The 72,089-nt window shown below is 38.3% G+C and overlaps 1 protein-coding gene across 1 annotated transcript; it reads left to right on the top strand.

The window, feature by feature from the left end:
* The first annotated feature begins 34,243 nt into the window (after window positions 1–34,243).
* Window positions 34,244–61,077, top strand: TANK (TRAF family member associated NFKB activator). The gene is made up of 10 exons (XM_084288635.1): window positions 34,244–34,320; window positions 34,861–34,994; window positions 38,023–38,169; window positions 41,407–41,515; window positions 42,339–42,451; window positions 49,345–49,524; window positions 50,784–50,860; window positions 52,929–53,047; window positions 54,599–55,179; window positions 59,624–61,077. The coding sequence occupies exons 3-10, from the start codon at window positions 38,071–38,073 to the stop codon at window positions 59,789–59,791; spliced, it is 1,446 nt and encodes a 481-aa protein (XP_084144761.1). The 5' UTR covers window positions 34,244–34,320; window positions 34,861–34,994; window positions 38,023–38,070; the 3' UTR covers window positions 59,792–61,077.
* The last annotated feature ends 11,012 nt before the right edge of the window (window positions 61,078–72,089 follow it).

Raw genomic sequence — 72,089 nt, 5'->3', positions numbered from 1 at the left:
AAACAAACAAACAAACAAACAAACAAAAACACTCAAAAACCTCCTGATGATCAGACAGACACTTTGAAAAAAAAAAAATGCCTCAATTCTGAATCCAGCATTATTTTTTTTTCCTAAGGGGTGCCAAGTTGCCTATGATTCAGCACAGTACCTGTAGTTTTCAGCACTGGATATTAAAAATTCAAAATCCACACTCACTGTCTGACAGTGGGTAAGCAAATAAGATACCAATGACTGGGAGTTAGTATGATTTTTTTTTCAGATCTTAAAGACTGTAATAATTAAGTGTTGTTCTAAAATAGCACAGGGGAATTTATTCTACCTAATCTCAAACTCTATGTGAACATAATGAGATGGTTCTCATTCTCAAGGAGGGGTCTTAGAGAAAATACAAAGTGGAAAGAGAAATAGAGGAAAAATCTATAGAAACACAAAACAAATCCATATACGATATTCAGGACAATGACTTATGTCAGCGTGACTTCATTATCTTCTAGAACCACAGTTTTCTAGCTTTGTCTCTTTTTTTAAAAGTATAATAAGTAGCCAATAATCAAAGAAAATAACTGTGCAAGGTTGGCACCATCTGCCACCATCATGAATATGCTTGGCTTTTTGTTCTCACTTCTGTCCTCTTTGAATGAAATAAAGAAAACATGCATTTAACTTTTTTTTCCATAAGCAATGAGCTAGTCACCTTCTTCAGGCTGCTTTGCTGCCTCCAGACTGAGTAAGGAAGACAGTATACACAGTAAAATACTGGACAATATGTGGCTGGCAGAGTTACTTGAAAGTTACTTTCACAATCACTTCTTGGTTACAGGCAGATTTACTATAATTACTCTTTTTCTGTACAATTTATGAATACGGTTATGCCAAAACTCTTGCTTTTGCTGCGATTGATAAACAATGATACGAACAATTATTTTGTACAAAGAAGACAGAACTGGTGATCTTCTGTTACATGTCATGCAAGTATGACATGTGGGTGGATGCTGCCGTTCTAACATTGAAATATCTTTAATTAGAACTGCTGGGACTTTCCTTCTTGTGGTTCTTTTATAGTTTCTCTTTTCTCTCTTTTTTTTTTTCTTTCTTCTCTCATGAGCTCAGTTTATACTCATTTCAAATTACATTAACTAGAGGGTTGCTTTCTTTCCTATTGTATCATTATAATGTATGATATAATAAACGTTATATATAAAACATAAGTATTAGTTTACTATCTAAAAACAATTATCAAAGCAAAAACATGATTAAATCATTGTTCCAAACATTCTGAAAATTCATACCTATTTCACCTCTAATTTAATATTAAGGGACTCAGTGCTACACTAATCATGAAATGAATACTGCAATGTTAACAAAAGAACTATGTCTAAGATTACAAAGATATGAATGAATTAAGATGGTTCCTGTTATATCCCTGAAATATGCACAATTTTTTTAATGAGTTTCAAGGCTGCTAAAATACGAATCAGTTCTACCTGTTAGCTGCTTCTCCTTAGAACAATATACAGCAAGTCAATGCATTTATCTGTGTGTTATTGTGAGTGTTTATTAAACAAATGTGTCACTCATGGTTGTTAAACAAGCAGCATGGATGTTTATCAAGCAGCACAGTTCCAGGTAAAGATTTTAAAGGTCTGGCACTGGAAAATTCACATCAATTCTATTTTTTCGTAGAAACTACTGTTCAGTGGCTATTAAAGACAAAAATTCAAGACTGAATTTGGTTTTGATTTTATGACCCCTTTAATTTAGCTTCTGCAAAACTGAACACATTTAATATTGGAATCCCTGCAGTTCACAGGTTAGAGGGTGAAAGGCAAAATAACTGACGTTTCTCTTTGTCTTCCAAAGTGATGGATTCCATACTTCAAAATTTTCCAGAGAACTGTTTATCCATTCTAACGATGGAGTATGCTTGAAAAGACAACAGTATTTTGCGAAACAATTCATTTAAGAAACAGTCACATGACCTTTTTAACTGCCTTTAAGATAGCAATAAAATTGGCTCAGTCAGCCAGCCCTAATGAGGAAGAGAAAAAAAACACCAACCTTTTCCCTTTCCTCTGTCTAATTATAAACATCATTGTCAACCGACTCCAAGATCAGCTGAATCCTAATTGACCTCAGACGGTGTACAATAAAAGATAGTCAGACCTGCCAAACTAAATGTTAAAAAAAAAAATCAAAAATAAAGACTGTAATTAGTGCCTTAACTCTTTTTTTTTTTTTTTTTTTTTTTTTTTCTATGATTGATAATTAAAACTTTTTCCTTACAAGTTTTTATCAGGCCAAAATTTTCTAAAATTAGACACATTTTAGTGAGTCTACGTTATGTGTGTCAGTTGTATGGAGAAACCCAGTGGGAAATAAACAGTGATGATTAGTGAGCACATCATTTAATATCTCTTCCAGTGGTCTATGAAATGAAATGAAAACTTTTCTTTGAAAATGGCATCTTTAGCCATGCCTACATAATTCCTAGTAAGATTTTCAAGAACTGCTTCAAGTACTCTAATCCTGCAAAACTATATATGAATGCCCTAATTTAATTACATATTATTCTCCTGTGCTTAAATAAAGTCACAGAACTATTAATATCACAAAGAATTTCAATTATTTTCAGGACTGGGTACTAACTATTTGCCTGTTTTACAGCTGTAATACTTTTCATATTAATCAATGAAATTTCCATATACAGAATTTATAGTAGCAAATAGATTAGCTAAATTTCTAGTTATCTAGATGGGCACATAGCTTCATATTTTTTATTACAAAATTGTATCTGCCACAGATACTCTATGGACAAACTTATAAAAGCTGAACCCTTTTTCAAATTTTGACTTAGAGATGAAACTCTTAGTGCTGGCTTTAAAATATTCTGCATGACCAATTTAGTATATTTACCTTAAACTGTGTATTTATATCTAGTACAAATATCTGTATCATACATCAATCTTAACATAAGACAGCAATTAGAAACATAGAAAAATTATGTCTTTATCACTTGTAATTAGCATCTATCCTAATGCAATATCCAATCAACCCAATTAGAGCTTCCACATTTGCAAAAAAAACATTGCATCAAGACATGGCTGAGTTTTGACAAATAGGCTTCTTGTTTATAATTCCAGATCTAAAAAGAGTGGCTTGTTCTCATTCTGATCATTAATTGACTAGCCCTATCAAATTTAGAAATAGGTTGCTGCAGCTCCATATGGTTTCATCTCATAACCCCCGTTACTTACTATTACTGTAATGACTTCTAACTTTAGATTGCCATCCTCCTACAGTTTCATTTGCTGTATTTTTCATCCATTACTACCTGAATCTCATTACAGACCTTCCTACATAGCACCTCACTAATGCAAATCATCCTTCGGCAGGAGTGATACTTCTATTTTCAATTTTCATGATTATGCAGATAATGTAATATGATGATGAATCAAGAAAACTACACTGAAATGGCCACTGCTCTCTATCCCTTGAAAGACTGAAATGAAGGGTCTTACTTGAGTGAAAAATTATGGTCATAAAGAGGAAGACTACATTTTCAAAGTTATTACCACTTCAAAGTCTCCTTGACAGAGCCACCTTTTCTGTGTCTGTCATTTCAGAGGCCGTTTAATTGTTTTCAGCTTTGCTACTGACTCTTAGCAGACTTAATTTGTACTTAGGTTATATTTTCACAGTGAAATGAGACAACAGTTTGACAATATATTATATTCTGCAGCAATATTGGCTGAACATATCTACTTTCTAAAAGAGGCAAATTTGGCTTCTCAGTTAACCGACAACCAACTGCATTGGCCCGACTGAGAGAATGCTGCATGGTACAGGAGCAGAGGCAGGAGAAAGTGATGGGAATCACTAGGGTCAGAAAACGAGCCAGCAATTGTGCCCAAGGCAACCAATGTTCAAGCCACAGTCTCAGCTGCAATGGCAATATTCACTAGTGTAAATCTGCTTTTACTGTCTGGGTTGCCTAACAGAAATGCAACGGCAAGGGTCCTTTCATCCCTCACAAAACCGATTACAGGATCTTTGGGGATTTTATGTGGCTGACACGCCAACTCATCTTCTGCTGTGTTTTCACCACTATTGTTACCTCTGCTAACCAGCATTTACAGTATCAAGTTCTACCTTCGTTTCACTGCACAAATATGTCCCCATCTGTGTTTTCCGTCAAGCTCATAAAGTGGCTGGCATTTCTAGATTTTAAAAAATAGAGTAAGAGTAGTAATAATTATTACTTCAGGTAATTAATGATCATAGACTACTCTTCTGTTTCTTACTGCTGAGCATGTCTTGGTTTGTAACAAATAATAGCATAAGGAAAGAGAATGCATTTACAGTGAAATAATGAAATGTACATTTCTTAAAAGAATTCATGTTCCTTTAAAAGTAAAATGAAAAAAAAAAAAAAAAAAAAAAAAAAAAAGCAGATATAAGCATTTTTAAAATTAAGCACACTTTTTAAAGTATGCATTTTATATGGATCAAAATGTGTCTTGGTATTTTTAATCTTAGACCAAATGATTAAAGATATTTTGACAGGAATGTTTCAAGTGTGAAATCCTCCACATAATATCTCAAAAATCTCTACTGAGTTAAAAAAAAAAAAAAAAACAAAACACTGATTTCTGTAATTTAAGATGTGCAATATTAAACTTTATAGCAAGAAAATCATTATAGATGCAAAGATTTCTAGATGAATACAGGCAGAAGATATTTGTGTCAGTATTACAGAGTAATCAACCAGTGAAAACATTTTTATGCGAAAATAAACTATTTATAAATTAAAATCTCTCAAATTTTACCACAGAACATTGTGCACAGATATCTTATATATGCAACTGCTTTGTTCCTTTTTTCCACCCATGTAAAGAGACTTCTTTGTCTTATTCATTTTAAACCAATATAACACAAATGAATTTATGTGGTGTTATTTTAATGTCACACAATATAGCCATATATTCATGTAAATTTCTATAGCATCAAAACATTTTTAATTATTTTTATTATTTTTATTTTAGTTTATTGCATTGTCCCTTTTTTTTTTTTTTTTTTTAATAATCTTGGGATATACTTATGTGATAATAGAAAAAGCATAACTTAAAGCGAGGAAAAGACACTTTGGAGTTAAAACCAAGAAAGATTCAGAGCAGAGAATTTCTGTGGTGCGTGCCTTGTCGTAGTTCTTTCGTGCCAAGTAAAATCACAGCTAAATATCAGGTAAATATATTTTATCCAAGTTACTAAATGCTTATCTCCCAAGAAAAGGTTACACAATATTCAACCTTTTTTATTAGCAAGATGATTCTTTTCAGGTAGAATATAAGAGGAATGAATACAAGGATCAAATCCTACATCAGAGAGAAAGAAATTTCAAGAAAACGAAAAAGAATGACTATGGGTATGTGAAACATTTGTTTGCAAGATACAATGATGTTTTAAGCACATACCTAGTGCTTTCTCCACATGCTGAGTAACCAGGCTAATTAAAAAGCCCATACAGCTCTTGTTAAAATCTGTTCAAATTTTTGGAGCACCTGTTATAACAGAATGCCCACAGACTTGATAGTTTAGAGCCAAGACACCTGCTACCTTATGTCTCACAGTATGTTCAGTTTTATACTGATAGTAAAAAAAAAAAAAAAAAAAAAAAAAAAAAAAAAAAAAAATCCACTTTCTGACATTTAACAATCTCATAAATGATAAGAAATAAATTGCAAAATTTCGTAATTTAACCCTTGACTGTCACTTCTCTTTGCTCTACCTATAGCTTCTTGTGAGCAGGCAATACAATGTGTACTTTGGGGACTACCTAATTTTTTGTTGCTGAATTAATTGTTTGCTTTACTACACTGAGAACAGTGCATAATTCTTCCTATGCTTTGTTCCATAAATTTTCAAACTATGCCTCAGGATAAGGGAACGTGCTTGACACCTGCAATAAAATCCAGCTCATCTGTATTTCTGTCTCCTTGAACTGGCCCATCTTCTCACTTATTGATCTAAACTAATCTGGACTAAAATACAGCAATGAAACAGTGTATGAAACAATGGTGAAACTCCAAAATTTTGTTTAAATATGATTTGGCAACATTAACAGCAATGTGCCTCAACACAGAATTTTGATAATAAACATACAGGAGCACTGATCTCTAGAAAAGAAGTAAGCGCCACAGAAGAGAGTTACTAACAAGCAGTTACCAGCAGATGTAAAAAGTAGTGAAAGTATCAGGAAGAAAATAACCACAAGCACAATGGTGGCTGTTGGTGGCTTCTCAACACTTATGCACCTGGTTAATTTTACATGTACGTAAGCCCACCATATGAGTATCTGCAGGATCATAGCAGTCACCTTTTATAGGTATCTGAGTCACGCTGGAGGCATTTTATGTTTCATCAGGAATAGGATTCTACAGATTCTATAAGAGGTTGTTGTAATTATGTAGCCATAGCTACTGCTTCAATTTGAATTTAGAATTTAGAGAGACACTGGGAGCCAGGTTCAGTTTAGAGACCCCACAAACACATGCTGAAGTCAGCCTCTTTTGGTATTCTGCATCTTAGATCACAAAAATATAGATTCAGGCTTTTGTTTCATATAATAATGTTTTAGGTATATTGATGGAACAGAAATACAAACCCTCAGGTGCAGAACTTCAGTATCTTGGATGAATGTTTAGACCTCACACTGAATACTCTAGCAGACATCAAGCTATTCACATGTTAGAATACACGATAAACTTACAGAAAAACGTGAAAACCACTCGTGACGAGTACTCGTGTACTCGTGACGAGTACAGTATACCTCTACTGTTGTTGCTTAACATTTCTACTGTGATACAAGTAATAGGGAATGAAAACCTGCACCTCAAAAAATGAATATGAGGGGAAAAATGTTGGGGGGAAGAGGTGAACAGAATATGCAGCAGAAAAGACAGTTAAAAAAAAAAATTCATCAGCACAGTTCTTTAACAGGAAGATTTCATCCATCCACAGTGCTGCACAAGTACTGCACAGGGAATATTTTGACAGGAGTAACAGCTCAATGCTTAAACAATTATTTAAATTCTTTAAATATTTCTTTGTATTTCAAATCTCCTTCTCACATAGCATGTATGTATTAGAAGTGGAAATGTTGATTTTTTAACACATCTCATCTCCATTTAGAAATGATTATAATTTAAGCCAAGAAAACTAACTGGTAGCAGATATTAAAAGTTCCTGCAAGTTCTGTAAAGTGTTAGTTGTGGGAATGGCATTTTTTCCATACTTTGCCTATCGATTTGCCTTTGAGATAAAATGCATCAAGGAAGCAGGTGATAAGCCTTTGTTAATGCCTCTGGGATGAAATGCTGGAGCTACAGTCTACTGTTGATAAACAGATTTTGAATTAATTAGTTCTGCATAATTATCTGAGTTACCAAGTCTTAAAATTGAATGCAACTGGTCTTCTTACATTTGTTTATGCACCTCGTGCCAGCCATAAAAAGTGTTGGTATTTTCTAAAAGATCATCAATTTAAAAACCTAATTTTAAACAAGGTAATAATAAAATATTCTACTGTAAGATGGCATATGGCAGAAGAAATATTAATTGCAGTTATTTTTGTTGAATTCCAGAGGCATATAGTACAGCTCTGCAGAATTCAGGTCAATCTGTTGGCAAAGGAAGAGATGGGCTCTGTGCTTATATTTTTTTTTCCCAGTATATGTAGTAAAGTCTTGTTGGTTTTGCGGTTTAATATTGATAAAGCTGAGCAACCAGACCTCAGAATTGAAGGGAACTGAGAGGCACTCTGAGCTTCCCTGTGTCCACTTGAAAGGCAGGGATTTGAACTGTCTCAGGTTGAAGACATTTTTAAAGTATTGAGACTATTGAAGTTATATCCCACATATTGTTCTGAAAAATTAGGTACTTAGAAATATTTTAGATTTCCTTATTTCTCCACTAAACCAAGGGTCAGGATGACTCTTGCCAAAGCTTACTAGGCTATTAATGTAAAACAAGAACAGAAAGCTGCATTCTTCAATGTTATTAAATTGATGTGAACCCTCTTGTTCTGTTTTTCTATTCTGTGTGTCAAAGACAAAAAGTTGGGATAAAATATCCTTGGCTCCTGCACCATGATCTTTGATTTTGCTGGAGGACTTCTTAGAAATTTGCTTACTCTCTCCACTATTCAAGTGATACCCTCTCCCTCTGGCCAAAACTTGTAAACATTGAAACTACAAATTCCTTCATGCAATTGTTCCAATGTTATTCTACTTTGATATTAACATTTCACCAGTTCTCCAATTGCTAACAAGTCCCTGGGGGAATATAAGACTGATATTCATAATATAAAACAAACTTTCAGGGATTTTAGCTCTGAAGGGCAGTAATACATGCAAGCTTTATCACAGTTTCCTTTGCAGGAACTGCACGTAAATTCTGTATGTATTTACTGTACATAAATTCTTGTATCACTTTTAGAGTGGGAAGGATGTGGGACATGAAATTCTAGCAGATATAAGGAAATGACATTATTTAAAACATTTCGTTTTAAAAGTACATGTTGTAAGGTACAAAAGTTAGATGCTGACTAATAATTAGGATTTAAACATTGTAGGTTGTAACAACTTTTCAGTCCTTTACTCTTGATTAAAAGAAGCAAAGTCTACACTCCAGCCTCAGTAATCTCAAAATGTTTAAGGAAGATACTATGCTAATAACCATAAAAAGAAATCAATTTCCTTTTCATATCAGTAACCTGTGAACCTCTCTGATGGCTCAACAATTCATATAGAATTTGAACAATATCCCAATTTACTTTTCTTCTAACTTCATTACATTTCCTTCCTTACTCCACTTTTCTCCCACTTACTCCAGCTGTTGCTTCCTTTTTCATTTAATTTTTCATCCAGTAATATCTCTTCTATTTTTCAAGAGGATAGTAGGTGTTATGTCTGATCCAAGAACATCATAAGAAGCTGGCTGCAGCTGGTAGGAAGGATGCTCACCTCTGTCCAGAGCACACTGACTTCAGACATGAACAGTCACTTGTGTGGATGGTCGTTTGGTCATCACAAAGAGACATGGTGCCGGAATCAGTACAGCTTTAGCTGATTTCTAAATTAGACAAACTGATTCCTAGACAAAGTTGTTTTCAAAGATTTAAGCCTGCCAGAATGTTTCAAGGGCTTACCACTAAAACAAATTCAGGATTCTTATAGGGCTAACAAATGCATATCTATGTCAAAAACTACAGTGGCAGTCAATTTTGCAGGCCTTGCCTGAATTTGTGGTTCATTTCAGTATCTCAAATAAAGGTTATTTCATTTAGTTTATTAGGAGATAATGATGCACTTTTCTCCTTGATTTATTTTAAGAAATTACTTCTGCTTGGGATTTTTTTCAAAAATCCAGGATGAGGAAGATGCTCACTAGTTATATTGCTAAGTTAAGATAATGAAAAAACATACACGGGAAGCTTTCTGGGAAGGTGATTATTAGGCCAGTGCTGTCAGTTCAATATATTTGAAGAAAATAATGGGTTTATTCTCTCCAGTGCAGAGGCTTCTCAAAATAAAGACATTCATAAGAGCTAAAGATTTGCCAAAATTCACAGAGAGGGAGAGACTCAGAAAACTGGACATCTCCCATTCCGTCTAGGCTACACCCATTTGTAGAACTTCCCTGCTCTGTGCCCCCAAAGTACTGGATGTAAGTGACCCACCTCATCTATGGTCCCTTAATTTCTAAGCAGCCTAAACTGTGGTGCTTCATGAAACTACACGAGAGGCTGTGCTACTTTGCAGGACCCTGGGCTCAAAGAAGTCATCCTGGAAGTTACATCCCACAGCAGCAGCTTACTACTAGGCCTTTTTTTTTCCCTCAGTGACTTGCTCAGGTACAACTTCTGTACCAGTCCTGAGTCTTGGATTTAGGGAAAAAAAAAAAAAAAGAAAAAAAGGCCTGAGATTTTACAGAGTAAATACTCCAAATGTGCAAATATGATAATGGTTCTTACAGAAATCCCCATGCTGACATAAAGTGACTTTTTAATCTTTCTGTATTTTGAAGACTACTTCAATTTCTTTAATGAGCAGGGCCAAGTGCCAGAGCCTTAATTCATAAATATATTTCAAAATCTGTTATGATAACCTGACATAGCCCTCTATTGCACCAACTATTCCTAGGATACTTTCCTGGTCTTCCAAAATGTGCACACAGTTCCACAGCTTCATTTTCAAAAAACAAAATTGAACTTTCCCAGTCCTTCAAGTAAAACTATTCACATGCAGTGATCCTGATTTACTCTGTAAAGTAGCAGAACAGATGTGCACCTTAATGTAGGTGGTAGCGTTTTTTAATCCATGAGATAATAATGTTCCATACTTGGTACATTTTATGCTTTGAGTCCAGAAACTGGACATTCCATCAAAGAGACTTCTTTGTAAAATTAAGAGCTAAAAAAATCCATTAAGTTCAGTATTTATGCAACACATTGGCAAATAAATTTCAATTTCAATTATGCTTATTTTTTTTATTTTTTTATCTGTTCTATATCACCCTGAAATACAGGTTATTCTTAGTTGATGGGGTTTGTATTTTGCATTAATTACATGTAGAATGAATGCAATGCTGTGGTCTCCTGCACCATATCTGAAAATAAATTAAATATTCTTTTCACAAGTCCTGTGAATAGTCATGAGATACAAATGGATATCAGTCAATGAGAAAAAAAATCTTTCTAAGAGTTAAAGTTACATCAAAAAAAGAAAGATGAGTTAATTAGGCATTAAAATAACGACATGGCAATTTTTATTTCATTGTTCAATTTACCTCATGTTTTGAAATATAATTCACCCCTTTTTCATGCAGTTGGACTTCAAAAGTGTTATTAGCTTGAAGTAGCCAATATTTTGTCATATGGTTTTTGAGGTGCTCAAAACAGTTGTATTGTGATTATACGTTGGCTTGATAAGGACATCTTATTTATTCATCAAACTCAAAAAGAACTTTATAAGGAGATACACCTGAACATATTTTTTAGCTGTCTTAGTCAAATGAATACAGAAGCCTCTTTGTGGGGATCCACAGAATGACTTCAGCACTATATAGCCAATCTACTTAGCTGTTACGGCTGTGGAATTGCAGAGTATAGCCATGGGTAGGCCTAGGTTGGATTTGATATGCAAACACATTCCATGTGCAACAGTCAGGGTGAACCAAAGCCAAGAACTGGAGAGAACAAGGGAAGCAGTGGTTCAAAAAAAAAAGAATGGTCAAGTACAAATATAAGAACTAGTTTGCTTGCTACAGTCCCTTCACTTTCAGAAATATTTCTTTAGACATGAACTATTTTCCCCTTATATAGATGTGCTTATACAGATGTGCTGTTCCCTTCTTTTTACTCTCCAGATGTATTAGGTGACAGCTACTGTGCTTGCCATTGTGGAATCTGTGTATGGTAGTTAGCTTGTAGGTACAGTACGTTAGCATAAACACCAGAATCAGTAGTAATATGCAGAGTCCTGAGGATTATGACTATTAGGAGCTGGATCCTGGACAAAGACACACTCCCCTGTGCAGCAATTGCAGTAGCTTGCTTGCCCAGTACTTCCTGTGCAGAGGCACACTGAGTGGGACGGCGGTGGCTTCTGGGGACACAGCATATTAAACGAGGCCTCAGCACTTCCCTTCACATCTTCTGTGAGTCAGAACAAGGCAAGTGGTAAAAATAAGTATGTGGGAGGTGGGGAAAATGCATTATAGTTATACTTTAATTACAAATGGATCACTCAAGTCATGGTATCTTTACTGACATGCAATTTTATATTGTGCAGAAAATAGCAACAGAAGGCTTCATGTACTGAAGAAATGTTGGCTATCCTAAAATGGGTGGGTGTCAAGGATATCTGCATGATGTCAAGGGATTATAATTTTTTAACAGAGATCATGGTGGTCACCAACCTGGTCTGATCTGCTGTTTTGTTTTTTTTCCTTCCATGAATTTCCTCTCGCAGACACAGAAACTAAAATGAACAAAATAACTCCAACAACTAGATTTATTATTTACAGTTTAACCTTCTCTTGTTATGTCATCTGAACTACCTCTGAAATGTATGTTATGTGTTGATGGAAGATTGTAATTTTGGATTTTCCAGTGTGGGGGGAAATCCCTTCTTGAGAAGCATACTGATCTCCCCCCTGTAAAATCTATAGTCAAGGATGTGGTTGGAGCCAAGCAATAACATTTTATGCTCTGGAGTTATCACAGGTGCAGGTTTCTCATGCTACATCATAAAGTGGCTATTTAGAGGTATATTTTTCCTCTTTTATTTTAATATAAAATCTAGATAAGTGTTTGATTTATATTGTGCATGCAAAATAGAAGTCTGGTCTTCACTGAAAGATGATGACATTATTCATCATTTGTGCATGCTGTAAATGTGTAAAGAACACTGCAGAACAGGCAGAAAGAATTGTCTGGTACTGAAGAATTATGTACCTAAATTAAATTGAAATCTTAAGCAGGAAACATCAGTCAAAGGAAAAGCAGAAAGGGAAGATGAGGAAGAAAAAAGAAATTTTACAGAGTCACATGGGAAGCTAATTCTCGTGCTTGACAGTAATGAATACTTTCCCTATTTAAAAAAAAATAATAATATTTGTATTTATCTGTAGCCAGTGGTGACTGTGTGACTGTTTCAAACTCTACTGGAGTGCCTAACTGAATGAACCTTGCTACCTTGCTGCAAAATAGCTTGCTTTATTCTTCAGAAAAGCTCACAAAGTAAGAGTTACAGAGTAACAGACTCAGTATTTGAACCTCCCAATGCACAAAAGCAAGGTGAGACTTCCACACTGCTTTCTGAATGAAACTTGCATTACAGGAGAAGAGCTGTGCAAGATGAAGAAGCAACTTCAATCTGTTCAACATCTGATTCTCACAGTTTAGGGCCCAGGTCCCAGTGGCAGTGGTAAAATTCTGAGGGCCAGTTACACAAACTGATTTCAGTTCTCACTTAAGCCTGTCGCCAGAAGTATCCCCACCTTGATTTCTCACATGTGACTGTTCTTCAGCCATACTTCTAAACCACACCTTCAGTTGCCATGCTGAAACTGGAAGAGGAGCCTGTGTGAATCTCCATCCCATGCCAGACTGATGAGGGAAGCCTTTATATTGGTTGTGCTTCCCAAGCACTCCTTTGCCTGACTTGAACTTGTCTGAGTACATGCCTACAGCTGAACACAAGGTGTAACTGATTACTACTGACAACGTTTTCAGAGCAAATTCAAATCATTGGTATCATCACAGGTAATATTAAAATATCAATGTCATTGTAATGGCTATTATAAAAATAATATATGTATATAAAATTGCATTTTGGTTCAGAACTCAGCAATAAAAAGGGCATCTTGGGGTATGTTTACAAGTAAGCCTGCCATATGCTACACTTAGGAAAAAGCATGCTAATTACTTAGCAAAGACACAGAATTGTTTCAGACCTCTGGGTACACAAAATACCTGCTTTTCGCAACAGGACTAACTTTGCTTGATTCAGAAACTAAAATAGTTTAGGTGTTTAACCTTGCAGGTTTGAAGACATAACAATACAACAAATCAGAGTTGAACCATCTAGCAATGCAAACAAGATCAGTGTGTGTCTCTGGTAGCCAGAGTCTGAAGGACATGTTTCTATTTTAGAGCTCATTATTTATTTAGGCCAAAGAATATGCTTAGTGCTTTACAAAATGCAACTTTAAAAGGTTCCAATTTCAAAGAGTTTACAGCCTAATAGCTTAAGAGGAGCAACACATAAACCTCAGCAGCTGGAAAACAAAAAGGCCAACACAGAGAAGATCTGAAGAACCACCCACCTAATCCTGTAATCATCACTTTCACAGAACTTACTTCAGATTCAATGTGAATTACGCCAACATAAAAATTACAGAATCACCCCTCTAATTTGTTCATATGATTCAACTAATTCTGCTCTTATTTCTGTTATGAGAATACATTAGAGGTCCCGGACAGTCTGAGAGCTCTTATGCTGTACAAACACATACAGAACCATACTGGCTGCCCTGAAAAACATAATATGATTCCACAGGACTACAAAAAGAGGAAAAGAATAAGAAACTAGGACCGTGTATTTATACAGACAGAAGGGCAGCAATACTGATACCTAAATATATCAGTACCTGGCTTCTATTTTCATATGACCACAATTTCTATACAGAATTCACTTCTATTTCTTTTATTTAATTTATTGTTAGCATCTGTTTTTGGACTGGTTTTAATAACTTTTTTTTTTTAGCTGCAATTATTTTTTGGATGAAATGATGCATGTTATTCATCGCTGCTGTTTGCATCACATGCATGTACATCTCTAAATGTTCTGTGCTCAAAGATAGCTTCAATTTTTAGCTTCCATTTTTGAGGGAGAGTTAGTACAGCATATTACAGAGGGGACATATGCAAGGCTTTCATTAATTCTTTTGTTTTCTGTTTAGTTTCTTTCTCTTAATTTAAAGGAAAATTAATTCAGACAGAATGTCTAGAGTTGATCTTTGGATAGGGAAAAACATGATTATTATTCATGCAGCAGTGTTTATTTCCATCTGTCACCATAGCAGTTCTTTTAATAACTTATTATACAATTAGTTCAATAGCCTTCCTGCTCCTTTTCTACCACTGCAACATGGAGCTCTCTTATTCCTATAATGTTTTCTACTGTCCCTTTCTTACTATCCATAAGTAAATCCATTTTGAAAGCTTTAGTGGTATGCTAATTATATTTCCCATACAATTTCAAAGATGAATCTCCTAAATGTTTTCAAAGGTTACACATACAAAATATACACAACATGAGAGGTGAAACCAAGGACTTTTTCTAGAATCTGACAAACTAGATCTTATACCCCAAATTAAAAATAAATTTTACACTTGCAGAACTTTATGTGGTTTTTTTCATGAAGACATGGAGGCTCCCATTTCTTCTTCAGGGAGGCAGTTGAACTCCCTCAGATCAGCAGCTTTTGGAGGATTCACCAGGAAAAAACAAGATTCATGGGTCTTGCAGTCCTTTACTACCCCATTGACTGTACAGGAAGTCTTATAGCACATACATGATAAGTTTGTATTTACAGGATCAGAAGAGAGACCCTTGCAAAAACAAACAATCAAACAAACAAGAAACAAAGAAAAAAAAAAGAAAAAGAAAAAGAAAAAAAAAAAAAAAAAGGACTTGATAAAGTGTTATGGGGAAAAGAAGGGAGAATTTGGAGTAGAGGGGAAGAACAGCAGACCAACTGGCTGCATAGCAGCTATGCAGTAAAGGATCTGCCATCCTGGTGAACAAGTTGACCATGGGTTAGCAGCTGTGCCTTTGTGGTAATGAAGGCTGTGTTAGCAGCCAGTAGGTGTAGAAAAGGCATTTATAACTGGAACAGGCTGCCCAGAGAAGTAGTGGAATTTCCTTTTCTGGAAATTTTTGAAACTCAGATGAATGAGTTCCTCAGGAACCTGGTTTACCTTAGATGACCCACCTTTGAGAATGACATTGAGCTAAATGATCTCCAGAGGCCTCTAAATTACTCTGAGATTCAAAATATAAAAATATAATGTTATAGAAATACATCCTCTTTCTTTATTGTATCTCACCTTTTTGGCTATTCACTCTCAAGGGGAGAAAATATGAACCTGAGAGTTGACTTCTGTTCAATTTCTGTTGAGAGACTTCTGTTCCTCATTTCCAGACCACGTATCTCTAAAGATCTGAAGTGCAGAGGATAATTACGTGCAAAATCTATCCCACAGGATTACAGAGGAAAAAGAAAATGTATTAACTAAGTACAAATATTTTATTTCTATGGGGAAAATGTTTTTGATACATTTTAAACAATCACAGTATGCCTTGAGATCCACTAAAAATCTGTTTCAAATACTTGAATACAGAACAAAAAAGCAGTTCTGATGGCCATATGGTAAAAAATAATAATAATAATAAAAAATAATAAAGAGGCCAAGGACATCTATGGCCTGTGGAGATGCAGATGAACAAATCCAATGAATAGATACTGATATTTCAATAGTTGTTATTTCAGTTTAAAAATAAATTAATTAATTAAATAAAAAACAAAAACCTGTCAGTGAGTTGTACTGCTGCTTATTACTTTTCACTGTAAAGCTTGAAAAACACCCATCTACCATTCTGAAACTTTAAACGGCTTCTGCACAGGAAATGTAAATGAGAATTTTATATGGTACAAATGATAGCATCACAGCACCAAAGATCACAAAGCTTTACACTTTATGTCTGCAATAAGTTGTATACAGATATTAGTGTTACTCATTGTGTTAGATATGTTCTAGAAGTCATAATAGGCTTCTGAGTAACTCTGTGGATGGTCGTCACTGAAAAAAAAAAAAAAATCTGAGAAAAATCATTAGTAAGAAATAGCAAAAACTTGCAGGAATGTCAAATCTTCAATGGCTAACTGCCTTGAAAGCATTTTGCAAACAGTAACCAGTCTCCTCAGCTTCTGCCAATACAGTCAGCTACCTTTTTCTGAACTTGGTATGTCTTCAATCAGTATTTGAGAAACATCCCTTAGTGAGTTGCCTCAAATGAATGCTCTGGGATAGATAGAAAATTTTCCTCCTCTCTCACAGAAGGTCAGATAATGACATCTTCTTAAACTGCAGTGTACTGTTGATAAGACACTTCTGTTTGTTTAACTCGAAACAACCCCAAACTTGTCATATAAAATGGACCCTTTCTATAGTAATTCTTCCCTTTGTGCAACTAGGTTTGGATTATAGGTTTTGCTTCCATTGCACCTCTTCCTACAGAATTTCCTTTCAGCATATATCCATACAACCATGACTTCCCTCTGCAGTCATCCAACTTCTGCTTTAACTGTGCTTAAACAAGTATCTTTGGGATGCCAGTAACATTTTTTTTTCAAATATTCACAGACCCTAAACTACACCATTAGACCAAGGGGGAAAAAAAAGTTAAAAGACAAAGTAGGTTTTACTATATTGTATCAGTTAGGAATTTTCAACTGCAGAAGTCTATTGGCCATATTTACTAAACTCAAAACTGTAAACTCTCTTTACCCCTTCCACCAAACTTTCAGACTTAAGACCAACAAATCACCTATTAGCTGTTTCATTCCAAGTTTATCATAATGTACAGTGAATGGCTCTTCCTATTCCAAGTTCCAGAAATCATTTACAAAGACAACTCAAATCTCTAAGTAGTTTTCCTAATACTAATTTTTTATCTGAAAAAACAGATATTGCTACATCTGGACAGAAGCTCCAGAGAAGTAACATCCACAGGAGCAGTATAAAAAGAAATACAAAAAGAAGTGTTCTCTCTCTGAAATATTGGTAGGCCAAGGTTCCTTAAGATAGAACACCCAAACATATTTGTAAAGCTTCCGTTGTGCTTATTCTAGTACAGAGGACACAAAAATCTCTAGTTCATTCAGGCTGAGGAAAAAATGATTTCTTTACATTTAGTGTAACCACATAAATAAAAATACTCACCTGAAAAGGATCACTGTATCAAACACTTGGATACAACTATTTCATATTTCAGTTATTATCACAGTCCCTGTGCCTTCTAAATAACTGCTTTGACTTCAGGAGTAAATAGATGAAATGACAGCAGTATCCAAGGGTATGTCATGAATAATCAGCAAGAGCCTGCATTATAATTTGCACACAAATGTATTTGCAAATAAGAGAAAAGTTGTCTAAATGTCAAAATAAAAATTGATAAGATGAATTGGTATATTGTGGAGAAATTACAACTTGACATGTAGAATTCTTCTTACAGTATAATTCATATTTAACTGATGAATCTGGGGCTTGATGAGCATGAAGGAAATGTTTTCAAAAGCACCTTAATTAGCCAGTAAGAGATTGCACATAGCAGGGAAACCTATCTTACCATAAACTTATAACACCATTCCCGCCTACCTTGTGAAGACAATAATTCCAGCTTGGACACTCACGGTACTATTTTGATCAGTATTTTTTTGAGTAGGCTTCAGTGGTACAGTGGGAAACACCTGAGCAAGTCAGAAAGCCATCTGCATGAGGGTTTCCCTGTTAGTAACAAAGGTACAGGTCAGATGATAGTGATGATGGGGGAACTGTCTATTTTTGAGAAGTCTAAAAAGTCAGTGAGAAATAGTGAACAGAATGTTCAGAATGTTTTTATTTTGCTGCGATTAAACCATAGACCTTTTTTTCACAGTGTGACCAGGAGAAGAAGTTATCTTCATCAATATTAGGACTCCAGGCTTATGCATGGAGAGCAGGGAATACAGTATGCATTGAGAAAGAATATGGTACAAAGCAGAGATTGTACCAGTCTACAGTTGAAAGTGAAATTACAAGAGTAGCAGAAATAGAGAACTTCCTTGTTAATTGTGGGGAAGTAGAATCTATGCACATCTGTGCACTAGAAATGTTTAGGATATATTTATAATGGAAAGCATAAAGCCATCAAGCCTGTGTTTGACCTGCAAACAATCAGAAACCTCATTAAAGTCAGGTAATTCTTGGTTATCCTAATAGAAAGAAGCATTTTAATGAGACAGCTACAAACTATAACAGAAACTGGAAACAAATGCTGATAGCCTGTACACAGATCTGTTAAACAGCGATGCTATGAGCCCACGTTCCTCTCTGGAGTGGCTGCAAATTCTAGAAAAAGCAAACAAGGGCCAGCAAAAGTGGGACAGTCAGTGCTACACCTTAGCAGGGAGTCAAGGCAGCTCCTTTGGGAAGCAGTAATAACTGAGAAGTTGGACAGGAACTGTTAACAAAGAACTGCCTGTTGTTCTTTCACACAGTGGTCACTGAAAAAAACAGACTTTACATTACCTGACCAGAAAACAAAACGTAATGAAACAAAACCAAACCAAAATAAAATTAAAACAAACAAACAAATCCACCACCACCAAACATTTTAAAGCCTTAACTCATCCATATATCAATCAGTCATGCAAGGCCTCAAATGCTGGCTCACCACTTGGGCCAGAATAATAGTAAAAGGGTTTTGGTAAGACTTTCCTAGCTTTGAGAAGACCAGAACACCAGTCCACAAACTCAAAAGAAAGCAAATTAATTTAAGATGTCATCAAGCTCGGAATAATATGAAGCTCACTATAAAGCACCTTAGAAAGCCCAAGGCTGTCTTAGCTCTGAAGAAAAACCACACTGACCGTTGCCCAAAGAAAGGGAAGCTAAACTGAGGCTGCAGATGCTGCTGTAGCCATCAGTAGCTGGTGAAAAAGAGGAACACAGAAAAGGAGACAAAGTAGAGTCAAGCACCTCTTAAGCAGAAGGAAAAAATGTAACACTTTTGAAACTGAAATAAAACCTACTCACTCTCCTTGCTAGATAGCTCTGTTTCATAAATATTAAGACAAATTACGAAATTAAATTGTTTAACTTTCTTCTAGGCCATGCAAATTGTTTACTGAACAATGCTAGGCAATGCTAGGAGTTGCCGTGGTTTCAGGGAAGAGTTATACCCAACCCAATGCCCACATAAATAGCCCTTAGTTTGTAGTCACTGGCCATCGATATTCTGTGGAACGGACTCAAAGTCAGTCAGGATAGAAAGAAAATCAAGAGACCAACCCTATTTCCTCAAAGGTAATAATAAAGACTTATCAAAATCTATGGCTTAGAATAAACGATCCCATCTCCTTAGAAAATAAATGTTTATATATACCTGTTTTTATCCTTCAGATAGGATTACAGGCCTGTAGTTCACCACATCCTCCTTCTTCCCTTTCCTGAAGATAGATGAAATATTTTTCTTTTTCCTGGTTATGAGGGACTTTCCCAAATAATCACAACTTCTCAAAGTTAAAGACTGGTCTTACACTGACTCCAACCAGCTCCTCTAGCACCAGCACAAGACTTCCATCTGTCCTAGAGACTTACACATGTCCAGTTTACTCAGACTGATTCTGACTCAACTGCATGTTGAGGTTGGTAACTTTCTCCTCCAAACTTTGCTTGCAGGAACAGAGACCTGCAAGGCTTGAGAGCAGACCTTGCTACTACAGACGGAAACAAAGATAGCATTGCTTTCAGCCCTCGTCCTTTTTCCATGTCATTCATTATTGGATTGCATATCGCTTTCATCAAGGAGCAACATTTTCCTAGGTCTTCCTTATGCTGTCAATGCACCCACACAGTTTTATTTGTTTGTTTGTTTTGCTTTGTTTTCTGTTCTCATCCCTTTCAGTTTCAGCTGTAGCTAAGTTTTGGTCTTCCTAATTCTAACCTTGCACACCCAGGCAATGTTTCAATATTCCTCTTTGATCGCCTATTCATGCTTACACCTCCTGTACACTTCTTTTTTGTGCTTGAAGTGCCAAAAGGAAGTTAAAGGATTGTGAATGGTAAGGGTTTGATCTGTGAAATTATGAATGGAGGAGAAAAAATGTAAATTACAAGACTGTATTGATGTAAAACCTGATTAATTTGAGAATATTTTCCACAGATAAAACTCACAGGGCTCTATCTTATTATTTTTTATCATTAAATAACTCTGGCTTTCACCTGGAAGTTCACCTTTGCTTCAATGTCTGACACTAAGCCTTGAAGTCCATTAGATTGCTGAAGAGAATTGTTCGGCAACTACAGACCTGCAATTTTGTGAGCAATCAAGGAGCACCATCTGTAATGTTCCGTTCAAAGTACATTATAGGAAAAAACTGTTGAGGTAGAATCTCTATAGCTTCGACATTCAAAAACATACGGTGAACCCAAATGCCAAGCTATGTATTTAATGAATCATGCTGTTTTATTACATGCACATATAAAAAATATGAAAATGAAGGTCATAAAAGGACAGCATTTTTAATAGATTTCCCAAAACACCTTTTGTATTTGACAGCATTTCAAATCTTTTCGTGCTAGCTGAGAAATGCTTACTAGCAATGTACACATACTCATCTTCAAGCAAGAGCAACAGAAAAGGAAAAAATAATAGGAAAATGATAACTGCAGCACAGATGGGAAAAATCCCAAAAGAGCTGGATAAGCTTCAGGTAAATGCCATGTTTTTAAATTAAAAACAAAGAAAAAAAAAGTTCAAGTCAGTTCTTGTTTTCCCAGAAGCAGCTCGATCAATCTTAGCCAAGCTGCTTTGTTTGTTGGTTTTGTGGATTTTTTTAACATTAGCCTAATGCCAAACACATTCAGACATCAAAGTGGAATAGTGGTGGAGATAAGGAAGAAAAATAAATCTGATAAAATTAATAAATCTGGTAGTATAATCACTGCACATTCATTACACTTATTGCCGGGCCGACATTTGTAAGGCCTTCAGACATCCAAAGAATGTAGATAGATGTTTGCTTTCAAGTCTACTGGTTTTGAAAACTTACAGGTTTAAACAACAAGAACACCAATTTGGTTAAAAACCCGATCTAACATATTCTGGGTGCTGAGTGGATTCAATCTGAACATTACCCTGAATGTTGTGGAGGGGTGAGATGGAACAGAAGGAAATTCACCTGAAAGGAAAAAGGTAAGGGCAGCTGGAGAGGTACCTAGCACCACACAGACCAGAACCCAGGTTGTTCTTTTACTTTTCCAGGCCCTTCTCTTTCAATTTTCTATAATTCAATGTACTTTATTTTTCTTACAGTCATGAGGAAGTCTGCATCCTGGCAAACTGTTGTCTTTTTACAACTGCAGCTGCTCCTTAGAAATAACACAAAGTTAACAACGGGAATAAGAGAGGCTCCTTCCATGTCACTAGCTGTAAAATCAGATTCATCTTCTAGGTACAGATGATATTGCCACAGGTATTGCCTTGGTGTGCACGTGTGAATCCCTTGTTACAGCAATGTTTATTGCATTTTCCATTTTCGACTTGTATTTTTTTCTACTGACGTATTAAGGCAGCAAAAGAAGAAAACCTTCTTGCTTATCTCAAGCACTGGGGAAGCTTTGTGATGCTGCCAGTCTTTGGGGCTGGTGTTTGTCAAGCCAGAATACTTATATTAGAAGCACAGGCAAGCCGCTGCAAATAAGCAACTATCTGGGAATGAAAAGAGGTGGTGGCCACAGCATTCAAAGGCTGGAAGGCTTCTGGGATGTAAGAAGCAGACTAGGAAGGAGTTGGAGGGAATTGATAGAGCAGGGGAAAAGGGAGAGCAAAAACTGAGAAACTCTTAGAAGCCAGACAGGAGCAGCAGAGGATGAAGACGAGAGCATCCAAAAGGAGCTGAAACAATCCTGGGGGAGAAAGAACAAACAGAAAGACCAATGCATGCTGAAAGACAGACAATGGTTGAGACAAAGGAAGATTTACCTAGAGTTCCTCAGCTTTGTTGGCAAAAAATTCCCAATATACAGGCCCACTCCTAGAATGCTTTATACGTTAGTATTGGCTGCCAAAGATAGGACTAGGAGTGAAAGCTGTATTTATCATGTAACAGAACACTGCTATTACAGATGAAATAAATGGTGTCTGACATCTCTCCATAATTAACCTTTTTCATTGTACTGTACACCAGTCTTAACCTCTTGTCAACTACTGATTTTTTTCTGCAGTGTGAGACATTATGCTCTCATTTCTCCTAATATAAAAGAGGCCAAGAGATTCATTATCGCTGTTTATTATCATTATTCCTAATGATATAATGAGGTATTGCCTATGGCATTTTACTGTATGTCTGCTCAAGTAGATTGGGATTTGCAGTGAGGTCCTGTTTAGACATTGAATGAACACAACAGTCATATTTAATAAGTCTTGTGTTCTGTCAGAAAAAAATCAGCTTATTACTAATGAGATGCATTATGTTATTCAATACCCAAATAAAACTGTATTTCTCAAGTATGCATGCCTGGGGCACAAATCTGACAAACACTTTGGGAAGCAAAATGCTGTCCAAATAGACAGTGATTAATAAAGACCAGTGGGGGGGAGGGGAGGGGAGGAGGTGGTTTCCATGTTCTAAAATACTGGCTTTGCTATACTCATTTCTTGGAGTGGATCCAGTCTGAGAGAACAGTGCAAGTATGCCAGGGAGAGCTTCAGGGAACCTAGAAATGCATGCAGGGTCTCTGCCTACTGGCTGAGATGCTGACACCTTACATGGCTGTTACAGGAAGCAAGCAGCAAGATTTTCTCTGTTACCAACACGATGCCTGCGCATCTTCAGGTTCTTTAGCTCGTGTTGAAGTATAAATAAGTATTGTGGGGAACTATCATTACATTTCATATCATGTTTGTGTAGCATTTTAGCCTAGCTGCACACTATGGATACATCATTGACTCAAACAGAATTCATATCATTTAATTAACACAAAAATGTTTTCACAAGCTAGAGTAGAGAAGAAAATATATATATTTTTTTCGTCTTCTGCTGGTCTACTAATGCTAAAACCTACAACACATTATGTTCATACAGCAAGTTTAGCCAGCTTTCTCACACCTTGGAACAGTCACCCCTGCAGAGCCGATGGTCCCCGTGCTCAGCCATAGTCACAGGTTTCTCTCTGCTCACTTCTACTTGCCTTGCAAGACAAGAATGTCCTTTTTAATTCAGAGATTTAATCTCCAACAGCAACTGGAAGTGGGTGCCTAGGGGTGAGTTCTATGCACAGGAGACTCTTATCTCTGCTTCCTTTTCATTAAAGCTCAGATGAACAAACCTGCCAGAAAATATTGAAAAGTCCACAACACAGAGGAGTCAGAATATAGCAGGTCATAATCTTGAAAGAAACACCTCATTAGTGTATTTTTTTTTCAAACTACTTCCATGCAAAAGCAAAAATTCCTACAGAATTTGAGAGAAAATTATTTTTATTACACATTCTATAGTGATTACAAAAGTAAAAACAAAAGAGGAAAATGCTATAACTGCTGTTAAATTATATTAACATAAAGAATGCTCTCCTACTGAATTTCTTTTTAGCAAATTCTAAAAAAAGTTAATGAAGTTTTGAAAAATTGTATTTTCTTTTGTGCTTGTTAACTGTCTAGGAACTATTCATATGTTATATATTTCAAATATAGATGTAGCTTAGATTTCTCAAGACTGTCCCTTTTTCTTGAAAGAGCGCTTATTTTTAACACTTATTAACTTTGTTATTTATAATCAGTATGCTGGCATTGAATGATTTAAATATTTCTACTGATATGACAAGGGTTTTTTGAAAATTAACTAAACCATGCAGAAAGCTTAAAATGGGTGGCATTCCATTAAGAACAATGGAAGAGAAACACAACGATTATGCTTCTGTAACAAAATTGATGTATTCAGATATAAAGCTTATGATTTAATTGACAATGCAGTGTTTTCAAGTGGCTTTATAATGGAAAAATTGGTTTAAGTCTCCAGAAAGAGAATAGTATGATACTTGATGCAGTCTGGTAGTTCCCAGACATAAGAAGGAGCCGGCCTTTGGAACACAAAGTTAGGAAAGCAGTCTGGGCAGAGCACAAACCGGTGCGGGTAGACTGAGGAAGAGGTTGTGCCTATTTCTGCAGCTTTTTATTGTTCCCAAATAAATTAATGTTAATTGAGAAGTGTTGTTGCATATTTTGTGACTCTCTGGGTACATGCTCTGAAGTCCCATGAGGCCCGGTTTAAATTCAAATGAATCCTAACCTACACTTAATTAGCATTGCTGTAGTTGGTCTTGCTTTTTCTGTTGTAAGGAAGAATGTGATATCTTACAGTTTTGCTGTTTTCAAATGTTAAAATATATGATGGAGGTGAAGAAGTGATTTGGTAGCTGAATGACTTCCTGGCAGGAGAGAATCTGACAGGATGGCATTTTACTAATTAAGAAGAGTGCTGGACTAACCAGATGGGAAAAATACATACTGAAACTTTTTTTTCATTCTTTCTTTCTTTTTTTTTCAAGACAATGTAGAAATAAACAAGGACAATGAAGGGCACGCAAAGAAAAACTAGTAAGCAAGGCAATTTGCTAGCATAAAATAAACCTACACAATTCAGATAGTAACCAAACAATCCTGCTTTAATCAGATCATAAATGAGGCAGGAATCAGAAGCAACTGATGCAAGCAAGGCACTTCTGTGCTTCAGACCCAGCTCTAGCATAATGTACAGTGTGACTTCTGGCAAAGCAGTCGGGATTAGATCTATACAGACACTTCAGTGTCTGAACCCAGTATGCAGACACCATTGTGATCCTTGAAAAAAATAAAACAAGGAGCTCAAAAGAATTTCTATCTCCTTTAGAAAAGGAGAAAATAACACAAATCACTCCAATGCAAGGGATAAAACAAGAAATGTACTTTTAAAAATCCCCCAAAGCTAAAGAAACAGTAAGGTTTTTAACTACTTTAAGGTCAAGGAAGCTTCTACATTCTGTGCTCTAAGTCAAATTACTGGGGAGTATATAAGAATAATGCAGTGATGTAAAAAGATGGCAAAATCAGAAAAGTCAAGGCACAGAATGGGATAAGTAGTAAGGTAGGATAAAAAGAAGAAAAAAGTTCTGTTTATGTCTCTACGCCAAAACAAAGACAAAGGAAAGAGTGAAAGAGTGACTGAGTGATCTACTACTCAGTGGAATTAGAGGAAACTATTAGAGATTATATTGAAAAGGCTGAAAACTTTTTTACCTCTTTCTTCAGTAGAAGGGTCAACCTCAATCAGATGGATAAAAGAATTAGTACCAGTGACAAAGGCAAAATAATTCAGGTTAGAATTATAACTTCTGTGAATATTTTCAAACCAGCTGGGCTTGAGGAAATTCCTCTTCGGATACTCAGAGATAACAGAATAAAGACATTTCAGGGCCATTAGCAATTATCTTTGAGAACTTGTGGAGAACAGATGAGCTTCTGAAAGAATGAAAAAGGACAGACATCATGTTTATTTATCTCTGAGAGAAGAACAGAAGAAACAAGAGAATTACATACTGTTCTGCTTGACTTCCATTCTCAGAAAAATACTGGAACAAATAATTGAACGAGTTTGTATAAAAGCTTAGGCTTTTGTCCTGTTTTAAGGACACAAAACAGCCAGCATGTATTTGTTGAAAGCTATCGTGGAAAGTCTCAGCTGGAGCATATTGTCCAGTTTGTGCATTGTGCCTTGTGGAAAGTGTGGTTCAACTGAAGAATAATTAGAGATTTAGAAAAAAAATCTGTAAGGAAGAACAGAAGGTCCCTTGGGAGGCTGTGAAATCTTTATCACCAATATAGATCTTCAAAACAGGCAAACATATGTTAGAAATGGTTTAGGTAAAGCTGATTCTGCCTTTGGCAAGGATGGTGTCTTCAGAGGGCTGGTTCTAGGCACCAGTAAAATAGAAAATCAGTCAGTAAAACTGATCGTCAAAAGCAGCAAAGTGGGAATACCCTACTGCCTACCATGCCATAAAACATGCAAACATTGTTAGAATGGAGGCTGGAACCCAAAGATTGCTGTAGCCACGAGAGTAAAGAATTATAATCTCTATGATCTGCCATAATTACTCCATGTAAAAATGAATTTTCATCTCCAAGAGACATGACTAGAAAGGACTCAGGACTACAGAGACAGCAGCTCTACTTAAAGCATCGCTTTTCAGCTAGCCCCATACACTGTGTAGGAAGGCAGATATATACTGAAGGCTGCAGCAGCTGGTACCATAGCCCTAAACTCCTTTTGTGATTCTTGTCTTTAGCTACTCCACTATGTGCCAAGGAAGAAGTAGATTTCTAGAGTCTTGTGAAGATGAATTAATATCTATATAAAAGACTCTCTGTGTTAGAAAATGATTAGCACTCAGGACTCGGATGTTATGCTGCCAGTTTCATGGCTGGTGCAGTAACCAGTTGGTTACTGTGTTTGTCACAGTACCCAGTAACAGGCAACAACTGATTAGTAACTGGTGGATAGGATACATGATACAATTTTCCATTGTCTCTGAAGAATTGGAGAAGAAATTAAAGCTCACTTCCATAAGTTCCAGGCTACAGTGCCTTCTAAAGGAGGGCTCTAGGGACAGCTGTCCATATGGCTGCACTTCAGAGAATACATGGAAATGTAAAGTCAAGCACCAGGAAAGAGGTCTCTGGTACTTTATTTTCTTATTAGCAACTAACCTGATATTTATCATTATATCTATCTTTCCTGGTTTTATTCCCCATATTAAAGTTGTCTTTCCTCAGTGTTATTTTTGCCTAATCTCCCTTTTGTGATCAAAGCTGCAGTTTTTAGTCACTGGTGCAGGTAAGGATGTTTCAGTTCTGTGTAAAATTCTCTGATGTGATTTAATACACAATAAGCTGATTGCAATTTAAGGGCACTGGTATGTGATAACACTGTAGGAATGGTCAAATCCTAATCAAAAAAGTGTATTTCCAAATGGTAGAGACGAGAAATAATGTTACCAAAAATGCCGCTTACATGTAATTCTAAGCCTTCAGTGTACATGTATGGATGGGAATTGTTAATTAATATAGATAAATTAACATATAATCACTTTTTAAGAGTGTGGCAGTCCTGAGTTACCCCATGATTATCCAGACCTCTGATACAAGCCAAAATTCTCTTACATCTTTTGCTTCCAGGAAGCCAACAATAAATGGATACAATGCAGGAAGAGCAGGTGTGTTTTCACTCGGAGGAAGCAGCGACGGATATGAAAATGACTTAGCAGCTGGTGAATAAGAAGACTGAAGCTGTGCCAGGCAAAGTAACTGAGTGTGTGTGTGTGTGAGCGCTTTGCCACTAATTATGCAAAAAGGCCCAAATTCATTGATCATGTGGTCCTCTCCCTGCTTCATCAGGAATAAATACTGAAGTGTCACAACTCTCTCAGAAAGTCAGTTATCACTAGAGCTGCATTTTCTGTACTGTAACTGAGAATACACATTAATCATCCTTTTCTTCTTCTTTTCATACACATATTCCTGTTTACAGCATGGTAAGAACAAATATCATCTGCAGGACGCTGGTCTGCATTTTTGTTTGTCATTTAGCCTGCTTAGCTTCACAGACAATGAGGCTGTATTCAAGCAAGCACAATGTCAGCACGCTGTGAACAGCACAGAGCTTCAAGCTTTCTTAGCTTAAAGTTGGGAAAGATTTACCAGAAAAAAATCCACAGGCTGATTTATCTCTGGTGTATGCAGGTATCAAAAAAAAGATTGTTAAAATTTGAGCAGAATCACTGCTCAATGATTGCTCATATCTTTTTTTATTTACTTGGCTATAGAACTTCACTGAAATGGTACCTGGTAAGATTTACAGATACACTCATGTAAGCATCTTATTTTGCCTTGCACACCCTAATTAGTCAAGCTCAGAACCACTGAACTCTCAGAGAATGGCTGTGACTAACAACCAAGAAAAGCACTCTGTTGAAGTCACAAAGCTATCGTTTCATTTATAAAACAATTTAAAAAACAACATGAGGAGCTGGAACAACTACATCAACAAGAAAAAGACTGAAGAGATGAATCATTTCAAAATATTTTTTTTAGTGTGCAGAGAAACAGAACTATTTATTTTCAAATCCTACTATATTACAAAATCAAATAATGCTGACAAGAAGTAAACTGACTCAATGTGTCAGGGAAGTTAGAGATGCATTTTCAATTGTCCTATCATCCTGCAAAATAATTAAAGTGACTGTGTGTTTTCCTTAAAAAATAAAAGAGAATCAAAGCATTTTACTAGTTTTCTTAACAAATTCGTCTTTAGGAAGAAGCTTGGAAAATTTATGCCATTGTACAGATTTTACATATAGTTGACTTCATTCTTAACTGAAAAAAACTAGGAAACATTAACTTGTATGTTTGGAGACCCAGGTGAAAGCTCCTGCACTAAATATATCATATTAAACTGTTAGATGCCATCACCAGCTAAATAATGGGGCAAAAAAATCTCTAACCACCACTCCTTTTTGAGACCTTTTTACTGAGATGTTTACAATCCAGTGAACAAGAAGAAGGCTGCCTCGCTGTGAAGATATAGACCTACCTTCTGTTAAGACTGTTGTGCAGTTAGGATGAATACTAACAACGAGAGCCATGAAATTATGCAACCGATGTACTGGTCATCACAGTGCAACTGCAAACATAACCAAAGACCAACTACACAGTGTCTTTTCAGAAACCAGTTAAAATTCACTGATCACCTTCTACACACCTGCTAAAAGGTTTTATTGTTCAAATGGATATTCTGAAATAATCAAAAATGATTCTAACTGGATGTTGCAAAATCTTTTGGAGCTTTTGCAGTAGTAATGTTCCCTATCCTTCTACAATATCCTGTCTTTTACAGGAGATCATTTAATGCAGAGAAATTCCTACACATTTGTATCAGCATGAAGTCATTTACATAAGAACATATGCCACATTGGTTCAGACCCATCTTCTCTTCAGCAGTGGCTAGAAATCAATGCCCTGGGAAGAATAAGAACAGGGCAAGCATATGTAATGCTTCCTCAGAGTCTTCTCCCAGCTGCCAGCTATTTTCAGGTCAGAGAACTTCCTGAGATTGATGCTGCCTGTCTCTTTAGTTTTCCTCAGTGAATCTCTCCAGTATCTGCTTGTCCAATCTCCCTTTGAACGCGTCCAAAATTTTCACATCCCGAACAGCTTTGACATGACATTCCACAGGTATACTAACACAAGTCCATTAACTTGACTTTGTATCAGCACCTGTCTCTTCCTTTTCCCCAAACTCTGGAATCCTGTGAGACTACAAAAACAAAAATAATACCATGGAACCACTGATATTGCTGCAGAACACAGCTCCCCTTTTTATAGAAGGAAAGAGGTCATGAGATCTCAGAAATTAAATGACTTCTCTCTCTCTCTCTTTTTTTTTTTTCCATCCTCCATTCTTACTGTACACTGACAGCCTGATAGCCTGATAAATGGCTTGTAATCAAACCTTCACCCAATAGTGCAAAAGCTTCTTTTCTCAAATTAGGTGCTGAATATAATGTAGTTCTGTCTAAATTATCTACCAAGATTCACTGAATTTTAACGAGTAACTGAGGGAGAGCATCTATGTCCTGTAGTTGACATCAAAACATCTCACTTCTTTACATTGGCAGGCCTGAAAAAATAATGTTTAGGTGTAAAAACTCCTGAGTACTTGCCTCTATGAAGAAAAAAAGAAAAAAAAAAGAAGACACAACAGGAATAAAACCTCACTGGATCTCAAGGCTCTGTATAATCAAGTTCCTTTGGAGCTTAATTGTGAATTGGTGGATTGGCTTTGTGCTATTCTTCTTGAAGATGTATTTAAGACTCCATTTTGTTGCACTCTCTGTGAACATAACACAGGTTGCATTCTATACAGGTGACTAGCGTTGGTTTCACAAAGCTGTTGCTACTTTCTACTGATGCCATTATCATTAGTGACTTTTAAAAGCCAGTTTAAATGTATTGCATTAGGTACAATAGTTACTGTATATGTCAACAGTTTCCAAGCTTGCAGGTTTGCACTGCTCCCTTCACATGCAAGGTAACATTTTCTCAGGTCAGCAAGCCTCCAGAAACCATTGGAGTAGCTCATGGAAGTAAAGCACATTGCACTGAGTCCAAAGCCAGACTGCAGGCTGGTTCAGCTGAGGTCTCTGTCACAGAGAATGGCTGTCTGCTTGCAGTTGCATATAAGGAAGTTGCTCAGTTGGGTATTTCTCAGTGGAAGTTCCCAGCTAATATTAGTCATAACCAGCACTGAAACTCAGAACCGCATTTCATAATCCTGTTGACGCTCCTCCCCAATAACATAAAAATTGCCTTCACTGTTACTAAAGAACTGAGAGAAGAAAGTACTCTTGAAGATGTTACTTATAAGGTGATCCAAATCTAGTTTCAATAGTTTGGGAAAACAACAAGTAAATCATATTTATCAACTTCAGTATACCGATATATAGAAAAAAATATAGCTACAAACTTTATAACTGCACTAACACTACTTTTATATTGCAACTAGTCTGTTTGTCTACACCTTGATTAAATAGTCTTTAGTTAACTTCTGGAAGCCAGGTTTTGTCTGTTGCTACCTCTAGGCAAAATACATACCTTGTTTGCATTGTGTGTACTTAGGTTTCCACAGGCTCATTAGCTGACTATTTAAGCAGTTGGGGAAAAGAAAAAAAAAAAAAAACAGCCTCACCTTCCTACTATGGAAATACAACATTCATTCTAAATTAATCCACAATTCTTCTTCAATTCTCCTTTTCTGACCCATTGAAATGCCCATTTCAATAGCAAAATAAGCTGCTTATTTTGTTAAAACAGCAACAAAGCTACTGAAGGAATGGAGTAACGACCAGTGGCACAGGCTCTCAGCACCCAGCACCGTGCAATACAGGCCAGGGGAGCCACAGCTCAACAGTTCTGGGAAAGGTTTAAACATCTGACGTGAGCCACCTAGTGTCTGAACGAATGGCTACATTACACTTCAGGAAACATATTAACCTCTTTCTGACAGCTGATGGAAGGCGATTTGTATTTAAAAGTTTGTAATTGTATAAAGGAACCAGATTTAAACTTCCCTGAAATACAAACTGCTGCACTGCAAGCCTACCTTCAGCAAGCAGCTCCTCTCAGTTCTGTAACACAGCTTCAACCAGTAAGTTAATACATCAGTGATTTCATGCTGTACTCAGAGTATGAACTATGTAAAATTTAATTTCAAGACTAATGTCAACCTCTAAACCGAATACTGATGATGTGAAATATTTATATGGACTGCTTTACCACTCAGAGCAAGCTTTTGAATTTTCACTCAGGAAAAAAAAAATAAATAAATAAAAATCAACTTGCTAATTCCTAATTAAAAAATAATAAAAAATGTTTCTAATATATTTGTCAAAATAAGACTCCAAGTCTAAAGACAAAGTGAAACAAAATAACACAGACATGAACTTCTTTATCACCACTCCCAAACTCTAGATAAGTGGCTTGCAATAGTTTTTGTGATTAACAGATCATTAAAATCTTAAACTGTTTTTAATTATACCGAAATATCCTTTGTTCTTCCCACTTCTGTATTAAAGACTACATATAGGAAAGCAATTTTGCCTTAATAATGACATAAAAATGTAAAATGTTGATGTGAGACTGAAATACAGAAAGTCACTATTGGAATGGCTGTAGGGAAGGAAATACAGAGAATAAAGAGGAAGCAGGAAAACAGAAAAAGAAAGCAAGACGAGGAAGAAAAAGAAAGCAAGATGAGGAAGAAAAGGACAAAAAAAATAGTTGTAAAGCAAAAAACACTCTTCCTTTAAAAGATCAAAGTTAGACATCAAGTTAGCTACACAAAATACATTTTGTTTTATTTTAATAGGTATTCTTTCTATTCTTCTACTTAACAATTTATTAAAGGGGTTGGAAATATCTTGGAATATTAGCATGGGCTACAGTAAAGCTTCCAACATATTTTATTGCACTGGGGAAAATTTATTAAAGGGGGAAAAACAGCACTAAATAATGAAGATAGAGGAAAGACTTGCTTCTCTTGTGCTTTATTGTGAAAGAATATTACTGATAAAGTACCAAGAATAATGCATATGACTTCAAAAAGCAAAGCTATGTTTGTAGATGGCTGTCAGTTTTGCTGTCGGGTTTGAGACCTTTGCAGCAAATTTACATTAAGTACATTTCTAGAATTTAATAAACAAACTTTTGCTTCCTACTAACATGTGCAATGACAGTGTTTCACAGATGGTATATATGTTAAGTCTCTATTCAAATTCATGCACCCATAATCATAGTTAATACTTTTTTATCATCAGATAACCTACTTGTATTTTTCTACATATTATCCCTTTTTAAATATAGCTTCAGTTAAATTATATTTACATACAGTGATCTGAATTCAAGAATTGTTATTTTCTGTTATCCATTATCCTTTCAAGTGCAGAACTACTTGGGAAGACTGAAAAAAAATAAAAATGTAGAAATTAAAAAGCAGTAGCTTTCCTTTCCTTTCCTTTCCTTTCCTTTCCTTTCCTTTCCTTTCCTTTCCTTTCCTTTCCTTTCCTTTCCTTTCCTTTCAAACACCTGGTTAAATGAAATCTGAACTTGTGCATCTCAAACACTTTGTTAAGCTAAAGGCATCTGAAAGAAGAAATTGAATCCCCCTTTCCCCCTTTCTTGGAAACACACTAACTGAGCAATACCTCGCTGAACCTCAGTAGTTCATCAGAATCACCCAAAGTTCTTAAAAGTGGCTAAGCAGGAAGTGCAGTTATTGGCTCAATAACCTATCTGCCTATAAGTCTCTTTAGTCTTAAAACAAGGTCAAAACAGCCCAAACAAGTTGTTAAAGGCAGCAGGAAAAGTAAATATAATAGAAATCATCTTAAAAATAGAGAGAGCAATGCCTATGACTGTGTCTGAGCTCAGTCCCCAGGCTTCCAAGGGCACGCACCAAGTGAGGTGTGCGAGGCCCCCTGAGCTGAGATGCAGGAGGCACTAACGCAGGTTCTGTTTCGCAAGCAGGCAAAGAGAGAAGTTCTAACCCAGGAGAAGAAAGAGCCCAGTCTGATGGGGTGGGTACATTTGGTGGGGCTCAGGGACAGTTGAGGCTCATTCACACAGTCTGTAATGCTACTCTAATGCTGGCTTTGTGAGCGTACCTTGTGCAAGTATGTAAGGAATCCTGCATTTTCTCCCACCAACTCTCACCCTTTTACACACCTTCAAGAAAAATGTACTCCTACGTGCGACCTAGAGAAATAAGGGCTTGTAGCAGCAGCAAAATTAAAAACGCTGAATGTATTTTCAATGTACTCTCACGTGCTAAACCTGCTGCCTGCATGCATTAAATGCACAGAAAAAATGCCACCTTTGTCACCTACAGAAGCAAAAGGGCCTTTATACAGTGAACATGAACAAGTGCACTCCTGCTACGAATGGAAGCACTGCGATTTACAAACACCGCACCCATTCACAGCAAGGGACTCCAGGAGCCCTGCACCGCAGCAGCACGGCCCCTGCTCGGGACGGGAGGGCAGCAGCCATGAGGAAGAGGCACCGCAAGCCCGGGGGGGAGCCGAAAGCCGCCGGTCGCCGCGCCCAGGCCCGGCGCTGCCCCCGCCTGGCCGCGACGCCGAGCGCCTGCTGCGGCCGCAAGCCCGGCCCGGCCCGGCCCGAGCCGCCCGGGGAGCGCGACGGCGGCGCCCGTCACATGGCGGGCGGGCGGGCGGGCGGGGAGAGGCCCGGCAGGAAGTGAGTTCTGGTTCCTGGGTTAAGGTGCTCGCAGGAGCGAGCGCCCTGTGCCAGGAGCGGCCGCGGGCTCCGTGAGGCGCTCGTAAGTCTGAGTCGCTGCTAACGCCGCTCCGCTGCCTCCCGCGGGGAGCGCCGGGCGCTCGGCCTCGGGGCTGCCGGGCGGGCTGCGGTGCCGGCCTGCCCCGGCCGCCCTGCTCTGCTCTCTGCACTGCCCTGCCCTGCCCTGCCCTGCCGTGCCTTCGCCCCTCCGCGCTTCCGCCGGCCGCTCCGGGGCAGCCGCTTCCCCCGCGGGGCTCCGGGCAGCGCCCGGGGCTCTGGGTGCCGCGGAAGGGGCCGGGGCTGCGGGAGCGAGGGCAGCGGGGGGCAGCTCCGGCGAGCGGGGGCGCAGAAAGCGGCGCGCTGGCAGCGCCGGCCGGGGTGGGTGTGCCGCCCCAGCGCCCGGGAAGCCGCAGCCTTGCCCTGAGCTCGGAGGGCTGGGGCGCTACCGGGGCCGCCGGGGCTCTTCCCGGGCTGCCGGCGCGGTGCACCCGTGCGAGGCAGGGCTTCTGTCCCCCAGAGCCGGCTCCCCACTGCAAGTGCAGGGAACGCTCGGTCTCCCTCTCACAAGTGATTGCCTCAACAGGTTTCCAGTCCCCATGATGATGGCAGTGTAACTTACAAAGTATTTCCATTGGAGAAACTGTTTTGAAAGCAGAAATATGTAGAGGAGTGCTTGCTGCTGGATGGCATCTATGTGCTCGTATGAATCTATGAGAGGTAGGCACGTGTATTATGAATGGGTGTTTGTATACACATGATTAGCTAAAGCCTTACTTCTTTGGTATTAAAGGCGTTTCTGAGGCACTATGAAAACTCCGACTGTGACTCTGTGGTGATCCATGGTGCTGGGACTTCATGATGTGTGCAGCAGAAGGTTGCTGATTTTTCTATCGGGGCTTTTTTGGCATTTGACTCGCAGAAAATTCATATTACTGCTGCTGTTTTTTTTTCCCACCTGTGCCAGTGAAATGTTTTCCACTTGAAGCAAATATTTTAAGAGCATCTGCAGGTTTCCTTGAGTTAGTTTACTTTAAGGTTTGTCTTACAGTATTGGCTGTATCCAGTTGTTTTCCAGTGTTCAAGTCAGTACTCAAAGATGAAATTCAAGGTCCCACTGCCGCTGGTCAGGCAGCACAACACTCAAAGCTACTCACATCTACAGGACTCCCTTATCAGGCAAACTCCGGAGTTAATCTCTGTCTAATTCTGTCCTTGTTAGACTGAATATAGCATTTTGTATTGCTGCATCTGTTCTGACTCCATATTGCTGTTAATAGTTGTGAAAGAGTCTTTAGGATCTAATGAACATCTAGCATGTCAGTTGCTAAAGATCAGGGTTGTCAGCTTTGGGCTGAATACGTTCCAGTAGCTATATTGATGCAGCAAGGCTTGGTTAAAATAGTGGGGGTATTTGTTTTTTTTCCTCCTAACTGGATGAAGGGAGCAGAGAAAATGACAAGGAACAGTTGGCAATTTCCCTGTTAAATATTGATGCCTATGGAGGAGAAGCAGGAAAAGGAGCCAGTTTTTTCTAATTGCAAGGAGTTCTGGATATGAGATAACTGCTTCTTATATTATCTATTTATTCCAGCAACAGGCAACTCAGGGTGTGACTACAGAGCAGTTTAATCCAATCTAAATCTAGACTGCTGCAGTCCTGCCCACGGCTAGTCTCATGTTCCCACTGCCTCCCTGTGTTGGTAGTAGTGCTCCAGCAGCCTTGCACTGAACTAGCTCCTGTTGAATTTTTTTGAGGAAGTAGGCAGCTATTTCTCTGGCACAACTCAACTGTGTAACATAAAAACACTGACATTGGTACAAATAGGTGGCAAAAATACATGGCCTGAGATTGGGGAAGGCAGGAATATCTTATCCTGTGGCAGTGTAGACTTCTATCACCATTACGTAACCAAGACGTCACACGACAATTTTGAAGTTCGCAGTCTGAATCAATCAGTCAGTAGAGGACTTGAAGTCAGGCATAAATTTAGAGTGCTGTTTTTATCAAACTGAGATTGAATTTGCACACCTTCATTTTCTACAAACAGTGAGCTGTCCAGAGCTGAACCCCATTCCTTCTATTGGAAGCTGAACTTAGTCTTTTAAATCTGCTGCAGTCTATTTTTGAAGTTACATTTTATAGGTACAGGACACTACAGTTGATTAAGTAAACTGTAACAAGCTAAGTGTCTTCTGGAGAATGTCAGAGAAGAACAAAATCAACACCAGTGCAAACTCTGCAAGTTTTTAAGGAATGTGAGAGCACATTTTCAATCACTTTCAGCTATAACAACACCCTTCCTCAGTTTAGTACCTGCCCCTGCAGACAAATGTAGTATCTGATTTTATTCGTTGAATTACATAAAACGGTCCTTCATTTGAAGCTGAAAGAAAGTCTATTTATCTGTTTCAAGATGTGTCCCAGGTATTACAGGGAATGTTCCAGTTAGTGGAGGGTTACTCTTTGAGGGATGGGGAGGGTGGATGAAGTAGTTTGTGTTACTGTTTTTTGAGACAGTAAACATGTAACTGAGATTATAATCTAAGGAACTGGTGTTTAGAAAACAAAAACGTTTTACATGAAACAGTGTAGATGTTACACAAAACTTTGTGAATTTCAATAATACTTGTTGTATCAAAGGGTCCCTAAATGTTTCCAATCTGTCAAAGAATTTACTTTAAAGTAAAAAATTAAAGTAGTAAATGTTACTAATAAAGTACTGTCATGCTGGAGTTGAGACAATTGAAACAGGACAAAAAAATGCAACATCCATACAGTACTACATTGCACTTTCTAGGAAAGTCAAACCACTTTTTTGAATTAAGCATCAGTGATGTAGAAGATATTCAAGAGCAAGAAAAAAATAACAAAAGCTTCAAGCTGCAGTCGTTAGGATTTTTGCCAGGGTCCAGGACAGGTTATCCTCATCCCCATCTTTCTGTGGCTTATCCTCTCTTGACTGCATGTTTCCTTAGTAGTGTCTGTGGTTTATGCACGATCCCAGAAGACAGTGATAGGTGACAGTGGCTGTTCACACTTTGTACTGTGAGGTGACCATGCTAATATTGAATTAGGAGAGGAGATATGAATTACTGCTGTTTTTTTGTTGTTGTTTTGTTTTCTTTTGTTTTTCCATAGTGCTGGCCCATTTTTGCTGTTTTTGAGAATTCGCTACCTGTCCCCTATTACATTACAATAAATTTTAATTCTATATTTTTTGTCATCTATTGTTATAGAAGTAAAGCGACTGTGTCTTCAAAGTTCAATCTCTCTTGAAATTGAAGTTTGTAACCAGTTAATATTGTAGTCTTATGCCTCATGATTCACGAGCTTTATTTTCAGGAGCTGATACTGAAATTGATCACAAAGAGTAAAAAGTTGATTGTAATGTGTGAAAAGGTCTGAGTCTTACTGGTTGATATTACTAATTTTTTAGATAAAAGATGTTTTAATTCATCTTTTGGTGCTGCATGTGTTTTTGTTTTCAAATATGGCATAGAATAGGTTGTGATGTGACCTAATGTTATTAGCTTTTTCCCTTTGTATTGTTTAATGCCAAAAGCTAGGTTTTGCTTTGTTTTAATAATGTCTGTTACTTCATAATTGTATAAACATTAAACTGTTGGAAATATCATAAATTTAGGTAATTGCTTGAATCTGATAATAATACAAGTGATATTATATTTATTTTTAGTTATACACTTCTTTTTCTTAGCTTTCTTTTTCCTTCTGATTACTTCTCAGGTCTTTTAACTTGATCATCCTTTCAGTGATGAAACAACACTGGGAATTATGGACAAGAACATCGGAGAGCAGCTTAATAAAGCTTATGAAGCCTATCGGCAAGCATGCATGGATAGGGACCATGCTGTGAAAGAGCTACAGCAAAAAGTATGTGTTGGGTTCTGCACTGTATTTGTAAAGCCACCCCTTCTGTGAAGGATTGTGGTACATGTAGATTTCGGTTTCACTTTGGCTAGGCACACTTGAGTACATCTGTTAAAGTTGAAAATTACAGTTATATGACCAGGCCAGTAAACTGCAGAGTAATTCATTAAGGTGTGAATGTAGTAGGTGGCTTTCTGGTTTTCAACCTTTAATTTATTATTACTTTTCTTATTTTAAACATAAGAAAAGTGTTTTCTGTTTTGAAGGATTAATCAAGTCTTTTAATGTAAGCAGTAAAGATGTATATGCAAGTTACCCAGCTTTATGAAGGACATCTTGAAATTTAATTTGGTTTATTCAGAAGTGACCAAATTTTAAGTTATTACTGTAAATAGAGTAATCAAATTAAGTTATTAAATAGCTTAAATTAAATAATTTTGTGTTAATGGGAGAATATGCCACATAAATTATTAACTTACACAATGTAAAAGCCAAAGGCCTTAGTGTGTTAAGCACTGTGCAAGCTCTTAGGACAATATTGCTTGAAACAGTTACAGCAAACGTATCTTAAAATGATTAGAATATTTATTGATTTTTAAAAAATAATAATAAATCTATACAATTTTTCTTTAATTATGAAGCAACAGAAACAGATTTTCGAGGCATCCTGACCAGTAAGGAGCACCTTTGAATTCTTATCTAGTTTGCTGTTGTAAAAAACATTGCTTAAGCCAAAATTCTTCTAGGACTTATCATATGTGCCAGCATATTGCAAAGCTATCAGTTTGGGAGTTTGTGATACAAATTTTATTGTGCATATACTTCACAGCAAGGAAAACTCTGTTAGCTAACTGCAAGGCTTGAGTGTTTTAGACAGGACTTTTACTTCAGTAGAACGGGTAGGTTGGGGCTTTATTTGGGGGCAGGTGAACCATATTCAATGTCAAGTTATATAAGCAGTAGTGCCATTGGGAGTAAGGAAATGCCTACTAGAGAGCATTCTGATAGCTGGGTACGATCTTACCATCCATGCTCATGTCAAAATAAACTAGCCAAGGCCCTACAGAACAAGTATCAAGTCATTCATCCACTGTTCAGCCTAACTACCTGCCTAGTCTGTTGCAGCAGTGCCGATGCAAATCTGTAGAGTTTTCTGCACTTAACAAGCAGAGGAAGCAAGTCAGATATATTTTGTGCTGAAATTGCAACTAACTTAACAAAAGGCAACATACTTCAGAATGTTTGAGAATCTTTTGAATTCCCTCTCTTGTGATGAAAAATTATTTGAAGGAAAAACAGTCAAGTTAATACTTCTGGGGCATCTAACTACCTGAAAGAAATTTCTGCCATAGAAAGAAGACATCAAATACAAGGTCAGGAGATAGCTCTCTTCAAGTCCATGGAAGAAAATCAGAAAAGTGTGAGATCATTAATGTTAAGTGAACTAAATGCTTGCAGTATTTCCCTCTGCATTTTCTCAGGTACAGAAATCAAAGGCAAAAACCTTTCATAAAGGATTGCCATTTGTTCAAATTGTTGCCCTAATCAAACTTTCAGTAGTTGATTCCATGGCTTCAGAAGAGAATGGAAGTATTTTTTTAGGAAGAGTTGATACTATAACTAGTTGGGGTATTTTTGTTTGTGTTTTATTTCAGTCTTTTTATTCAAAAAACACGAGTTTGGTTTGACCTTTGTATGGTGCCTTGCTATAGTAAATTCCTCTGTTCATTGTGTGGATTTGTTGGATTGTCCACCATTCTGTTGTTAACAGTTTACTACTTAAGTTACCGATAGGCCACTTGTTTTGCCAGTCTCTAGAGCTGGGAGCCATGTCAAGCACACAGAAGCCAGAGTCATCTCGGCCAGATGGTGTTTGATACAGATGGATGGTTGGTTGTCATGCAGATCTTCTAGTTGGTAACTTGTTGCTGCCATCTGACTCAAGGAATAATTTGTGCACACTGGCTGTCAAAAGCATCTTCTCTTCTGTCTGTTTTAGCTGTCATGTCTGTGCTCTGTACAGAAGTGTTGACAAGACATTGCTGTTGTACATTTTCAATTTGGTTCTCAGTGATTTTTCTGCTTCATGAGGTCTCTTGGTAGCTGCTGGAGTGTACTGCTCTTTGATCACTTTTTTTTTTTAAACTCTCATAGTACAACTACTACCTGGCCTTTTAAAATAAATTTTGTTTCTAGGTTTATTCCTGCCTACTTCACAGACAAGCATATTGGGCAGTAGGGGTGTGTGGAATTTAAACATGACTGAGATCAGGGAATTAGAAAGCAGTATGGATAAATTATAAATAGAAAAGAAGACATACCTGTCTTGTCCCAGGTATTGACCTGTTCAATAATAGGCATATTCTTAATTCCAGACAAATTCAGTGCATTTCTGTAAGTTTCCTTGCTGGGATTTCACAAGTTTTCTTGCTTGTTTTTAGTGCTACTGTAACTGCAACATTAGGGATGTGCTAATGAAATAATAGTTCTTGAATATTAGCATCTTCCTGCCACCTGACCATGTGTTCAATTAACTGACTGTCTAATAACATTTATACTCTTTGGTGAAATGTGAGCAGCCTTATTAGGGTCTGTATGGCCTGGTTATAGCACAAAATAGAGCGTAACTAGATGAAAAATGGGGCTGATTGGCTACTCTTACTTTCTGCTTGTTTGCTTCTCCTCCCCCCCCCCCCAGTTTTCTAGGTTAGAATACCAAGTCTACTGCACTCAAAGAAACAGGCAAAATCTCTGTACGTAGACAACTAGTTACTTACAAGGTTGTAGGGAATAAGCAATGTTGATTTAGTTTAAAAACCTATCTTTCTGAAAGCCAATTTCTATATAATTTATTTGTTAGAAAATACAGGGGAATAAAGTTATATCTTTCTATGGATAAACTAACTGACCAGCATTCTGAAGAAGTAAATGCTGTAGTTCTCATTTTAAACCCTATGTGTTCTATGGCTATGTAAGAAGATTCCTATACTTAATTTATCCTATCCTTTATAACTGCTACAGTTGAAACAGTTACTTAAAATCAGAATTTATTTATTATACCTTTTCTAATCAGTGCAGTCTCAAAATTACAGACTTGCCAAAGATGACTGTAGTTGGGTTTTCATGCAGAGGTCCACAACTACAGTCATCTTTAAAAATCAGAGATGTTTTTTATATGCTGAATAGGAGACCCCTAGTCAAAACAAAATAAGACTAATGCTAATTAAATTATATTTGCAGACAGAGAACTACATGCAGCAAATACGTGAACAGCAGGAACAGATAGAGCTTCAAAACAGCATTATTGCAAAACTGAATTCACAGTTAGCTGCTCTGAATGCTAATAGAGGTATGTACTCCAGTCTGCGCATTATTTCTTTTTATGCTGTGTTGCATTGATGAATAGTTTTGACTTTGTTGCTTCAGCTTTTACAATATACATCTCTCAGAGCACTATCATACTTTTCTGCGAACGTGAGAGTTAACACAAATGTGCTGTTTCAAAATCTATTTATAAAATGCAACACTTCTGAGGTCTCTCTGTATCCTCTTCAAGAAATTGTGAGATTTTCTTTAAATGTAGAACCTGCTCACACTGAAGTCAATAAAAGTTATGAAAATATGGATTCAAATCAATCACTACATTAAGCACGTCACGTAATTACTTTTACAATTATCTGTTAATAAGTTTAACTCATAGGTTGCTCTAGATGTGAATGCTATGGTTATGTCTTTTACATTAGACAAGTCTTGTGATGCTGATCTAGTGGATAACTGAAACTTTATAGCAGGTAATTCTTTCAAATCAAATAGTCATTGACGGATAATTTTCTACTATTTGACTGTAGTACACAAATAAGAGAAGAGTCAGATTAACACATGGTTACTCTGCCATGCTCATTAAATATTTATTCACACTAGCCTAACACTCCTGATTTTCATAAATAATAGCAAAGTAGTTGGCTTTTACTTTTAAGAATACATGTACATTCATTATTGCTAGATGAGTCTTGCATTGTCTCTAAGCGCAGAATTTGGTTTCTCCTGCTTGTTTAGTGTGAGGGCTTGCTCAAGGAAAATAGAGAATTTAATGTCAGCCTAGCATATTTTGATTTTGCTTGTACTTAGAAGCTAGATGGGGAAAGATACAGTGACAATCTTTTTATTTTAAGGTAATGTGCATCCCTACATTCTGATGCATGAAGACATTGAAACCTCCAACTTATCATGTAGCCAGCTCTCTGAAAAACTGAACATAGCAAAACGAAGAGAGAGACTCTTAAAGGTATGGTCATCTGCAACATGTTCAGCATAAGATCATATTTGTGCTGTGATGATACTATGAGAACCTAAAGAGAGAACTGAGATTTTTTGTGGTTGAACTGTTCTTCTTACAATACGAGATCTTCACCTGAAGTGCACGAGTGTGGTGCCCTGTAGTCTGATTAGTTGAACTAAGCATCTGTCTTTGGTCCTTCTTAGTGCAGTTTTTGTTTGCTCCAGCTCCCTAGAATAATTTTCATCAGAAAATAGGAACTCATTTATTTCTTAACCTGCCAAAAACAGTGGTCAAGAAGGGGTTCCCTCTTTCTTTCACAAGAGCTATTCACATCACAGCCAGCCTGCATATTTTTGCAAGAAGAAATGAAAAATCTGCACTTGAGGAGTGATAAATAAACTATCCATTGCTCTGGAGATGCTGGTGATATGTTTGATTTTTTTTAAATAGCTAATTTTAATACAATTTCTCTTCCCTCTTCACCTATTCACTGAAGTAACACTTAAATTTTCACTACAGCCTGTTGAGAGCAACAGGAATAAGAATGAAATGGTAGTGTAGAATAGACAGGAAATACCGTGAATGGATTTCACATGTTGAGCAAAGATGCACAAAGTTGCATTGTTCTTATCCTAAATCATCTTATTCTGTTTTGGGGAGATGTCATGTAATGCAGGCATCTCTTATTTTTGAATATGAGTCTCCATAACAGGGACTTTGTAAGTCAATGTTAAAAAGATGTATATGAAATCAGACGTGATTTAAAAATAGTTAGCTTCAGAATTTGTTTCCTAAGCCTGAGCTATGAACAAACGAGTTATACTAAATTCATGGAAATGCAGTTTTTAAACAGAAATGTTAATTTTAAAATAACCATATTGGATTACTGATGCTTATTTAATTATCTTGAAGAAATCTTACTTAACACTAAGCCTTTCCAAACATTTTAAACGTACTGTTCTCAAAGATTTATATACACTCGTTTTTTATTTAAAAAGTAGTCTTTACATAATTTTTCTACACTAAAATCTGTAATCACTAAATGTTATTTTTTTCCTGACCTTCGCATTTTATTTGCAGTACAACACAGGGTTCACTCTGTGATGGAACATCTTTGTGTATTTTTGCACTTCTCTATCTTGAATTGGATAATAATCATATCTTACAGTTGCATGTGGAGATGTGACCAAGCCTAATATTCCATATTCTTGTTTCAGATTGTTTGAGGACAATAGTTTTACGTAACTTAGTCATATAATGGAAAAGGGAACTGTGTTATCTGCTCTTCTCACATGAAACACTGAGAAATTATGTGGTCTATAACTGTATAGACCACATTACAGGCAATGCATGAGAGGCAGGAATCATTATTTTAGAGGCAATTTTCTTAATGGAATATGTTATTTGTCTTTATGTGCATTTCGATTTAGTCAGTTATTACAGCTGCCTCTCAGCAAATTCATCTGGATTTTGTTTCATCTGTGCTGTAAATGGGAAGATTTTTGATAATAACTCCATGCAGAATCAACTATATAGAATATGTGCACTTAAGCCCAGGCACAGTCCCTGTCTTCCTGAATAAATGAAGTCAGGGTAAAAGTAAAAATAATAGCAATAATGGAGCTGATTCTTCACATGACAGGTAGTCAACTAGTAGAGCTTCCTAATCCAGGAGTAAATTGGACAACTTCATGGAAGATAAATATATTGAGTTAATAGAAATGCAGAAGCTATGGCTAAGAAGGTCTGGCAATTTATTGAAGTTTGTATCACAAATACCTCCTTTTTTCTTGAGCTCTTCCCTAGACATCATCTTTTAACTTCTTTTAGACCAAAAAGTCATCAACCTGCCACTGATCCAGTGTATCTAATTCAATAAAGTGTTGGCTTTTTTGGCTGTTCAAATTTGAAAGCTCACGTATTTTATTTGAAAGCATATATTTTTCTAACCACATTCTATCCACATTCTGCATTAAACAAAATGAAAGTTAGACAACTTTCTGTAGCCGCTGTCCTCTATCTCATTAACTCCATTATTCTACTTCTCCAGGAAAAAAAAAATCAGGCTTGCAAAATGTACAATTCTGGATAATAAATAATTAAAGACTAATTGTACAAGTTAAAATGTTGCTGTCTGTCCTTCCTTGAAACTCAGAGTTTCTCCCATGTCTGGCATTGTGTAGGTTTACCGATACCTATTGAAACTGTCTTTTGCTAAGTCAAATAGCATTTCTTTGGAAGACTGGAGAACTATATTCTGTTCTCCAGTAAAGTTAATAGAAATGCTGGATTGCTTGTAATAGGTGCATGGTTAGACCTTAAATTTCAGAGGTTTAAAATGAGGTAGGGATTAGCTTTCCTGTTTCCCAACCTCAAAAACTTGGCCATACTTGTTTATTTTGTCTGCTGTTGCCTATTTTCGTTGCCAGCGTGCCATAAAGTGTTTATCAGGCAGTGGCCTGGTCAGTACCAAACCATATACAAAATTACTGGATATTTTCAGTCCTCTATTTGAGGAGACCAAAGAGACCTAAATTGCTGCCTTTTCAGGTGCTGTTTTTCAGAACTGCCTGGCTTAACTTTATTAACTAGGAAGAATGTGGATCCTGTAACTGTTTCATAGCCAAAGCTGTCCAGCAAACAATGTCCCACAAAGCTTCTTCTGTGTTATTTCTAGTACAGAGTTATATATCGGAATTGTTGCAGTGTCCATAAAACAGGAAGCTAAGTCAATACCTGTGAAGAAAATAAGATCATGTTCATATTTTCCTTGGTCAGGAACCTCAGTATAAAACACTGTGTGGAGTTTGTCAATCAGAATTTCTTGTACCACAAAAAAGGTGAAGAAACTGTGTGTCAGGAATGAATAATGCATATGGCATACAAAATTGTTCATTCTACAATAAATGTTTAGGTTTTCCTCATGCAGACTGTAAGCAAAGGAATGGCAAATACATGTTAGTCATCTTTGTGCTTAAAATGACTTAAGTGACTAAAAGCAGCTACTGCAGCAGTCTCGTACAGTTATATTGCAGTCAATATCAACTTCACTGGTGTTAGCTTTTCTGTTTTTGACACAAAGCTGTGCTTTATGATTTTATGCTGACAAGTCTATGTATTTAGCTATCCTTTGCTACGGATACTATGTATGCACTAGGATTAGTTAGGCCCTGCTACGTGTTCTAGGAAATTTTGGTATTGGTAGCCTTTTCCTTATTGCTTCATCTGTTTAGGCAATCTCTGCCCAAAAATAATAAAAAGTTTTTGCTTAAGCTGTTAAAAGTCATTACAGTTAATATTCCTTGAAACCACTTAGAGTAGTTTGTAAGTTGAATAGTATTTTTCCTTAAAAACCATCTGCAAGTTTATTTATCCTAGGAAGCCACTGAAACAGGCCATTATAGCACACTTCAGGGAAAAAATAAAGGGACCTGCATTTGCAGCAGCACATTCTGGGGACTGACTGGCCGTGCAGCGACTCTGCTGGAAAGGATCTGAGATCTTGATCATGTACCCTATGAGAAGAAGATGAAGAAACTGGACTTGTTCAGCCTGTAGAATAGATGACTTCAGGGGAAACTAATAGCTCTCTAATACGTTCAGGGAAGTTATCAGGCAGGCAGACCCAGGCTCTTCACAGTGGTGCATGGCAAGAAAGTGAGAGACAAACACCAAAGGTCCAGACTGGACATAAGGGAAAACATTTCAATAGGAGGAAAGACAGGCATCGGAAAAGGTTACCGCTGCTTTGATTAGAAGGCTGATCTGAAGAACCTTTGAGGTCCCTTCCAACTTGAGTATCCTATGAAGTTAAGGCCTCTCCAAAAGAAAAGATACTGATCTGTTCATAATACAGATGTAACCTCTCTGTTGGTTGCTAATACCAGCATTCTTAAAAGATCCATTACGTGGCCAAGTCCTTGACTGAGTAGGTATCGCCTGTGTGACATACTTGATTGCATTAAGCTAAAACTTAACGCAATTTACAAATGTTACCACATTGTTTGCAAACACCCAAATTCAGTCAGTATTAGAAACTGTAAGAGGATCAACATGTGAGAGCTTATATTACTGAAAGATCCCCAAAGATGTAATAGTTTTGCAAGTGTTTTTCCTGGTGTGACAGGCTGACAGTGCACAAGACCTGATGACTTACACTAGTATGCATTGATACATCTTCACTGCAACATGTTGAATGGCTCTTCTCACTTGGTTCCCACGTGGGTTTTCTCATTGTTTTCTAAAATCTTGTCCTCGCTTCCCGTTGGAAAAGATAGGAAAAATTGGAGAGAGCTACTGGCTGTTACTGCATTGCTCCCAGTTGTCTGGAAGCTTTTCAAAGTCCTTGTTTTTTGGAGCTGTAGTAGTTCTGAATGGATAAATGGTATGTGCAGATCAATGCTGTATCACAGGCTCACTGAGTTAATTCACTGTACTTAAGTTAAAGTTGTTCTTCAAGGGCAAGTGCTGTGGTTGACATAAGCTTTTTTGTGGGTGTTTGGATTTCCAAGCATCCCATTTTAAAAGGAAAATACAGGAGAAGCTGTGTCTCATTTGCTTTTTAAAAGGGAAATGGAATTTGACCAAGGAGAGTTTGGGAACCCTGTTACCAAATGGCTCTGTTGTGGCTTGGAGCCTGTGAACCCACAGAATGAAATATTACTGATTTCATGTTCCTGGAATGGCAAAATGTAGTTCCCCATATCATAGGTACTGTATTTTTGTGCTTAGATGACTGGAACGCTCCCTGGTAGCTATGTTTGGTTTGCTCTGCGTGACCCAGGTGGAGAAGTAACAGCTTAGCACTTTTCATATTTAACTGTGGCTTGATGTATGAACTAAACTGGTCATGAGCCATGTTGCTGTATGCTTTCCATGTTGTACACAAAACAATACTGAAGCCTTCTTCATAGATACTATGAATTTGTTATTATTCTTATGCTGCATCACGTTTTTCAGACCTTTGTAGTGTTAGAGTTACGTGGAAAAGGTATACAGTTTAAAAACTACGTCCAGCTTCAGCCTGGCTATAACATTCTTCCAAGTATTCTCAGATCTGTTAAAAATACTTTTATGCATGCCTCCATCTCCTCTTAACATAGTTGTGTTTTTTTGCACATTGCTCTGTATGATTCTTTTCTCAATCATCAGATATTTCCTGAAGTTGCTCTAAACTTTCTGTGCCTCATAGTGCTTTAGTGTTCTTGTTGTGCCTTTTGAGAAAATCCAACCTAGTTGCTGTAGCATGTTAATGAAGTTGATGGTCTTCAGGGTTCTTTGGCCTAAAATCTTCGAATGTTTTGCTTTTTCCAGAACTGCATCTGAAAACCTTTCTTCTTTTTTTCCTATGTTGCTGTTGTCTTTTTTTTTTCATACGCTTCCCTAGATTCTTATCTACTATGATGCAGTGTACAGATTCCACGCTAGAAGACTATAGAAATGGTTTCATGATCTGTCCTATGAGTTCTATATGCTTCCCACAATACCTGTCAGCCCAAGAGTCCTCCAGCCATAGGAATTAAGAAGTTTGCAATACCTAAAGCAGAAATGCCTTGCCAGTTCAAAGGTGTTTGAATGACTGGGTATGTAAGATCTGCACATTGTGCTGAGAGGGGAGTTTTGCATTTTTAGACAGTGTTTTGAACCTAGCAAGCAGCTGATGTTTAATCTGGATCCCTGGGATCCCACCCAAGTCCAGAGCGGCACTGAAGCTCTGAGCTTAGGTTTACTTTATAAAGTCACAATTGATGCTGGGGAAAAAACAATGCCTTCAAGGCCCTTTTTCTGAGTTTGTTTATCCAGATAGGATAACTTCTTGGCACTAAAATGTTGTGTTAGCTGCACATGCACACATCCATGCTTAACCACCTGGTGTCTCTGTAGACCAGCTCTAAATCTATCCCCGTATGACTGTCATTGTCTAGTTTGGGTTATCTCACTGATAATAGCTTCGTATCTTATAATTTACATTAGCATTTCCCTACCTAATCTCCAAACACACAACCTCAATCTATTTAGGTCACATTTGTAAATAAAACAAATATTCTTCTCAGAAAAGCGTTTATTTGCTGTTTTCCTCTTTACCTTGCTCTACCTGCCTACAGACTATCATACTGCATTCCACTTACATTCCATCTTGCAGAGTAAACCCCTTTGGGCTCTTGCAGAAACAGACGGGCTTCAGGGAACGCTATGCAACACTTGATGCAGTTCAATATCAGTGTTTCTAGATATTTCATAAATTGACAACTATAAGGTTTTCATAGCCATGTTGTTTTTTTTTATTTATTTCCATTGATTTTTTTTTCTTGAAAATTATTCAAGGACTACTTCTGTGTATATAAAATAATAATCATTCCTTATAGAATTCTTCATTCCACCAAAAAGCTCGCTTACATAAAAATTCCCCAAATTACCAGATCTGTAGTTAAAGTGGGACCAGCCACTGCTTTTTATTTTGTAAATCTTGCTAGCATTGCAGTATTCGTGGGCTTGTTCAAAAAACAAGGTAGCTGCAGAATATCACCTTTAATTTCAATCCATCTTAAACAATGTTAATTAATTATTATTTTATATATTAAACATACACTATGTTGTAAATAAGATGCTAATGTGTATGGCACAGTAAGTGAATCAAGATGGTATTTTTTCTATATTCACCAATATGACTCAAATTCAGAACATACAGTTGTTTTGAGTAATCATCTATGATCAGATACATCTATGTGTAGCAGTAAAAGGTCTTTACCATCAATTCAAAATTAATATTTTAGCTAATAATAATGGCTTTTATTTATGTTGCAGAATCTTTATTTAGCTCTTTCTGGACTGCTGAATAATGATATTCCACAAAGCTCAGTTCTATTAATTGTACTGGCATTTCTAAAATTGTTTTTTAGGAACAGTTAGAAAATGAGAGCATGAAGTTGAAGCAACTTGAGGACAAAAGCAGTCAAAAGGAAAGAAAGCTTATTTCTATTATTTCCAACCAAGAAGATAAAATACGATCTCTGAAAATTAAATTGAAAGAATTAAATGAAGCACAAAAGAGTATGCAGATGCCAATATACAAAATGGAGGTAAGATAAGATTAAAACAAGTGGAGATAAAATGAGAAACCAAACTTTTGAAAATTATTAGTTTTTTCAAACGTGTTTATACTAATTGTTCTAAGAAAATTATTTTAAATGTCAACATTAAATAGTTACTAGGAAATTACTAATTTATATAAAGAACATAGGTAACCGAACTATTTAATTCATTGATTGGTTTGTGTGTTATTTTTACGTTGTCATTATAGTACTATATTTGTGAAAACCCGAGATCAGCGTTTCAGTTTTATAATTTTCAGTTGGGATTTTTCACCATAATTGAGTTGATTTTTTTTCTCTTTAACCCCACCCTATTTTTGTGATAAAATAGCATCCGGTGTGAAATATAGCTGTGGGATAGCTGTACTGCAGGCTGAACACAATCTTATAAATGTATTTTAGCTAGCTAATTCAAAGTGACTGTAACTAAAAGGACAAAGCAACACAATTCGTTGCCCTCAGACTTACCAAGCAAGCATTTGCTTGACTTTTTACAGCAGCTATTTGTAACCAATGTAGGGACATTTAAAGCAACTCAAATGTGCCAACGGGAGCTGCAGTTGCACTCTATTACCAGGTAGGCTATGGGTCAGTGGTTATAAGCAATATATTGAAACCAGATAATTTGGCAGACATATGATCAAGTTCTGAGTCTGATGTGGAGCTCATATGAACATAACCGGACCATTTGGTAATGTAGATCTAGGGGAACTGCAGCTTAATGACTGATTATCGTAAAAACTTTTAATACCTGGCACTGCCTTAAAACTATGTAATACTAGAGTGAACCACAAGGTGGTAGTCAAAGTTAATAACATCCAAAAACCTGAGCGGACTCTTGACACATTAGCTTTTGATGTGTTCATTGAAAATTTTTGTGAATATATTGATTTTTTTAAGAGCTGAAATTGCTGGATACCTCAGTAACAAGCTTATATGCAATATATAACATTAACTTGTACATGTTTAAAACAGACTTGCAGTGAAGCAATATTCTTAGAATGAGTTTTCTTTCAAGAAAGTATGAGCAGAGGAATGCCACACTGAGTTGTTAAAAGCTAAACTAAAAATAAGACTTCACACACGAGGTAAAATAAATAAATAAAGGGTTTTGTCATTTTGTGAATGTTTTGAGAGCTTACAGAACGACTAGCTGAAGGATACTGTGCCATTTTTATTCATATCAGGGTGAAGAGCAAAATGAATATGCTAACCTGTGATTCATACTTTTAATTTTTTACTTCAAGGTGAAAAGTAAGAAAGTTGTTCCAGATAAGCCTGAATTATCTCTAGGATTCTCTCCTATTTCACCAGGGCATGCAAGGTAAATACTTTAGCAACATTTTGTCAATTCACTTTTAGTTGTCTTTTCTGATACTAAGACCTGCTATCTCCATCATTTCCACATAGTATCTTAAAAATTGGGCAGCAGCAGGGTGGGAGAGCAGCAGAGATCAAAGAGTTAGCGTGGGAAGGAAATAAAGCCAGTGACCATGTGGAATCATAACAGGGCTTTGCACGTATATAGAGTTAAGTTGGAAGGAAGAAAAATAGCCACTTGGTTCAGCAGGAGGTTAAACTCTGTGGGAAATAACTGCAGATATTAATGCTGGGTTTTGGATAAGTATTAATTCCCTTGCATTAAATCCATTCAGAGCAGGAATGTACTACCATAATGGATTAACTGATGGCAGCACAGCAGAGGAGCCTGCTGCGCTGCCAGGAGGAGGTCTGATAGTCAGCATGAAGAAATAATTCTTGGCCTGATCCATCCTAAATGAGAGTTTGAAACCAGGTTTATCTGTAAACTGAGGCCAGCCAGCCCTGGCAACAACCAAGGAACCAAAAGCAGTGTATTTCCCAAGCAAGCGTTCCCCCTTCTGCCAGTGTTTTGGGAAAAATATTGACCAAACTTAGGTTTGCATTTTTCACAGGATAGGCAATAATACTACTTAACAACCTTTGCTGGGGTCAAATAGAAGGTTCTTAAAGGTGGGACTTAGGAGAGTATTAGGGAAAAGTATTGTGAATTCTTCCTGTCTTCTTACATTCTTGCCAAGGCAACTGGTTTTGGCCACTCTCTCACATAGACTAGGTAAACAGTGTGAATCTTTAGTCTGGATCATTACTGCTATAGGATAAGAAAGGGGGGAAATAAGACTCTGATAAAGACTCTTTTTTTTGTCTTTACTGATGTATATCTAAATGGTTATGATATATCTACTTTTGTTATGGTATCACAAATGCCTAGCAAATGAATAATGCATTATCTAATCATATGTATATTTTAAACCTCCAATTAAAGATTTGAGTTAAGTCTTTTCTCACTTCTTATTTATTGAAATACCTGAACTTTAACTCCTTCTGTAGATGTTTCTTTCTTGAAGTAAGATCCAGAAAGACATTTGTTTTCAAAAAAAGAAGTGCAACAGAAGTAGGAGTATAGCTCATGATACTCCTGATTTCTGGACAAATAAGCAGTAAAAAGGAAAACCATTCATCAGATTAAAGAAAAACCCCTTTTGACCTCTTTTGATGCCAAGATGCAAAAGAGAACACAAGTCCAGTTTGTTGCAAACTTAATTTTTTCATCTTTATAGTTCATTTTATAAAATCCATTATGTGCTTAGACATATAAACTGCTCAGCAGGTTTATCTAAATTTCATGAGGGAATTTTATTGATGCATCAATAACTGAACAACGTGATGCGTGGTGCCTTTGGGCAAATAAAATTCAAACCAGCACGGAGAACTATGTCTACTAGTTTTAATGCAGATAACTAAGTATCAGATGGCCATATGATATTCTAGAGATGATATACTGAAAAGACCCCTCAGAATAAAAGGAGAAGTCATATGATGTTGTATAAAAGAGAGGAATGAGTTTACTGATGCCTCTCAAAAATATCAGGTAGATAAAGAAGGAAGGAATAATAACAAATGCTTGTGTGTTCCTTCTCCTGCAAAGTCTGAAGTCCACAGGAAACAGCAGAAAACAGTTAATGCCCACAACAGTGGGATCCTATTTTGCCTAGAATGGGATGCAAACAGTATCTTTCACACTTGTGGAGTAAAAGCTTTTCCACTGATACCTGAGAGAATTGAAGGAAAAAAAAATAAAGGATTTTTCTTTGGGTCCTTGCAGAGTCAGGCCCTAAGCTTGAATGTTTGTGTGTATGATATGACTAAATAGGTATTTGACTACATTTTTTTTCTATTTTCTGCTTGCTTTTACAGAGGAGAACAAAAATGTATATACATATGTTGAGGAACAAGCTCTCCAAGAAAAGTAGCTTACACTATTGTTTTTCTCTGGTTTGTGAGTGTGACTAGATTAAAGGTCATAATGAGCTGAAGTGGCTGATGCTTTAATTTGTAATTTGATCTTCTAGGGAGAATCTGGAGACTATTTTCCAGGAGATGAAAGAAGAGTGTCATCGAATATGTATGCTAGCCAGAGAACAAACAGACCAACTGAGTAAATTTAAGATAAAGCCAGAACCTGAAACTGGTAATATCATACTTAAGCTCTTATTGTGATTCAACTGTTTGAAAGCTTTGCTTTATATTTGAAAATACTGTAAATTACACATACATAGAAGTACTTCCACTGTTTACCATCTGCCTTTTTCAAGTCTGTTCACATGGTGCTCAGTATTTCACCAAGAAAACGCACCGCCAGTTTTGGCATTCCATGACGAATGCTCCAAATCACATGCTATAAAAGACAGTCGTCACATCAATGGCTCTCATAATTGTTTTGTCCCTTGGAGTGAGAGGCAGGCATTTACTACATGTGAGATCCTATCATACTGTGTGAATGACAGCGCTTGCTTGCTTTTAATTTAGCTGTCAGTTCAAAAGATGTCTGTTATGAATGTCTCTAGCCCCATATCTGTTAGAGGAAAACTGCTGGACTGAGGAGAGTCAGAGGACTGATTGCCTAGACTTCCTTGTGCAGACTTTTAAATACCGTTTTTGTTATACGGAACAAGAGCTTAACCCAATATTTCCTAAAAACAAAAGGCAGACTTGATTTTTGTGGCCACTGGAAGAGGTCTTGAATGTCCAGTTCTGCTAATGCTTGTATTAAAATATAATTGAAGCTATTAAGGTTATTCCTACCAGCTTTGCTTGATAGTAGGGTCAAATTATTTAAAAACAAAACAACAACAAAAAATTATTTCAAAAAATACTTGCCAAATTTACACTGATACCAACACTTGTTTCTAATTAAAGTTTCGCCTTTGCCCAAGTTTTGTAGATGTGCTAATGTGTAACTCGTGGCTTCAAAAGGCTACATCCGAACTGTAATGTTGTATTCTAGTGTACACTACTAAACTTCATTGTCTGGGATATGGGTGCTTCACAATTTATTCCAGAATTAATTATTTTTCTTTAAATATGTTCCTAACTTAACTAACTATGTGAAAAGCTGTACATCATATGGATCTGTTGAATTTTTATTAATTCTGTGGCCCACATTGTAACAATATCTGAGTGATATCAGAAGACCTTGGCATAGTAAATGTACAGAGCCCCCAGAATAAATGGGGAGTACTCAAAACACAGGGGAAATATGGTCCATCTTCTGAATAATTGTTCAGTTTAAATATTTACCGGATTTGAAAGTTGATGGGAGTTTGGTACCTGAATACCTTCTCAAATCTTGTTCATGGTGCCTAGCATGTTCTTGGCACTGCATGTAATAGTTTTGGTTCCAGCTTCTATTTCTGCCAGAACACTTCAGTAAATATATGCAAGTATGTGTTAAGAGTATGGGACAACATAAGTTTCAATAAAATGGAAATGTTTATAGCCATAAATCAAAGAGAAATAGAATTATTAGAACAGAATTGTTTCCTTTTATTTCTCTTCTGATAATTTTTGAGTCAGAGCTAATGCTTGTGGAAAAAAATACATCTTGAACTGATTTCAAAGAGACAAAATTAAGGTTAAGAAGCCAAGAAGGAAAATCAAAACCTTCACAGGAAAAATACCCCAACATCACACCTTGAATAACGATATATTGCTTAATGTTTTCTTTAATCTTTCTTCACAGAAATACAGTTTTCCATGCCAATACAGTGTACTGATAAAACTGATGAACAAGCAGAAGAGCTTTTTAAGCCTCGGGTTATACAGGATATAAATAGAGGTGCATCATGCATCACATCTATCACACCAAGAGGAGTGGGCCAAGATGAGGACAACAACTCTGTAGAATCACTTTCTAAATTTAATGTCAAGTTTCCACCTACAGACAATGACTCTGCTTTCTTGCAGAGCACTCAGGAGAAACCAACGGTTCCTTGTACTGGTATAGCTGAAAACATGCTTCAAGATCATCATTTTAACCTGGAGCACAGAGACCGTGCTGTTAACCTCAGTAAATTGGAACCTAACTCATTTGAAGCTCGTGGAGTTGATCTCATGACCTCAGCTTTACAAAGCTTAACTACTGTTGACAAAACAAACCCCCCAAATCATGCAAACATGCCCGTAGAAAATACCCGTGACAAAACGTGCTTAAAAACAGCAGACACTGGTTTCACGTTTATACCTAAGCACACGAACCAGGGATCACCTGAAGCAATTTTTCCTTTAGAAGCTGCTGGGACAACCGTCAGAGGTCCTCACCAGGTATCTTTCTATAAATACTGTACATTCAAAAAAAAAAAAAAAAAAAAAAAAGGAAGTGATGCAGACAAACGCATTGCTAAGGTCTCTGAGACAGGAATAATATATTCTATGAGGTATCTCACCAGTCTTTTTTTAAGCCAATATATTTTGTCAGTTCTTCTCCCTGATACTGAGGTATGTATACAAGGAACTTTTCCAGGGAAATAGGGCAAGACTTTAAGTAGCTGTAAGCACTGTATATACTTGCACAAATTTCAGTTCATGTAGATGTTAATTGCTTCAATATCTGTTTCAAAGCTGTCATTAATCATAAGTTGCCCCCTAGATTGCTTTCCTTCTACCCTTGATCTCAGATGAATAGGGCACGTAATTGTTTTAATTGTTTTTAATGTACAGCAGAGAATATGACAAATGAACTAATTAAAAAAACTAAACAGATAAATACTTCACTGTGGAAAAAACAATCTACTTTTTATCTGGTATAAACAGCATCTCATTCCTCCCCTCTAAGAAAACTTAAAATATGTTCTTCATAGTTTAAGCAATCATTAGGAGAACATAATTATTTGTTTTTATAAATGAGTGGAAGTACACTAAGATACCTAAATCATGTTTATATAAGTACTTTGAGCTTGAATTTCAGTCGTAGCTACTTGAAGTCCGCGGGCATTCTGAAAGCAAGGCCCAATTGCTGTAGTGCAGGCTAAGGTTTCAGCAGGTTGTATCATCATATCTCTGAATATTTTGCTTCCTTTGTGTGCCATTTTCTTTCAAATGAAATTGCTCAGAATTTATAGACTTTGATTTCTTTTTCCTTTTTTTTTTTTTTCCTACATTTCTGTGGCTTTTCTCACACCTCCTGAAAGGAGAACTTTTTGAGAATATACAAATAGTGATATTTAGAATTCTCTGAAGGTGGATTTGGAATATTTTTCCTATTTACATTTATGTGTTTTTTATGTTCTTTGCTAATGATAACGTACATGGAGATAAAAGAGCTTTACCTCTCGATTTTGTTACTGTATGACATGCAAAACTGGCATTTGGGAAGCATTTGTAGGACATCCTAGCTTTTATGATTTCTTCTACTAGCACCAATTCTAGTTTAATTTTCCACTGCAAACCAGTTTGGGATGAAAAGTTTAAAGCATAGAAAGTTTGCTTTTCTCCATTATTTTTATTTTAAATTATATGCCTGATTTTTCAAAATGTATTTTAAATACCTCTCTGTTATGTAGGAGATCTCAATTCTATATTAATTTACTAATTACAGGTTTTATTGTGCTTTATTTTTCATTGGATCTTCCATTAAAATTGTGACTGAGTTAAACAAATTAAACCACTTATTTTGTCACTGGTAGAATTCCTGTGGAGCTGTGAAGTATTCGCTCCATTGCTTGTTACTCTTCTCTTTTTTTTTTTGTATTTTCTCTCCAGCTTGTTCTTTTACTAGTTAGTCTGTGTATCCGTTTTCAATAGATGGCACCCTGCATTGTATATTACAGCAAGTGAAACAGCTGGTATGTGATTATAAATTGATAGGGGAGTATGCTGCTTAAAAAGTAGACAAGAATTGCAGTTGAATAGCAATAAGCTATTCAGCTTATTGTCAGCTATTGGTTTTATCATTGGTATTTCTGTTTTTTTTAAAAAAAAAAAGGATATTAATTTGGGGGCGTCACTTGAAATGTAAATGATTTACTTTGTGGAGAAAATGTAATAATGCTAACAGCTGGGGAAAAAAGGCAAATACTGTTTCAGTATTTATAAATCGTATCTACATAGTACTGTAGAACATGTAAGACAGCTTAAAATGCATCTTATCCAGAGACTTGTTTGAACCAAACCAATATTACTTTAACATCTATTAGTCTTTCTGTCTCTCTCAACATCCATCACTTTTGTGAAGCTGCCTTCAAAAGCTGTTTTTTGTTTGTTTTTGTTTGTTTCGTTGGTTGCTTTTTTTAGTATTTTTCCTAGTGAATTGGACTCAGCTTTGGAGTTTCTTTCTGACTATTAATTCTGCTGAAGATTTGATTCACAGATAATTATACATGTAGATTAAAATAATATTTTAAAGTGTTACTTGCATACATGCCCTTTTTACTGTATTAACCTTAGCAAAAGCTATTAATAATACTTGTTCTTAGTATTTTTCCACCTTTCTAGGGAGTAGTTATGTTACCATCATCCCTGCCACTGGTGAAGCTCCAGTACAGAGGAATGAGATACCTGATTTTTTTTTTCCCTAGTGTAGATAAAACTTTCAAGTATTTACTACATATGTTAACTTATAAAATGGAAAACCCCATAAATGCAGTAGATTTGGCAACAGTAAGTTCTTGGAACTGCTCTCAGTTGCTGTAATAAATTTAGCTCTTTCCTTCTTTGTGGATACTAAATGTGAAAACTCAGTACTGTTTTCTTAGGATATAACTTTTAAAAAAAAAACATGTGACTGAAAAGAGCAGCAGATTAAAATAAGCATGGATATTAGTGGACCTAGGATTTTACAGACTACTGTTAATTGAGACTTGCATATAGATGCATATGTTTATCAGTATTCACAGTTTGAGGGGGTTGTTTCTACCAAAAACATTTCTAAGAATGTTCACGATTTTAAAAGCAAGTCATTAGTATATTGATCTTAATCTGAATATTGTTTTGAAATGAAACACCCACTTAAATACATCCCTATTCTGAAAAGCATTTTAAACATATTCTTAACACTCAAAGAAAGAAATGGAAGTTAAGTGTTTGCTTCAGTGTGTTGCTAGATGAGTATCTTCCCTTGTCATGCTTCCAAGACTGAAAATCTAACTATGTCTTTAGTGGGATTTTTACAATAATATTTTATCTTTTTTTTTTTTTAATGGTGCTTTACATAATAGGATATTAAAAACAAGTAATTCTAAACACATTTCATTAGGGATATTTAAGTGTGTCAGTGTCTAGATAAATCTAATATGCAATTTACACCATCAACATACAATAAGTAGGCTCTTTTAGCTGAAAAGAAGTGGTGTGATTGCACTTAATTACTAATTAGTCAATTTAATTATATGGATTGCTGACCATAATGAAAGACAGTAAATCTGCTCCCACTATCTGATAAGCTAAACACTGTTTAAATGGGGAATGGACAGGAAATTGTCTCCAAGTTGTAGCTGGTTTAAATACAAGGATTAACCACTATGAAAGCCAGGTTAGTTGTACAGTAAATTATCGTAGCAGGAATAAACATTAGATTCTAACTATTTGGCATGATAAATTTGAAGAAGAGTTGAAAATTAAAACTCTCTGTTAAGTATGAATAGCAAGAAATTTAAAACTTCAAGAGAAACTACTCTCTAAAGTGTTCTTGCTTGCCTTTCCATGTGTGATTGAAGCAATATAGAAGAAAGATGAGCCAAAAAAAAACCAAAAAAAAAACCTGTAGGGCGCTCTCCTTTTCTAGGTTCCAGCCCCACATAAAGCTGATACCAACTCACCGCCATTCTGTCTACTTTGCAGTCACAGCAGTAGTTTGCAATTTACTCAAAACCTTATCATCTTGGCCATGTAACTATGTATTTTATCTTGTGTTTGTTGCTAATACCAAAGTAATAGAACTTAATTTTTAACTACCTGAAAACTAATTGAAGGCTTTCTGAGTCCTAGTTGCCAGCAAGCTATATAGTCTACCCTCTAACTAAGAGCATGTATCGGGCTCAAGTCCCTATTGTCAGGTAAACAGACTTGTTGGCTTTCAACTAGCTAGCTCAGGTACCAAGAGCAGTAACAGCTGCTGAACCAAATGTAGTATAGTTTACAGAATTGCCTGAATGTAGATAGATATTCAGATGGCACTATTGATGCTGTCATGGCAGAAGGAATCCCAAAACTGAGATTATCTTAGACACGTTTACACTAAAAGGCAGTCAGATTAAATAAATAACTTAAGCCATACAACATTGCTCTAGTCATTTTGTAAGTTAACTGAAAATTAGGTGTGTACCAATAAGAATAGAAATCAAATGTTTCATACTAGCTCTGTACAAGAAGTACGTATTTTATCCTGAGGCAAAAATTTGTTATTTCAGTTTAAATTGCTACGATGTCCTGCAGCTTCTACAGTAAAGTATTGAAATACAATGTTAAAAGCCTTAATATTTATCGTACTGATACTACGGAATTCTGTTCTTAGCAGTATTTATCATTAATAGATATCAAGGCGTTTTAAGCATTTGCAAGAATGTTATGTTTATGGAACTCAAAACCAAAACTTTAAAAAATCCTGTCTTTCTTAATTATTTAAAATTAGGTAGTAGTTAATGTCTCTGGCAAGGCATGTGTTAAGTACACCTACTCTAAAGAGGCAGGTATTTTTAACATAAATATAAACCACAGTATCATGGAAATCATATCATAAACCACAGCAATAATCATTTTCTGTTTCTTTTAGCTCATTTGGCAGCCTCAAGACAATGATTTGCTGGCACAAGCATATACAGACTCTGAACTGAATCAGTGTGGAGTATGTGAATTCTGTCGAGAAGTTTTCCCACCATCTATAACATCTAAGGAAGATTTTCTTCGGCATCTGAATTCCCACTTTAAAGTACAGTCTTAATGTATGAGGATTCAATGGATCACTGTTTTTGCATACATTTGATTTTTTTATTCAATAGATATGCTAAGAATTTAAGAATTAAGACTTGTAACAAGAACTCATAACTGAAATTGTCAGATAAGCACATTCTTAATTGTCATTTGACAAGGTAAAATGGAACTGTAAGTCAGTACTGTAATACATTATTGCTTGTTGTGCTTCAATATTACCGTTGGGATTGTTGTTAAATGCCTTTTTTTTCCAATTAATCTTTGTCTGAATAGGCTCAAAGTCATGATTATATTTATGAGTACAGATTTGCAGGACTAATTCCTTAATCTGGGTGGGGAAATTGGTGTAACACTAGCATTTTTTCTCAATATCCAGTTATGATTCTCTTCTCCTTGAAGTAAACAGAAAGGAGAAGTAGGCTCTAATTTTTAATTTCTATTATGAAATTTCCAAATTTGACTTATAGTAGTGAACCTCTTAATTCAGATTCTTGCAAAATCATCAGAGTAACTGATTGCCTAGTGTGCCAAAATTAGGATAGACTCTTTAATATAAATCAATGGTTGACTTTCTTTCTGAATTGTTTTCTAGAGAGATTAATCTAACACAGCACATAAATGACCCTTTTGCTAAAATGGACTGGTAGCAGTTTTCTGTATGTCTGATAAATCTTGTTTAAAAAAAAAAAAAAAACTATTTTGTTAACATACTGTTCTAGCATTAATCATTAGTAAAATACTGCCATGGAAAAGGGTATATTACTATGAAGGATGGAATGAGAAAAGGCTGAACTGTCCCTAAAACTAAGAATACCAAAGATTATTTACCTTTCCTTCTGGTCTGTTATGAAGGATTGTTCAAGTCAGTTATGGCCTAGACGGGTGAGGGGAAAACCTAAAAATGGAAATCTCAGTGACTTCAGTTTTAACGTGAATATGCAAGAGTGGCTTTCTCAATGCAATATGAATTTGTGTTTAGGTGAAACATTGCATTTTGATAAAGTTTGCACATTTTATGGAATTATAGGGTTCAAATTGAAAAACAATGTTTTTTACTAAGCAATTTAAATTAATGATAAAAGGTGACCTGGAGCTTTTTGCATATGAACTGAGTATAGGGTTTTGTCCTGATTTTTGATAATTAGCATTAATATTTTTATAGCAGCAAAGCATACCACTTTTTAAAGATTTGTTCACAGGTGACTTATTTCTGGAAAAAAATACACCTGCATCTTTTTTAGAAATGGATTTTTCTGCAGTTATTTGCTGTATTTTAAACATCTCATGTTTGTGACTGGCTGTCAACAGAGTGTAATAAACAGCAGTGTACAGTGCGTGTCTGCGAAGTGGCCTGGAGAAAGACTCTGTCACTGTCACCAGCTGCAAGCCCCCTGTGGAGCCAAGCGAAAGTCCCTCTGCGGGAGGGTCCCGGGGCAGCAGGACTCCCAGGACTTCCAGGACTGGGAAGAGAGATGAGGATTCGCACCTCTCAAGATAGCCCCAATACGAAACCGCCTTATCCTCTCAGCCGTGAAACTCGAGCTCGGGAGCTCACATTATTAAGAGATGACCAGAGTGCGAATCACCTATCCAGAAAGTAAAATAATGTTTCCCCGTGCCCGGACGCGTTTTCCCCGGGAGCCCCGCGCCGAGCCCCAGTCCCCGGGCGGGGGGCAGGGGGGCACTCGGTGGAGCTGCGGCCCCCTGCAGCCCAGCGTGCGGCTGGGGGGGGGGGGACCTGGCGCTCCCCGGCCTCGGGGAGCCCTAGCGGCTCCCCTGCCGCTAGGAGAGCGCCTACCGAGGGCCCTGGCTCAGCCTGGGTGATGAGGAGTGGTCCTGCCTCAGGGCGTCCGCGGCGGCTCCCGATTAGTCCGCTGCGAGGGGCGGCAGCCTGGGGCTGAAAAGCGACAAAAAAAACTGGCGCTAAGCAGTTGTGAGGGACTTGAGGTGGGAGGTGAGCGCGGTCCCTGAGTGGGCCCCGCTCGTACAGCTTTCCTGGAGGCTGCTGCTGCCAGCAGGGACATCTGCTTTATTACACTCTCCAGAGGAGGTTCAGTATTCCTCCCCTCCTCTCCCCCTTCCAACGAGCCCAGCTCAGCAGAGGAGGTTGAGTCCAAATGGGAAGTGGGATTTCATTAAAAGAAAAAAAAAAAAAATCTGGAGGAAGAAAGTGGAACCGGAGAGGAGTGAAAGAGCAGCAGCCTCGTGAGCCAAGGTTGCTACCGACTGCCTCCCCGTGTCTGTCCCCGCTCGGGGTTGCGGAGTGCCCCCACGGGGACCCGGGGCCGAAGGTGCTTTGGAGGCCCCCTGGGGGTCCCCTCGTTGCCCGTGCTGACGGGCCCCAGGCTCGGCAGGCCGTGCAGCCGCCCCCCGCTCGGGGCTGGGCGCTTTCCGAGGGCTCTGCGGCGTTCCGCCTGCCGCAGCCTGTGCGAGGGCTCCGAGCTGGCGCCCGGGGGTAACACATGTAGCTCCCCTGTCTCCCCGGCTAACTCGACAGCTGCTCGTAGCTCCAGTAATTAGACTGTCAGTGCTTGTTAGAGGAGAGGGAAACGCTCCTATGACAGATTCCACGAGTCCTCTGTTTTTTAAGATCTCGCGGAAATCACCAGAGCATTAATTGAGATCTCTTATTTCTCTGGAATCAGGAGGGAAGAAGTTCCCTCTGCTGCTCCGCACTCCAATCAGAGCCCTCTTCCGCCTCCCATGAAACGCAGTGAATTCACTCTCAGAGGCTCAGGAGAAGTTCTCTTCCTTCCCTGCCTACCCGGGAGGAAGACAGAGCTTCCTGGCCGTGTCAACTTACTTTTAAAATCTCCTCCTCGCATTGCTATATTTAACTTATCAAAGAACTCCATAGAAATGCAGCCCTTTCTCCATTAACTGAGCGGAGGAGTCGCGCCTCGACTATCCTTCCCCATCCGAGATAACGTTAATGCAGAGGACGCTCAGGGGAGGTTGTTCCCCTCCCGAACAAAAGCGCTGGAAGAACAAGCCGAGATGCTCCTACCCCCACCCGGCAGATGAGGCTCAGAGGAGGCGATTTCTTTTCCTCCCTACCGTACATTCCCCTTTCCCCCGCAATCATACAAGGTTAACTCAACAGAGGAGTCTCAATCCAAATGGCAACTGGGATTGCATTTAAAAAAAAAAAAAAAAAACTGAAGGGGGAGAAAAAAAAAATCAGAAATAGGGAAAGAAAAGAGAAAAAGCAGCAGGCTGATTACGAGGTGTCAAAACTGCCAGGAGCAAGAAGGTGATAGCAATCAGGGGTGAGAAGAGTGCGCCATTCGTGCGGGGCAGCTAATTATCCGTCTCATTTGAGAAGAGCAGCATTCGAGGCAGCAGCGTTCGCCTGCTGAACGGTGACAGATTGGCGCGGAGGAGAGGGGAGGTGTTAAAACAATGGAGCCGGGCTTGCGAGCGCTGCTGCATGCTAATCAGCCCGGCCTCCTTCCTTCCTTCCCTCCCTCCCTCCCTTCAGCCCTCCCTCCCTCCTTCTCTCCGCGATCCCTCCTTCCCGCCGGCCGCATGGCAAGCCCTGCGCGGCCAGGCCCCTCGGCAGCGGGCAGCGCCCAGCCGGCAGCGCGCTAAGCGGGGGGAGCCCCCCCGACGGGGCGGGCAGCGCCCGGGGGGACCCGGCGGGCTCCGGGGTAGCGGGGGTAGGCTTCACACCTCGTCCGCCGTGCCCGGGATTCCCGGAGCCCCCCGGCCCGCGTCCCCGCCAGGGGCAGAGGCGAGGAACGCTTCTTACAAGAGCTGTGCCGGCTCAGGCCGGCTCCCTGTCCCCGGCGGGCGGCGGCGCTTCCCAGCGGGGCTGCCCAGTAAGGAGCTGCAAGCCGGGCCAGGCCGCCAAGGTGCGGGCACTGCCGAGCTGCGCCAGCGCTGACGGGCTGCGGGGCCCCGCTGCCCTCCCAGCTCCGCGCAGGGACCGGGGTCCTGAGCGCTAACGCGCTGCAAGCAAACTCCGCGGCCTCTCCCGCGGCTGCCTCCCGGAGCTCTTGGCCTGGCGAGCCCGGACCCCGCACCTTCCGGCGTGCCCCCTGCGGCCGGGGAGGGGGGGGCGCCGTCCGCGCCCGGTGCGGCGGGGCTGCCGAGGGGGCTCCTGGCGCAGCCCCAGCCCCGGCCGGGCCGCCCCGGCCGGTCCCCGATCGGCGCGGCCAAGCCCAGCGCGGCGGCGACGGCAGCCCGGCGGCAGCCAGCGCTCGGCTCTGCCAGGGAGAAGCGGCGGAATGAGCGTTGGAATGTTTACTCTCCGATAGTTCTCAGTTTCCATTCCATCCTGCCCTGAAAGATTTCTGATTACTATACACTTCAAAATAGTATTTATTACAGATTTACATAATCTGTATGTTTTATGTTAAGGGAATAACACATTGATGCTGTACTACTGAAAGGAGTTAATCTAAACTATGTAGTGTCTGCTAGAAGAGTTCCAACTAAAACACATCCCTGTCTCCTGGCACTGGCAAGGCCCACGCCCAGAAGGCCACTGCCCGGCACGTTAGGTAAGCCGCCAGGTGAAGCCATTGCTCGCCTCCTGAACCTTCCCCGGGTTGTGGAACAGCACTCGGCAAAATTAAATCACGGCCGTCTCTGTGTAACTTCCCGTTTAATTTCACGAGTGTTATTTCCAATAGCATGTGCCTGGTTTGTGACAGGATTCCTGCGGGTAAGCAAAAACTGAAAGGGATGAAACTGTTTTGGGCCTGAGGTAAGCAGCACGATAACTCAGGTTAAATACTATTTAAATTAGATTCGAGCGTATGTGTGGTTAGGAGGTACTAATAACGTTTAAATTTTGTTATTCCGAGGCTGTCGTTGAATGTTCTTGATGAACTGTCCATGAGCATACAGATGGTGAGATTTTCATGCTTCTGTGGCATACTGACATCTCAGGCTGTAAAAATAAATTCCCAGATCGCTGTAGTACCTACGAAGTAGAAAAATCCAGTCCACCTTAATAGTCAACACCAGGGTGCTTCACGTTTAAGAGATTGTAACACCTGATACACAAGTTGGTGCAAATACGAATAGTGATTTAATGCATTTACACTATAAAGCAAAATTTAAGTTAAGCTTTGTGTCCTTTTTTAAGCAGATGATTTTTCCCCTATGTTTCTGAATTTAGCGTTATGAATGATGGAGATAAAAACTTGAATTTCTTTGCTATTATCTGTAAAGACTTTTTTTTTTTTTTAACTTTGTACATAAGGATGAAAGGGGGACTTTTCATTAGGTCAGGTTTACTTTTCCTGGCAAGACTGTTGCATTGTTTCTTGATTTCAGGTGATTTCACATCGTGGTAACACATAGTTATTTCTATTGTGATGATCTGTGCTGCACAGAAAAGGTATTTGCGTCAAAGACGAAGGCTGAGATATTTTCTCGAATATAAAGATGTTTTTTTTTCTTGCCTAAGAAGCCTTAGTGTGACTGAGCCGTGCGTCAGCCTGGGGGCCAGCACTGATACTGCTCAGGAGTAGCTGGGGCAGAGCACCCCTGTTGGTTAACGCCTGGCTGCGGACAAGGTGTTGTGCTTATTAGGATTTCTGCGCTGACCGAATTAAAAAATATAAATAGATATATATAGCAGGGTGATATGGTGAAAATGAGCTAAAAGAAAAACATTTCGCAGAGACAAGTATATACTTTCAAAAGGTTTAAAATATTCAATTGGTGAAAAAATAACTACTTATAAAAACGTGTGTATTTTCATTATGCTTAATTTGCCATTCAAAACAAGTTTTTCTTAATAAGCTCTATTGTTTCTATCTGTTTTGTGAAATGTAATACGTGTGAGACAGAAAGCAGACTCGGAATGTGAATGAGTCTTGTTTTCTCTTTCTCTCTTTCTTTCTATCGCTTTTAAAATACAACTTTACTCGTATTCAGAGAGCCTTAAGTCAATAAAAGGATTAATAGAAGTGGAGTGGCATGGCATTCCTGAGGTCATGATCTGAAAAGATGAAACGTGAAATCCTGTGTGCTAGTTTTTTCTATGTCTTATTTCTGTGTAGTATAAAAGTCTCCATAGGCAAAACACTCTATGGTTAATAGTTATGTTTTCGCTCTCAGCAGTGACACAAGCTTTGTCAGGTTTTCGCCGTTTGCACAGTTCATTAAAATACTTTATTAAATGACTCATTGTTTTAAAAAATCACCACACTATCACCCGAGTAAAAACATCTATATCCCCTCAATCCGGCAGTGTCAAAAAGTATAGTCTCTCAGGGCAAAAGGTTACGGAGCCTTCATAAAGGTTTCCCATCTGTCATCAAGTGCGACATCAAGCCCTCTAGGTGCCGTGAAAATGATTTTCTCCGGAATTCTCCAGCCCAAAGATGCCATCCTCTTAATTACAAGCATTGGAGATCAGGAACGCCACTGAATTCCCAGGAGATTCACAGAAGATATGCAAAAATAATCTCTTCTCCTGCTTTCCTGCCAGGGCTTCTGTACCTGCCCACCAGCTAGCCGGCTCATTTGCTAGGTAATGATGGGTGAAGGAAGGCAGCCCGGGCAGCGGCACCGCCACCCCTCCTGCCATTGCCGACACGCTGCCATGGGAAGCTTCTTCTTTATAATTGACCGTGAGCAAAGGAGTGACAAATAATGTCTTGTTTGGTTTTGTAGTGATTAACTGCCCTTCTCGCCGTCCCAAGGCTCCTAAGCGGGGCACCGGAGTGAAGGAGCCGCTGAGATGGCGAGCTGTGTGTGGCACCACATCTGCTTGCTACAGGTGCCCCGAGAAACCTCACAAAGTACTGCTAGGGTCAGTGTGCGTGAGAAAGGGTGTGCGTGCAGGCGGTGTGCGGAGCCGAGCCTTTGTGCGACAAGACCGTGCCTGCACAGCACAAAGTGAGTCTGCGGTCGGGCGAGAATCCTATCTCCAAATGTCCATTAGCACTTTTTCCAGAGGTGACAACCAGGTGAAAGGGCACCCGACCCACCAATTCATCAACAGCCGAGCGTTGGAGGGGTTTGCTGGGTTAAAGGGATTGCAGCAGTTGGAGGAGGAGGTCCAGAAGGTGAAGTGAGCGGGAGAAAAATATCCTTGCAGCCGGACGCGGGTGACCTCCCAGCACGGCACCAGCTCGGAGGAGCTGGCTGCGGCCAGACGGTGCGGCGCATACAGACCTGGGGACGGCAACGTCTGCAGAGGCTCCGCTAGTGTTGTCAATCCGAGCGGTGGAGACTGCATTTTTAATATGTGGAAACATGTACATAACTCTGGACATAAGGGTGGGGGCGTAAAAAAGCCACGTCCAAGCTCAATAGGAGCACTGGAGAGAAACCTCGGGCTCCATGCCATCCGAGATGTGAAAGCCCACGGAGGCTCAGCAGCCAAAATCGCATACACTGATTTTTTAATAGAGTTCTCATCCATGTGTCCATTTAACTGCAGTTGATACGGATCAAATAAGCTTGTTACTTTTAGATTCCCAGTTGCCTCAAGTGATACAAGACAGTAGCAACAGCAAGATCCCTAATTAAAACGGATTCATCTGATTTTCTTATTCAGGGAGTTTAGTGCCCCTAAGTATTCCAGGAATGATAAAACTCTTCCAGCGTCAGCCTGCCAGGTCTAGCCCTTCTTCTGCCCGCAGAATGGGAATAGCAGGTTTTCTTCTACCACTCAAACTTCCTTTCAGTCTTTCGTATCATTTCTCAAATTTCCTTCAGCACACTGCTCCCTGCATTTCTCCGAACTTTTAAATGCATATATATATACAATTTCATGTCTATATGCAAGAACACGCATATTCCAGGCAACATAAATCTGAGCGGAATATGTAGCTGGAAAGCAGTACAAGATAATATACCAGTTAGTCATGAAATAGCTTCATACGCTTTAACAAAGTTTTAAGAGTCGTCATTTTAGAATTTACTTCGTGTTATGATAGCTCGGCATTATAGGTCATGATTGCAACTGCAACTATTTGAAGATACATATGTAGTGATCTGTGAATGCCTCTTCTAAGAAGAGGACAAAATGCTGAATGCTTTGCAAATGATTCTAAAGTAAACTAAGTTTACATGCTTGTTGTGTTGTTTGACCGAGTGCAGCTCCTCGGTGAAACTTACTGACCTACAAGGGAAAGAGGCAATGATGACCCCGCTGCTGGATGCCTTATGCTCCCACGTTCTGGGCAATGCTCTGGCGTGGCGAGTGTGTACCCCTATAGACGGTGAAGTGTGAAAGAAGACCAACATGAATGTTATTAGCAGAGAGAATGTGGTCATGCATTCAAGTTCACAAGACCATGGTAACGTCAATGGGCGGAACTGCGGTAAGCATTTATAAGTTTGCCTGGCTTTTTATTCCATATAGAATACCAGGAATGCCAAGAAATGCCCAGCCGGCCCAAACACACCGCAGACACAAAAATAAAAGGCAATCCCTTCCGCTTTTTTCGAGCCCACCATACGGTAGAAAATGGATGCAAGACCTGGAACGTGATGAGAATCTCAGAAGTGCCAGACCTCTTATGGGTTTCAAGGGAATTGTGTGGCCAACAAATCCAGCTTCACTCTGGTTTTAGTCAGTTTATCAAAGAGAAGAGATGACTAGAATGGCAGAACAGCAATTACCCGGCTCTTTGCGTGAGGGTAACAAGACTACGAGGATGATAAGACTCCCACAGCATTTCTGAAGGTCTATATTTCCCACTGGGCCTAAGTGACTTTTCCATTATAGGGTGAAGAAAATGGCTATTATAAGAAAATGCCGGTGAGGAAAATGTTACTATATAACAGACCGTTTGCGTCTTTTGATAAAGAGTTTGTAGGAAAGAACACCAACTTGACTTACTGTCCTCAAAAACGGTTCCTTTCCCTTTTCCGTCCAATCATATATCAAGTAAGATTTTATTTATTTATTTATTTATTTATTTATTTATTTATTTATTTATTTATTTATTTTGAGATGAAGCTAAGAGGGTTTTAGCTTTTTTTAAAGAGAAGGTTCGTGGCACGTATATGGGGGCACCTTTGTGTTCGGAAGGGAAGTTTATTTCTTTAAAAATAAAACCTGTTCCTTGGACTCTTTAAGTAAGGCTAAAGGAGCACGTCCCTTTCTTTGTCTGCAGAATAAATGGCAGAAAGTTCGAATCTTCTCGCTTTCGCTTCCCAAAATAAATGCCTTGTTATGATTAGTTATGTGGTGCCCCTCAAAAAAAAAAAAAAAAAAAAAAAAAAAAGTAACACCTTCCAGGTCCAAGCCTCCACGAATTACAATTCAAAACGTTTTAGAAGAAACAGACTAATCGCAACCTCCTTGTTTAGAGTCGCAAATCTGCAGTGAAATACCGCTAAACTGGGTTCTTAAAGTTTATTCGGTGGCATTTTCTTCGGTTGCCTGCGTTCACTCTGCTGAGATGCTGTGAGCAATACCGCATCTCCCATAGGGACTCATGCCTGAGAGCACTGGTGATTAGTTGATCTGCCATGTATGGTATATCAGAGGATGGGATGTACACTGGACTGACTTTACCGTCTTATTTAAATGTGATGATTTTTCTCATTTGTTGCATTGTTTGTATTAATACGAATATCTTGTTATGTTTGTTTTGTCTCCTGGGAGCCAATAAAGCTGTGAAGTTTTTCTTTACACCAAATGCAGCTCTACGGGCGATCAATCAATGGGTAGTTTTTGGATAATCTGCGAGAGTGAGAAATCTAATAAAGCAAGCAACTAAAAAAGGAAAACAAAGTCTATTTTCTGTTAGGTTAGCTACGTCAGGAGTCAGGCTTTCCACCATACCTTTTAATACATTTAAACAGCCACATTTAACTACCAGGGCAACACCTCACTAAATTAACTTGCTGACATATAAAGGAAAAAGTTTAGACGTCGTGACCTTGGCAGCAACGTGGGTGACTTACTCTTACAATTAAATTTACTTCGACACTTGCATTTCCCCCACCTCCTCCTCCGCACTGGTGTATGAAAACATACTAAGGCGAAATATAGACCGATCGTCAAGTGAGAGAATAAAAAAGTGATTTTTTAAAAAATTACTATTGCTTTGGAATACCAGGTTTAATGTTAAGAAATAGGTAGACAAAGACTATATAGTGAGCTTCCAGGTCGCAACAAGGTCCATAGAAAATCGTGCCACTTAATTTCAAGGCAGCAGTTCTCTTATCACAACAAAATGAGTTATAAACAGATCAAAATAACAATCTGAATTATCTAGCATTAGTGGCTGAACTGAACAGCCCCAGATTACGTGATGAATTGTTAAATTGCAGTAGCATTGTTTTGGAATTGCTAATTAAAAAATAAGTAAACCCCCATGACTCTGGATATGACAACTGAAAATACCCACAAATTATTTAATAAATGAAGCGTCTAACAACTCTAACACTTCCTGCTCGCCTTGTTAATAAATGTAATTTGAGGTAGATTTAAAAAATCTCCCATCTAAACAGTGAATTCATTACGCGACGTTCAGATCTCCAGATGCCTATGGACTCCTCGGAATTAGGTGTTAAATAGACAAAAGTGAACCAAACTGCCTTTAAAAGCACAGCATGACCATGTAATTCTTTTTCCAGTTTGTGGTAAAAAATGATGAAACTTCTTTCCAAGTAGCTATCACCCAGATTTAGTGTGAAAAGTAGTGTAATTGTAATTCACGCCATCAGGGTCTATCACTGATAGACTATCAGCTGTTCTGTAGTTAGGAAGGCTTTCTTTTCAAATAGGAAAGCTGCCAAGTGCTCTGTGATACCTCCAGCAAGCTTATCGGATGGAAGATCGGAGCCAAAACAGCAGCTGCACACATATGCAAATTGGCAATTAATAGTATAACATTCTGGGGAGGATTTTTTTTTTTTTTTTTTTTTTTTTAATATGGGAAAGTATAGCGGAGCTACCTTAATATTAACCTTAACAGTGACAGGGAACTTCTTGTCTGAGCGGCCAAGGAATAATTACCCTCTGGAGAGCCTATCACTCCATTACTTTCTTCCTTCACACAAAGATCAAAGCTTTGTTGTCCTGCCGAGTTTCTCTCCAGGAGGAAAGTTAACTTAATGCCATATAAAGGGGATACCTTGTAGCTTCGGCTTTCCAGGCTTGGCAATCGTGGCCATTCCTTCCCCACTCCCCCCGATTTGTTTATTTTCTTTTGCTTACGATGCTTGTCCTGTTCCTGAAAAAAAAAAAAAAAAAAATGTTCCGTGCAAAAACTCTTCGGACCGTGCATTTGTTGTGGATACCCTAATCAACGACAAAGTAATTGAAAGGATTAGTTTTATAAATTTTCCCCAGCCTGCTGCAGCAAACCAGCTTGCTTTATTTAGCCCAGCATGTATGAATACAAGCCTCCCAATTAATGCAGTTGCTTGCTTTAGTCAGAACATTTGCTTTCAAAGGAGCCTCACATGATCCTTTTCTTTACTAGCAGGCTGGAGCTGGAAAGGCTTTCCAGGGCTACTGCGTTTCACACCACCCCGTCCCCTGCGCTTTCTCCAGTGTCTGTCTGTCTGCCTCCTCTAGGACAGGCGTGGGGTGATTAGCTAATGTTTTCGATAATCTGCGAACTGTCGACACTCCTCTTTTCAGGAGGAAAATCCCCGCCCGGCTGGGGTTAGGACGAGCAGCGGGCGTCTCTCTCTCCGGGCGGCTCCTTCCCTCAGCGGCGGCCCTCAGGCCGGCCGCTGTCCGCGCTGCCGCTCGCCGGGGGCGCCTCTCTGGCCAGGGCCGCCTTCCCCGCTCCCGCTCGCTCCCTCGTTCTCCCCGGCCTCGTTCCCTCTCGCTGCCGGCGCCCTGGGCCGTGGCGCCCCGGCCCCCGCGCCCCGCTCGCGTCGCGGCTCCGAGCAGCGCGGGCTCGGCGCCTCGGCTCGCAGCCCGGGAGCCCGACTCGCGTTACCCTAGGCGGCGGCACCCAGCCCAGCGCCCCAGAGCCCGGCCCCGGCCTCAAAACCGGCCCCGCAGCCGGCGCCCCGCGGCTCAGCCGGACAAAGGCAGGGCAGGGCGTTCGGCCGCAGCTCGCAGCTCCTCGGGGCTCGCTTCCAGCGCCGCACCTTTGCACCGCGGGCGACTTGGAGCCAGCGGGATCTAAACAGATCCCCCACGGTCTGATTGTCAGCTGGAGTTAAAGCCGCGCTCGTCTGGTTATTATTTGTGGTGCCTTCTTTCAGACTGAAAACACTCCTCCAGCATTTTTTTTTAAATTTATTTTCCCCAGTGTTTCACAAGCATATATGGGTTCTTACAGTTGGTTAAAAGGATGGTGTAAAAGTTGTGTATCATTGACCCGCACCAGCTTCCCACTGTTTATATTAACTATCATAGGATC

The sequence above is a fragment of the Netta rufina genome, assembly GCF_964035555.1.
Source record: "Netta rufina genome assembly, chromosome: 6".
NCBI lineage: Eukaryota > Metazoa > Chordata > Aves > Anseriformes > Anatidae > Netta > Netta rufina.
The sequence above is the reverse complement of the archived record's forward strand: the minus strand, read 5'-3'. Positions and strand labels throughout refer to the sequence as shown.

Coding starts and splice junctions, on each gene's coding strand:
- TANK (XM_084288635.1), top strand. CDS start 38,071: ATGGACAAGAACATCGGAGAGCAGCTTAATAAAGCTTATGAAGCCTAT. Junction 38,170..41,406: donor TGAAAGAGCTACAGCAAAAA/GTATGTGTTGGG, acceptor TTATATTTGCAG/ACAGAGAACTACATGCAGCA. Junction 42,452..49,344: donor GAAGAGAGAGACTCTTAAAG/GTATGGTCATCT, acceptor ATTGTTTTTTAG/GAACAGTTAGAAAATGAGAG.